At 34.3% G+C, this 72,089-nt stretch overlaps 5 protein-coding genes and 1 pseudogene across 5 annotated transcripts; 4 read left to right on the forward strand and 2 right to left on the reverse strand.

Moving 5' to 3' along the window:
• The first annotated feature begins 15,759 nt into the window (after nt 1–15,759).
• Nucleotides 15,760–17,064, forward strand: LOC131621773 (EPIDERMAL PATTERNING FACTOR-like protein 3). The gene is made up of 3 exons (XM_058892816.1): nt 15,760–16,529; nt 16,648–16,694; nt 16,796–17,064. The coding sequence occupies exons 1-3, from the start codon at nt 16,427–16,429 to the stop codon at nt 17,012–17,014; spliced, it is 369 nt and encodes a 122-aa protein (XP_058748799.1). The 5' UTR covers nt 15,760–16,426; the 3' UTR covers nt 17,015–17,064.
• A 3,620-nt stretch (nt 17,065–20,684) lies between these two features.
• LOC131621818 (uncharacterized) lies at nt 20,685–23,890 on the reverse strand. Its single transcript, XM_058892853.1, has 3 exons — nt 23,774–23,890; nt 21,782–22,226; nt 20,685–21,505 (listed from the first exon to the last, which is right to left on the reverse strand). The coding sequence occupies exons 1-3, from the start codon at nt 23,888–23,890 to the stop codon at nt 21,015–21,017; spliced, it is 1,053 nt and encodes a 350-aa protein (XP_058748836.1). The 3' UTR covers nt 20,685–21,014.
• A 3,891-nt stretch (nt 23,891–27,781) lies between these two features.
• Nucleotides 27,782–30,618, forward strand: LOC131621774 (glyoxylate/succinic semialdehyde reductase 2, chloroplastic-like). The gene is made up of 12 exons (XM_058892818.1): nt 27,782–28,056; nt 28,129–28,210; nt 28,421–28,486; nt 28,615–28,690; nt 28,780–28,835; nt 28,989–29,073; nt 29,210–29,270; nt 29,565–29,617; nt 29,715–29,785; nt 29,883–29,955; nt 30,083–30,187; nt 30,271–30,618. Exons 1-12 carry the CDS (start codon nt 27,912–27,914, stop codon nt 30,439–30,441), a joined length of 1,044 nt encoding a protein of 347 aa, XP_058748801.1. The 5' UTR covers nt 27,782–27,911; the 3' UTR covers nt 30,442–30,618.
• A 4,323-nt stretch (nt 30,619–34,941) lies between these two features.
• On the forward strand, nt 34,942–38,971 carry LOC131621903 (disease resistance-like protein DSC1; annotated as a pseudogene).
• Nucleotides 38,972–42,734: 3,763 nt separating this feature from the next.
• LOC131621904 (nucleosome assembly protein 1;4-like) lies at nt 42,735–46,191 on the forward strand. Its single transcript, XM_058892969.1, has 11 exons — nt 42,735–42,908; nt 43,067–43,110; nt 43,451–43,546; nt 43,789–43,881; nt 43,975–44,059; nt 44,152–44,213; nt 44,304–44,488; nt 44,570–44,747; nt 44,831–44,874; nt 45,360–45,573; nt 45,724–46,191. Exons 1-11 carry the CDS (start codon nt 42,869–42,871, stop codon nt 45,769–45,771), a joined length of 1,089 nt encoding a protein of 362 aa, XP_058748952.1. The 5' UTR covers nt 42,735–42,868; the 3' UTR covers nt 45,772–46,191.
• A 4,434-nt stretch (nt 46,192–50,625) lies between these two features.
• Nucleotides 50,626–53,630, reverse strand: LOC131621775 (beta-fructofuranosidase, cell wall isozyme). The gene is made up of 7 exons (XM_058892819.1): nt 53,441–53,630; nt 53,320–53,328; nt 52,098–52,981; nt 51,844–52,002; nt 51,513–51,748; nt 51,338–51,428; nt 50,626–51,002 (listed from the first exon to the last, which is right to left on the reverse strand). The coding sequence occupies exons 1-7, from the start codon at nt 53,619–53,621 to the stop codon at nt 50,823–50,825; spliced, it is 1,740 nt and encodes a 579-aa protein (XP_058748802.1). The 5' UTR covers nt 53,622–53,630; the 3' UTR covers nt 50,626–50,822.
• Nucleotides 53,631–72,089: the final 18,459 nt, after the last annotated feature.

The raw sequence follows: 72,089 nt of genomic DNA on the forward strand, positions 1-72,089 counted from the left end.
GCTACCAGTGATCAGCTTTAGCCATGAGAATACATGGACAATTGTTGGAATTCTAGCCGCCAGACACCAAACAGCAGCGTATAGGTTGTTACCGCCGACGTTGGTGTCAAGCAAATAGATCTTGAGGCTCAGTTTTACCGGGGCCCCACGGTGGGTGCCAAAAGTTCATGCAGAAGACTTTTGAAATACCTCTCGGAAGCAGATTCCAGGGAGGTCACAAAGGAGTTTGGGGATGATACCTTCTTCCTCTACGTAAGTCTCAGAGGAAGATTTTGGGTATTTTGGGGGATTCGGGTGGCAAGGCTCTGAGATGGGATTCGTGCACCCAAGATAATTGTGTCTTGCTTATCCCTCGATGGGAGCCCCTATGAGAGTTTTATCGAATATCGAATATATGATCAGGTGTAATCATCTTGTCCTCTTTCCTAGCCCCTGACCTCCTTTTATAGTGTAGGCAGGCTTTGATGATCATTAAGATCCGTAACCGACTCTTAATGACTTGTAACCGACTATTAATATTGTAACGTCTTTATTAATCATGCGTAACCGCACCCTTAATGACTTGTAATGTTTCACATTGATTTCTTTATTCTCGAGCCAGCCATGATAGCTTCGGATTGTCATCCCGGCTTCCGACCTCTACATACTTTAGTAGCAGCTCAGCGGCTACTACTTCTTAGCATTGCTCGGCACATCCGGCCTAGAAAATTATGAAATATGTACAATATTTATTATAACTGTTTTAAAAAAAATTTAAAAATACTATTATTTTACGATTCTACACTTATGTTTATTACTTAAGAATGACATAGCATTTAACTTTTTTAATATATGTAAAAAGTAGTATAAAATAGATTGACTTTGTTTGAAAATGAAATCAAATATTTTTTTGTCAAATAGTTTAACATAGAAAACATAATTTTTAAAAATGAACAACTAATAAACAGGAACAAGTGGAATGTAGTGGATTTGAATCCGTACATCTGCATCTGGAATTAACTCTTTAAGTAAATCTATGTAAAATCAAATATTACTCTAATAAATATGAACAACGAACAAGGGAAATATAGTGGGTTCAAATCTGTACCTCTACATATGATGTTCTTGTTAGTGCATGAGACACTTTTAGTTAGGAGAGAAAGAGAGAGAATGAGGAAATAAGGATTAATATTATTGAATGAATAAAAACTGATTTACAATATGTCTATTTATATACAACTAACTTGTATACTACGTAACAAACAAATCCTAATTAACTTAGGATTGGACTTGAATTACTTAACTTAGATTATATCACAACACACCAACTATAATCCAAGTTGTCGAACATATGCTAATCATAGTCGATCTGAACTAATCTTATTTTCTTTCTCAAATTGAGGAATTTGTCGATCTTCAATCCTTAGGTGAAAATTTCAGCTAGCTGTGCTTCACTTGAGCAATGTCTTACTTCAAGTTCACCTCGATTTACCTTTTTCATCAAGAAGTGATAGCTAGTTTCTATGTGCTTACTCCTTCCATGCAGAACTGGATTTTTTGCAAGATTAATGGTTGACTTGTTATCAATCTGCATCACCATAGGTTTCTTCACTTCGAGCTCGATATCTTCCAGCAAAGATCTGATCTAAATTGCTTGACACGCATCATAGGATCTTTCTATATATTCAGCCTCACATGATGACAATGCCACCACAGGTTGCTTTCTTGAGCACGATTAGAGTGGGGGAGCAAAGACTTGAAAGAAGTAACTGGTTGTGCTTCTTCGATCTTCCTTATCTCCACACCAATCAGCATTTGAATAAAAATTAATCACATCTTCTTTGTTTTTAGAGTCTCGTTGAAATAGAACTCCATAGTATCTCAGGATTCTTCTTGCAGCCTTCATGTGCGACACCCTTGGTTCACTAATGTATTTGCTCATTAATCTTACTAAAAAACCTATATTTGGTCAACTGTTGCACACATATCTCAAAGATCCCACATCTTTTTTGAACAAAGTAGCGTTGACATATTCCTCCTCTCCATGTTTCACTAGTTTCAAGTTTGGTTCGACAGGTGAGGATGCAGGATTCGACTCATCCATTTTGAATCTCTTGAGTATCTCTTTGGCATACTTCCTTTGATGCAGCACCATACCTTTCTTCGATATTTGAAATTCCATTCCTAGGAAATAAGATAAGATTCCTAGATCCGACGTTTCAAATTCCCTCATCATCAGCTCTTTGAAATTCGACAAGTTCTCCAAGTTATTTCCAGTTACCAACAAGTCATCAACATATAAGCAAATAATTGTTATAACTTGTGACATAACCTGAACATAGACACCATACTCAAACTTGCATTTGACGAATCCCAATTCGACTAAGTATGAGTCGATCTTCTTGTTCCATGCCATAGGTTCCTGCTTAAGGCCATAGAGCGCTTTGTGCAACTTGTATACTTTCCTTGCTTCCTGCTAAATCACAAACCCGGGAGGTTGTGTGACATAGATCTCTTCATCTAAAGGACGATTCAAAAATGATGATTTCATATCTAAGTGAAATGTCAACCATCCTTGTTTGCATGTCAAGGCTACCACTAGTCAAACAGACTCCAATCATGCTACTAGAGCATATACTTCAGAGTGGTCGAGTTTTGCTCTTTGAAGAAATCCTCGAGCTACCAATCTCGTCTTATGTCTTGCTATTGACCCATCAACATTGTGCTTCAACTTGAACACTCAATTCACTTAGATAACTTTTGTGTGTGCTAGCAATTCGACAAACTACGTGTTGTTTCTTTCGATTCCTTGTAACTCTTTGACCATAGTTGACTTCCACTGTTTATTCTTTAAAGCCTCGTTATAGTTGATTGGTTTAACACTTGCAAGTAACGCGAAATGAACTAATTTTCCATTTGATGTTACTTCATCATCACCAGTCACTTTATAGTCTTGAAGTCTTGTTGGACGAACTCTAGTTTGTTGAGGTTTTTTCCTTGTGCTAGCCACACCCTGTTCTACTTTGAGTGTGTCGGGAATGTTAGCAATTACTTTGACTTTGACTAGAATATCAATAATTTATTTGTCTTCGACTTCATCAGTTTCTTCATTGATTCCATAACTCGTCAAAGGCTTGTTAATTGCATCACTAGAAATCCAATCCCAGGCAAAATTTTCATCAAACGCAATATCTAACTCATTACGGTCTTCTCATTAATTGAATTAAACGTGCATGCTTCAGTTTTATGATATCCTACCAGAATCATAGGTTCAATCTTATCATCAAGCTTCCTTCTTCTCGCATCAGGAACATGCTTGTAACAAATAGAGCCAAACACCTTCAAATGACTCACTGATGGCCAGTTTCCACTCCAGACTTCTTCATGAACCTTGTTCTTTAACTTCATGGTAAGGCACTTGTTCAGAATATAAACAGCAGTGGAAACAGCTTCACCCCCATAAGGATTTTGGCAAATTCTTCTGCTTCAACATGCATCTCGCCATATCCAATATGGTCATGTTTCTTATTTCTTCAATTCCATTATAATGAGGCGTATAAGCATCAGTCACCTCATGATCGACACCATGTTCTGCACAAAACTCCTCAAACATCCTGGATGTGTATTCACCACCTCCATCTGTTTGAAGAACCTTGATCTTCTTCTCACTCTGGTTTTTGATAAGTATCTTGAATCTCTTAAAGATTTCAAATACTTCATCCTTTTGCTTGATCACATAGATCTAGAGCTTTCGACTATACTTATCGACAAATGAGACGAAATACATATTTCCACCAATGGTATGCTCCTTAAAAAGGCCACATACATCTGAATGTTAACTTCAAGTATACATAAGGATCTCATTAGCATAGTCGAAACAAAAGACTTTATGGATTGCTTCCCTACTAAGCAACATTCACAGTATTTGCCAGGCATCACAACACTTGGTATACCTATTACCATATCATGAGTGATCAGTTTATTGAGTGACCTAAAATTCAGATGGCCAAACCTCAAATCCACAACCAATTATTCTTGTGGTCGACAACTGTTTTCAAAAGTTGTAACTCAATCGAATATTAATTTCCTTAGAAGGATAACTGTTGATCCAAATGAGCAGGCTACTTGAAAAAACACACGTCATAATCCAAGATATCCATTTCACACCAAAATCAAACCTTCTCAGCATATAATAAAAAAATAGCTAATATAATCATACGTTTTTTCAAAGTCCACTTTGAAAACTTAATAATCTTTTGTTAGAACAAGTTTAATTCGTTAACTATCCTCAAGTTTTGATGATAACAAAGTCTTTAATGTATAGAGAATAATTTTATACTCTAACAAGGTTGCTAAATGTGCAAATCTAAAGAAAACAATTTTGACTCTAAAGAAGTCAATTTATATGCATTAGATATTGAGCTAAGCATATACAGTATCTGAAGATCAGCAAAGTCTAAAGACTAGCATCATCAGAAGAAAATTGACTCTGTCATAAGGAATGACTCTAAAACCTCCCAACAAGCTTCATCAACATTTTCTTTATCTAATCAATGATTTTGAAAGATATCATCCTGGCACGTTCTGATCAAGATTCTGATTAAAGACAATTTTAGACTTGATAACATAAAGACTCTAAAGTCTCCTCACCAGGTTTTGAAGATATACTTTAACCTCTGATCAAGCTTCAGTAAATTCCATCAGAAGCCTCTAACTCTTAAAGTTAAGTATGCAGGAAATAATGACTTTGATTAAGCTTTAACAAACGTTTATGAGAAGTTCCTGATCAGAAAATATATTAAATCAGATTTCGTGATAACGATACCCTACCTTATGTCCAATCAAGAAAAAGTATCGTTGTTAGTATCATCACTCTCATGTCTCTTCAACTGTTCTGCACTGAAAATGCAACCTTACTCTGCTCCTCTCAACATATTTATATTAGCTGTGAAATTAACTTCACTTTACCTGGTTCTTGCTAAAGTACTTTAAACGGCTATTTTATTGTTTGAATATTCAATGGTTCTCTCTTTAACGGATCTATTTTCATTATTTATTTAAAGAGAATATGAGAGATTGAATATATGATATGAGGAAAAAAAGAGAGAACGTACAACCGAAAGGGTGAAAGGAAGTACGGAGAGAAAAGAAAGTAGAGTGAGTCATATTCCCAACAGAGTAAGAGACTCAATGTGAGAATAAACAATGTGAATATGATCAAGAGATCAACATAACATTAAGGCATAAAATGAAGATCATTTGTGCAAAAAGGAGAAGAAGAAGACCGAAGTTTAGGTTCTCAAACACTTAGGAGATAGTCATTCTATATTTTGTTCAAAGTGTAAACTTTGTGTATCTGCTTAACTAAGAAGCACTCATATAAATACAAAGGTTGTTATTACTAGATTATTTGTTAAAGAATTTGAAGTCTCTTTTAGGACTGATTGAGCAAGGAAGTCTCTTTCAGGATTGATTGGGAAAGGAAGTCTCTTGCTGGGTTGATTGAGCAAGGAAGTCTCTTTCAGAAACGATTGAACAAGAATGTCTCTTTCAGGATTAATTGAGCGAGCAAGTCTCTTTCTAGGCTGCTTGAGCGGAAGTCTCTTTCTAAGTTGACTGAGCAAGAAAGTCTTGAGTTGGTTTGCTTAAGCATATTGTAACTAGGATTGATTATAGTGGAAATCTCTTGTGAGTCAAGGGGACTGGATTACTCTAAGTTTTAGAGGAATCATAATATATTTTGTGTCACCTTCTCTACTTCTGCATCTTATTATCCACTGTGCATTGAACTCTGTATCTGATTCATACTCTAACCGCTGTTCAGAATCTGAGCTTCATTGTTAGATTATGAAGTTAGAGTTTGAAAAAGAAGTAAAATCTAATATAAATAATTCAACCCCCTTCTTGTGTATATTTTTCTCACCTTCATCTTTTATGACTTCTGGACCAAGTTAACAATCTCCTTCATAACTACAACACCATTCACCAATTGTTTTTCTTTGAGGAAGCTGAACGGTGTTTTTGTAATATGCAATAGACTTACAATAATAAATAAATTTTTTTATTAAAAATTGCAAATCTAAATAAATAACAATACCAAAATACCATAAATAAAACTATCTAATTCAAAAGACGTTTTGTACCAATTAGTAAAACTTTAAAATTTAAAACATTATGATACCATCAAATTTGAAATACAATTGTTCCAATAATTATAACTTTAAAAATTATAAATTAGAAACAAATATATGCTACCATCAAATCCAAAAGACACTCATTAACAATGTATTGGTCCAATTGGTAAGAAATTTGAGTCCTCTAAAGTGGTTAGAAGCTCAATTGCAAACTTTTGTGTATGGAAAAAATAGTTGAAAGGAGAGAACAAATCTTGTATACCCTCTAGATTTCCCAGCGAAGGTTAGTCACCACTAATAGGTGATGAAAACATCATACCTATTATATAGGAACTAAAAATATTATATAAAAAATAACCAACAATTATAACTTCAAAATCTAAAACAAACTAAAATTCCAAAGCATTTTCTAACCGACCGATATCAAATGGGACTTATGATTATAATAAGACACCCACTCAAAATAAGAGAATTTCTTTATTGACTTCTATGGGAGTGACCTCCAGCGAATTTTCCAAATTGTCCCTGTTTCAAAGATGTATCTCCGAAGTATTTTTTTAAAAAAATTTTTCAGACTTCGGAAGTGCACTTTCGAAAACACTAAATGGAGAGTGTTTTTGGAGATGCACTTTCGAAAATACCTTTTTCACATTTTAGGGGGTTTTTGGAAGTGCACTTCCGAAATATGCACAAAATGTATTTTTTTTTATGTTTTTTTTAACAACGTTTAGTACCGTTTTTGTAATTAAACGAAAACGCCAAATAAAATAAACGACATACCAACATAAAATACTAATATAATAAATACAAGCCGAATAAAATAGTAATAGTGTGCGAAAATGTACGTGAATGTCAAGAAATACAACCCGAATACAATAAAATCCAAGAAAAATAAACCAGAACCCCTACTGTGTATGCCTAACCCTAACGCCCTGGGACCTCCTCTGCCTCCTATATGTCGCCGCACCGGCCGCATCACCGACCATCCTCTCTACCACGACGACTGCCTCTGGACCGCCCTGATCAATGATACCACGCTCCAACGCGTCCCGCCCATGCATCTCTATCTGCTGGCATATCGGCAAGAGATCAATGGCATGGTCATCCTCGGCCTGCTGGTTTCCAGGATCTCCTCGTATGTTGGCCTAGGAGCGTCAGGAGTGTCGGCTGTCATCAGAGGATGTGACACCCGATAGAATCATGTCACATACCCTTCTACACAATGCCACTCCTGGGTGGCCTGCATGAGACGATACTCCTCGGGGACCAAATGATGCTCCCAGACTTCAAATATGCTAGTGAGCTCCACTCGGGTAACTGTGTCGGGAGCAGCCTCAAACGGTGACTTCGGTATCATCTGCACATATCCAAACTGCCGCATGCATCGCTCAAGGAGATACCTCACCATGATGTTGGCCCCGCATGCCAACCAGTCAGAGTATAACGCGATGCGGTCAAAGGGGACAACAGCAGTGTAGTCACTAAATGGCCTCCAACGAATGTCATCGTGAGCTGTGCGGTCGAGGTACCCGTGATATGGTCCCACTGTATTGTTCCCCCTTTGGAGAACGTATCGGGCGGCCCTGGGCATGGCGTCATCGTACGCAGGATCAATGGCGAAGCCGTGGATGCAGGGGAAGTAGGAGATGATCCATCCCTGAAACACAAACACGATAATGTATTAAAAATAAATACGAACCATAAATAAATGTGAAACAACTAAAATGAAATGTACTGTCAGGAGTGTGGCAGATCCGATCATCTGCCTGGTCCTCTAGTTGGAGGCTTCATTTAGCGTCTGGTATATGCATACCAGAATAGCTGACCCCCAGTTCCACTGGTGAATGGTAGTCACGTCCATGAAGTGGCGGAGGTAGGTCACGTCGACGTTACTTGCACTCTTGTCCACAAAGAGTGCAATGCCTACCAAAAACATGAACCAGCACCGGAGAGCGCAGGCACGATGATACTTCATAAATAGGTCATTACCCGCCTCCTCAGAATCGGCCGCCGCCACCAAGTGGTGCTCATACATATCGCTCAATGTGGAGAACCGGATATGAGGCCCATTTGTCCGGAACTTATAATCAGCCATATAAGGGTCCATACCCAGATAGATCCCCATGCACTCTATCGCATCGACCCTCTGGATCCGGAAATGCATCCCCCTAATCAGCAAGTGGAGAAGACAATGCACATCGTGCAAGGTGATCTCCATCTCCCCAACCGGTAAGTGGAAAGAAGACGTCTCCCTATGCCACCGCTCCACCAAAGCCACCTGCATGTTGTGGCTGATGGTGGTATACCCGGTCATGCACAACCCACCTAGCCTGGAAGCAGTCACCACATCATTAAACCACTGCGCCTCTGGTTTAAAGAGACCAAAAATCTTCCACGCGTGGTTCACTGTTGAAAGTATTTGTGGGTAAATATTTTCGGTATATATCGTACCCACAGAGATTGGTTTAATATTACTGTCGTTCTATAGTTGTTTATTTTGAGTTAGAAAAATAGTTGGGTTTGTTTTTTTATTCTCAGATTGCATCTAACAGAATAATAAGTGACTGATAAAAAGCTTAAAGATGGTTAACAAAGGTAAACGAATATGTTGAGTTCTAGGGTTCATCAACCTATTCCTATACAATTTATTAATTCATCCTTATTCGAACAATCATTTGAAATATTATCTTCACTTATCCTCAAATATGATTCCATGTCTGCAAATCAAATTAGATAAACTTTTACCGGTATGAGATTCGATCTCTCCAAATATCAATATCGATAATAGTAATTAAGAACGATAATTATGAAAACCCAATCACAATTCCATGTCTGCAAATTGGGATTGAATCAATATAGTAACCTAGGGCAAAAGTTAGAATCCGTTCTTTCGATCAAATACTCCACAATGATTTAAGATAAAAAACAAGGTTTCTTATTGATAATAAATTCAAACAATTGTTCATAAGAATCAATCAACGGTATTGTATATTCATAAGTTAACTACTACCTTAAACTCAACAAGAATGATTTAGCTCTCCATAGACATGAAGAACAAACAAGGTTTCATGGATAGATTCATCTTCATCAAGGGAATGTCTTCAATTGATGTTGAATTCTCCGTCGGATGTTGTTTGCTGTTCTGGATTAGGATTGCTCTCTTAATTTCGTTCACCAAGGATCTCTCCTCTAAAAGTTATCAAAAGTTTTGGTTTATGAGGATTAGGGCTTGTATTTATAGCCTTTTTCTTTATAACGTCATCACCGCGGCGCGACACGGTCTGGCGCGGCGCGAACCCAAGACAGAGGGTTTCGCGCGCCTCGCCTCTGCTTTGGCGCGGCTCGCCACTTGCTTTAACTCAATTCTTTGTGATTCCACTTCTTCAGAGCTTCTACGCTTGCGTGTTCCTTCGTCTTTTCTTCTTAACTTCAATATCTGCACAAATAACACCCAAAGTGACGCAAGTTGTCCTACAATTAACATCGAACCTCGAAAGTTCAATTCTAACTATAAAACCATTAAAAATCATAAGATCTATTCACTTTTAGCTCAAAAGGTAGTTAATGTAACACATGAAAATACCATTAATTCACTCCTAACATTCACCATTTCTAAAGTCGGTCTTTCCTGTTACAACAAAAACAAAAAACATTGTTAATTAAACCGTTAAGAAAATGTGGAATAAAAAGCTAAATAAAAAACGGTTAAATAATAAAGTTGGATAAATTATAAAAAATACCTCTCCCTCCCAGACACGTCGAGCGACATGTTCGTGGTAGGAAATCAGCACGGACGTGTCCCTAGGCCCTCCCGGGTAGCCCTCCTCCTCCTCCTCCTCCCCGTGTGGATGATCAGCATCAGGTATCTCCTCCTCCGCCTCCTAGTATCTCACCTCCTCCTCCTCCCGTACCTCCTCCTGACGGGAAGAAGATACCCGAGCCAGCCGACTCCTCGATCCAGACGAGGAACCAGGCTCATCTGTCTAGACGGGTGCTCGTACTCTACCCCTTCCCCGCGTCCATGAGAGCTGCCCCGCCCGCTCGCGTCTAGCCGACGTTCTCTGTGTCTCTCTTTCCTATCTAATTCTAGCTCGGTTGCCTGCCATTTTCCTGAAACAATTGAAATCCATAAGCGAACAGGTTAGAAGGCTAAACAATCAACAAAATAAAAAAAAAACATTTGGGTCAGCTTCAGAAGTGCATTTCCGAAACTGGTGAGGGAGGTGTTTTCGGAAATGCACTTTTGAAAACACCTGCGACAACATTTTTGCAGAAAACCCAAAAGCTTGCCCTAAGTGCATCAAAATCTCAATGTGGCTATCTAAAAAACACGAGTGACATGTAATAACTTAAATGAACTGCACTATAACACCCCTAATATCAATTTCAATCCTAAATTGAAAGTTTAGAAAACTTACAGATTTGAGATGTTGTTGGAGGTGCTTTAGAAGTAGTTTAAGAGCCTTTGGAGTAGCCTTTGATGGTCTTTGAATTTTCCTTTGGTGGTTATGCAACTGGTTCAGACGAATTTTTGGATTTTTGAATGATTTAGGGTAAACAATTTTGGGGGGGAGGCTGTTTTGTTTAAACAGCAAAAACGCGCATTTTTCCGGAAATGCATTTCCGAAATCAACATTTCGAAAATGCATTTCCGAAATATTTTTTTTACTTAAAAAAAAGGTGACTTCGGAAATGGATCTCCGAAATCAGTATTTTTTTCAACTTCGAAAATGCATTTCCGAAGTAAAGGGACAATTACGGAATTTCAGCGAGGGTGACCAAGAAGAGAAGGGGTCAATATTGAAATTCTCCAAAATAAAAGGAGAGGAAGAGCATTATGTTATAACTTAAAATTCATTTAAACTTGATATAATTTTTACATCATGGCTAGGATACATTTATATAGGCTTGAAATCACACAAAATTTATAAGCTAAGAAAAGTAAATGGTGGTGATATAACGGTGCTAAAATTGCTAGCTGGATTCTAGTTTTATTTCTTATTAACTAAGTATGAGTTTAATTTTATTTCTTAAGCATAAGCCACCTCCTCAATTGATTGTCCAAATGTAACTTTTCTTAATCATAAAGAACAATGCCATGTATTTTCTTTAGTCTTTTTTTTATTATTCAACATTGTCTCCCTTAAATCAAACTCGTATCATTTCAATCATTTTCTTCAACTTGTAAGATATTTCAATATTTAGTGGTTTTGTAAAAATATCTGCAATTTTTTCTTCAGTGGGACAGTACTCAATCACCACTTCTTTCTCAACTATCAACAGTCTTATCTTGTGAAACTGAATATCAAAATGCTTGGAACAACCATGAAAAACGAGATTCTTACTTAGTGCAATAGGTGACTTGTTGTCGCAATATATCTTTGTAGGACTATTCTCCTTCTGATGTATCACTACTAAAATTCTTCTCATCTATATTGTTTTAGTAGCACAACTAGTTGCGATACCCTGACGAGATTTTTTTTGTTTCTTTATCTCCAACTCAATCACTATTTGTGTATCCAACAAGCTCCGCTTAATTATTACCATCCTAAAAAAATCTCACCAGTTAGTGTACCTTTGATATAACTAAGAATCCTCGTAGCTTCTTGCAAATGGATAAAACATGGTTCATCCAAGAATCTACTAAGAAAACCAACTCCATAAACTATATCAGGTCTTGTCACAGTCATATACCTCAGACTTTCGATAAGACTTTTATATTGGGTTAAGTTTACCCTCTTTTCATCATTTTCTCTTTTCAACTTCAACTTTTCTTCAACAGGCATGTAAATTGGCTTTGAATGCTCCATCTTGAACTTATTCACAATATCACCCCATACTTATTTTCAGAAATAAAAATTTCATCATTTTGTTGGATGACCTCAATGCCAAGGAAATAGGACATTAGGCCCAATTCCGTCGTTTCAAAACAACTTGTGATAGCCTCCCTGAAGTCTGTAATCATCTTTGAATTATTTCTAGTGAAAATCAATTCATCAACATATAGGCACATAATAAGAACATCTCCAAATCAATGTATTTGATATATATATATATATATATATATATATATATATATATATATATATATATATATATATATATATATATATATATATATATATATATATATATATATATATATATATATATATATATATAATGTTTGCTCATAAGGACATTTCTTAAAACCATTATGCACAAAATAAGAATCAATCTTCTGATACCAAGCTCTTGGCGCCATCTTCAAACCATATAATGTTTTATCAATCTATAGACTATATCTTCTTTTCCTTTGACTACATATCCTACTGGTTACTCAACATACACTTCTTCTTCTAGATTACCATTAAGAAATGCATACTTAACATCTATTTGATGTATTTTAAAACTATGTTGAGATGAGATTGAAATAAACATTCTAATTGTATCCAACCTTGATATTGGTGCAGATGACTCAAAGTAATCCATACATGGTTTTTGCTTGTATCCTCTTGCCACCAGCCTTGCTTTAAAGCGATCAATATCAGCGTTGGGTTTATACTCTATCTTGTACACCTACTTCACTCCTATAGGTTTCTTTTTTCCAATAACTCTGTCAGCTCCCATGTTTTATTCTTCTCAATTTCATTGATTTATTCAAACATAACTTTTCCCCAATTTTCATCACTCGGGGCTTCTTCAAAATTTAATTGCTCACAATCTGCAAATAAATCAAACTTATAATCTCCTCATCAGATTCAGATTAGTCATTATAGTTACCCAAAACATAATCTCGCAGTCTGGCTAGTAATCTACACGACATTTGTTGTCTGTTGGATGTTTCTAGCTTATTAAGTGTTGGATTATGTTTCTAGCTTGTTGGACACCTATTCAAAATATAACCTACAGTAGCCACTACTTTATCCCAAAATTCTTTTGGAATTTGTTTGGATTTTAGCTTACATCTCACCATATCTATGATTGTTCTATTCTTTCTTTCAGCAACTCTGTTTTATGGAGGTGTGTATCTTGTTGTTAATTGATGCTCAATTCCATGTTGCTCAAAGAAACTTATACCAGTGAGGTATTATTGGCCTCTGTCTATTCTCAATGCTTTGATTCTACAAACACTTTGTTTTTCTATAAATGCCTTGAATGTCTTAAAGGCATCACATGCCTCTGATTCTTGTTTCAAGAAATACACTCAAGCGTTTATGCTAAAATCATCAATAAAAGTAATAAAGTACTTACAACCACCGGCTGTTAGTATTTCCACTTAACACAAGTCTGAATGAAGTATATGCAGTAGTTTCTTCGCTCTCCAAGATATTTCAGTTGGAAATGAGTCTCTATGCTTGTTTCCAATTTGACAAGTCTCACATAGTCCATTTGAAATATTCACAATAGACAAACCATAAACATATTTTTTCCGTGATAGGTAATTCAAGCTAGAAAAATAAACTTGACCAAATCTCATGTGCCATAACCAATCATCGTTTGAAATAATAAAATTCAAGCAAGAAAATTTTTCATGTTGAATTTTCAAAGAGAATAGCGGTTCAGTTTCATTCTTACCTTTGTGATAAATCTGCCATTTTTGTCAATCAACGTGCAAAAACCATTGTGAGTCTGCATGTTGTAACCTTTCTCTGACAGTTGTCACATAATTAATAACTTCTGATGAAGCCCAAGATTGGAATATTTGAATTATTTCTAAAATTTACCACTGATTTTGTTGTTTCATCTAGAGAAAAAAATAACTCCCTTTATCCATGCATATGTTTACTACATCCAGTGTCCAAATACCAAATATTTCCTTCTTCTGAAAAAATGTATTACTTTCCAAAGATAAATTTTATGGATTTTTACAGTACTCAGCGGTATTTTGATACGAACTTTCTGCCACATATGTCTGATGTTTATTGTATTCGTAATCAGCTACTTTGCGCCCAAACTTTCCATAATGATAACAACTATAATATGTCCTTTCTTGATTATAGTTACCTCTTCCTCGACCAAAATTATTAAATCCAAAATTATTTCTACCTATTCCTTGATTCGCTGGATTGAAACTGCCGAAGTTGTTGTTTCTCTATTGGTTAAAATTGTCACGTCCTCTTCTTCCATAATTTCCTCGGCCTCTACCTCTATAATTTCTTCTTTCTTTATTGTTGTAATTATTTTTAACTCTTTCTTCTCCAGTACCACTTGATTCAATAGTGTTATTGAAATTTACCTGACTCATAAGAGCTTCTTCTTTTACTACTTTCGCAGTCTTTTCTAATATTCTGTTGACATGACTTTCAATGCTTCCTCTTAACTCTGCTATAGACAAAATGTATGTGTCATGGGACTCAATTATTATAGTCACCACATGGTTAAACTTCATCGGCATCATACGTAAAAAAATTTATACCATTTTTTTATCCGAAATATCTTCTCCATATACTCTCATCTTATTAACAAGATTTATAACACGAGAAAAGTATTGTTCTACCGTTTCAGAATTAGACATCTCATACATTTCATATTCTCTATGCAACGATTACAATTTGGACTTCTGAGTCTTCTCTACTCCTTCATACTTTAATATGTCCCACGCTTCTTTCAGTCTTGACATTTATTGTTTTTTCAAATAATGAGTAATCAATTCTTTGATAAATCTGTGAAAGTGTCAACTGATCCCTTCTACGAGTGACTTCATCAATTCCTTCTTGTAATCCGAGATCCATAAAACTTATAAGCTAAGTAAGTAAATGGTGGTGATGTGACAGTGTTAAAATTGCTTGTTGGATTCTAGTTTTATGTCTTAGTAACTAAATATGAGTTTAATCTTACTTCATAAGCATAAGCGACTTCCTCAATTAATTCTCTAACCTTTCTTACTTTTTTAATCATGAAGAATAGTGTCATTCATTTTGTATAGTATTCTTATTTTAATTATTCAGCATTGCCTCTCTTAAATCAAATTCGCATCATTCCAAACATTTTTTCAATTTTTAAAATAGTTCAATCTTTAATATTTGTAAAAAAATCTACAATTTGTATCGGATATATTAACAAGATTTATTTGTAAGGGGTTAAAAATGAATTATTTTTGGAAAACTAAATTACACTGTATTTTTATGATGGACAAAATTTAATCATCACTCTCTCTTTTATTGACATCCCAATCCCTATATCTACATATTTTCTCTCATTTTCTTGTCACTTTCCATACAAGCAGTGTAAAACACTCCAAACATAGTACACCATAATAAAGACTCAGCTACTCATTGAATGTGAGAATATCATGCACCAGATACTCAGATCATAGTACACACCCCAATTAAATTCCATAAAAAAATGAATGGCTCAAATCTGATACTGGTAAAGATAACTTACCTGTTTCCCAACAACAACCAACTCATAAAAAGTTGACCCTAGTAGTACAAAAAACATTTAATAATCCACTACTAATAATAACAAACTCATTCATTACATTTCTCAGAAGATGATGCTCTTTATTTGCTTTCATTTTCATCAAACTGACACTCTAGCTGTGCCATATCGATTTGATTTCTTTCTTCCTTATATGGTAATGACAGTAACTATAAGACAAAGGCTCTCCAGTCTAGGTCTTCAAAAAATTCTATATTATATTATTATTTATTTAACATATCAAGTATTTCATACTGATATATCTGGTCCGGTCTATATATTTGATCTGAGATCAGATACATCAATTATTCTAAAAATAAAATAAAATAATGTATCTGATTCAATCTATATATCTGATCTAACACTGAGATCAGATACATTAATTATTTTGGAAAAAAATAATGTATATGATCCAGTCTATATATCTGATGTGAGATTAAGACCAGATATATTAGTTATTCAATAAATTTGAAAAAGAAATAGTAGTAGATAATAATTATAGGTATGTGTAGACTGAAAATGGGTGCTGTTATTCTGAACAAATAGAGAACCATATATAGCAGCACCCTTTTGGGTTGATTTGAGATAGAGAGTATTGAAAGGTAAGCAAGTAATGTAAGGTTATAGGTAGCGGAAAAACTGAACAGACTAGTCTTAGGAGCTGTCAAATAAATAGGTGAATTTTGTGTTGATCAGTGTGTAACAAGAAACTACCAGAATCATCACTTGTGTGTCTCTAAAGCAAAATCTCAAAGAGTGCCATCTTTTTGGGAATAACAAGTTTCTCCTCTCTTATACAGTAGTAGTCTTTTTCCTCTCTCTTCTCATACTACTAGTAGTATATATTCAAGGATTCAGCAATAATCATCACATATTGTTGCATCTTAATTACATTCATCATTTGATTCATCATGAAAGGAAGATTTTTCTGTTTTATGCTAGCTATGAATCTACTGATTTGTGTTTCTGTAGCTAAAAGACCATTTCTTTCAACTGATGCAATGTCCCATCCAGGTTAGTTATTTAACCCTCACACAATAATTTTTATTTCACTTTTCAACTTAGATCTTAATTATAGTACTACATAGATCTTAATTACACTACTTATATATATGATTCATTTATATTTCAGACCCAAAATATGCACCAGCACCATACCAAACCATAGAGTCCAAAAAGGTGAGTTTTCAAAAATTATGTAAATTTTTATGCATTACATTATTATTATTATACCATAATCATATAATCCTAATTAATTAACATGGTTTATGCAAATGAAGGTAAGAGAAAATACTAAGTCAGAGAATGTAGGGATGAGTAACATCAAGATAGGGTCAAGTCCACCAAGCTGTGAGCATAAATGTTATGGATGCAAACCATGTGAAGCAATTCAAGTTCCAAGTAAAAGCAGTAGGAGAAGTCATTTGAGACTTGAGTATGCAAATTATGAACCTGAGAGCTGGAAATGCAAATGTGGCCCTTCCTTCTACAGTCCATGATCATTGAATTATATGTATAGTATATAGTTTATCTCTTAGGTTCATATTATATATATATATATATTTTGTTCCTTTGTACAAATCTCAAAGTTTAAAGGATTTTATTATTATGACTATTAGTTAAGTTAGTCATTGTGAGTTTGTGATTGCAATGAATGGCAATATTGGTAATTGTTGGATGACTTTTATATATATATATATATATATATATATATATATATATATATATATATATATATATATATATATATATATATATATATATATATATATATATATATATATATATATATATATATATATATATATATATATATATATATATATATATATATATATATATATATATATATATATATATATATATATATATATATATATATATAAAGAAAAGACTCATGAGTAGAATTATTTTTATTGTTGTTGATGCCAACCTAATAAGAAAAGATGAAGTTATTTTGTTGACGAAAAAACAATGAAGTTATAGTAATAAAAATTGAAATGATGTTATAAAATTAATTAAAATACGAGTAATAATAAAGTAGAGGAAAATTAAATTTAGAGAATTTGAGAAATGGAGAAAAAACTAAAGATAAGAGTTCATCATTTTATTATTTACATTATTTGCGAGTTTTTTTTTTTTTTTAATTTGGAATTACAAAGTTGGTAAAAATGAAGAAATTGAACGTGTAGAGAGAAAATTAGAGAATATAATTGAAGGTGAGAATTATCATTTGCATTAACTATTGATTGTGATATTCGTTGGGTATATAAACTAAAAGTTACAATAGCTTGGGATACAAGTAACAAAGCTAAAACTGTAATCGATTACAGATGTTTCTAAAAACAAAAATATAATAGTGATAACTGGCTACGGCGAATGTGTTACCGGTTACACCTTCGAAAAAATAACTTATTTCAGCTTATTTGACTTTTTTGCATAGTTGAAACTGCTTACAGCCCTGCACCCGCAGTAACCAGTTACAACACTTGAATTAATGTTTTTCACTTAACACGCCACCTTAATTCAAGTGCTTCATGTCTTCGATGCCCATGTTCGTCTTCAATCTCTTGAACACTTCAATTGTGACTTCGTTGATCAACAAATCAGCCACTTGGCCTTCATTTCTACAATATTCCAATCTCAATTTTCCTTCGCTTACAAATTTTCTCAAGTAGTGAAACCTCATCTCAATATGCATGATGTGAAATTGGGTTCTTAGCAAGGTTTATAGCAGAAACATTATCAACCACGAGTGTTACAATGTCACCCTCATCGCTGCCCAACTCCTTCAATATATTCATTTACCACACGGCTCGGCATGCACACGACGAAACGACAATGTACTCGGCCTCACAAGACGAAAGCGCTACTATCGATTTCTTCTTCGAACACCATGAGATTGGTGTTTCAACGAACATAAAGATGTATTCAGCCATAGACTTTCTATCATATTTACCTCCGCACAATTTGGAATTGGTAAAACTGAGTAAATTTCATTTCCTGCCCTTGTTCGTTGCGAGAAAGAGAGCTTCGAAGCCAATTGATCCTTTGACGTATCTTAGAATCCTCTTGACTTCTTTCAAGTGATTCACATTAAGTCTCTATGAATCTGCTCACTATACAGACACTAAATGTCAAATCTGATCGCATATTGCACAGGTAACGCAAGGATCCAATCAGCCTCCTATACTGAGTTGGATTAACATCTTGCTCATCCTCATTCTTCTACAACTGTTGCCTCAGTTCAGCAGGAGCAACAACCCCATTGTAATGCTCCATTTCGAACTTCATTAAAATCTCAAGCGATACCTTCTTTGGTGCATGACCAGTCCTTTCTTGGACCTGTGGAACCCAATGCCAATGAAGTATATCATGAGGCTAATAACGATCATCTCAAACTCCTTCACAAGCTCACCCTTGAACTTAGAAGTGCATTTTTTCTCGTTGTCCGTGATCAACAAATCGTATATGTATAGACAAAGGATTATCACCTCTTCACTTGTATCCATATTCACATACACACCTTGTTAGAATACACACTTATTGAAGTCAATCTCCTTTAAGAAACCATTTATCCTCTTGGTACAATGCTTTCTTCAATTTGTAGAACTTTGACTCTTGGTTTTTCACAACAAAATCATGGGATTGTTCTACATATACCTACTTTTCAAGCAGTCCATTCAAAAACGCAAATTTCATATCAATTTGATAGATGGACCAATTGTTGTTATTCGCAATACCAATAAGTTTCAATTCTAGCAACCACTGAAAATACCTCTTCAAAGTGCATGCATTCTCTTTGCGAAAATCCCTTTGCAACTAATCGATCTTTATGCTTGATTATTTCACCCTTGGGATTTTCCTTCACTTTGAACACCCACCTTACACCAATTGACTCATTTCTTTCCGATAGATCAACCAACTCCCCAGTCTTGTTCATCTCAATAGATTTCAGCTCATTCTTCATAGCACAAATCCATTTTGGATCACTCAAGGTCTCTTCCATTTTAATAAATTCAAATTCGGCAATAAGTGCAAAATGGACGAAATCACCATCATCATTGACTTCGTTGTCTCATAACAACTCACAATCTTGGAGTCTTTGAGGCAAACCTATTTACCTAGTTGATCTTCTCACATTCTCTTTAATTCAGGCTTCAAAAAGGGGCGTTTATGCCCTATCAAACTCTGCAGAAACTAAATTTTCACCACGGTAACCGGTTACAGCTTTCTAGTAATCGGTTAGAGGCTGCTGCAACTCCTTTATTTCATCAAAAACGACGTCTCGACTGATCACAATCCTTCTGTTTGCTGCATCATACAACTTGTAACTTCTAGTGGAGTGATATCCTACCAGTATCATTAATTCTCCCTTATCATTTTCCTAAGTTGCACTGAACATGTTCTTGCGCCACGTAACCAAAAACTCTCAAAATGATTCAGATTCAGTTTGAATATGGGTCATGCTTCCTCTGGTGTTATCTTCTCAAGCTTCTTTGTTGGACACCTATTCAACAAATAAGCAGTTGTGGATGCCGCTTCTCCTCATAACTCTTTCGGCAATTTTTCCTCCTTCAACATGCTTCTCACCATGTTCATAATCGGTTAATTCTTCCTTTCGACAACACAGTTTTTGTTGCAGTGTATAAGATGGTATTATCTCATGTATTATCCCCTCCTGCATAAATTCAAAAAAGTTAACATATACTTTTAGAGATTTTAAGATTAATGTATTATATTAAAAACTTAAATAACTAACTTATTACAAACATAACATAACGTCTAATGGTATGTTTGATTTAGCGTTGGATTTTACAAAATCACGGTAGTTGTTCACGTTTAGACAAAAGCTACCTTTTGGAGTTTCTAAAAAATCTTGGTAAAGTGGCACTTGAAAGTGATTTTGGTTGGTGAGAAGGTAAACCAAACATGCTATAAATATATTAAATATAGTATAAACAAATTTCTTTATACTCAAAAATTTTCTCATTTTCTCCCTCACAACACTCACAATATGATTTTAGTTTCCCACTAATTTTGGAAGGACTTGGTTCTTTTTATGTGGTTGAAATACTGAATCCGCCCAAAATTAAAGAGACCAAAATGTATCTAAAGTTTTGTTGCTGTTTTTATAGAAATCACAACCAAGATTTGGGTTTTAAATGGTCCCTTGACAAATAATTTTGTTCAGAATATCTAAGTTGTCATTATGTGTTCTTTTTTTTGGACAATAATTTATGTGTTCTTTGCTGGGTTGAAAATGAAGAGAAAAGAAGATGTTTAGAGTTCATAACCAGCTTCATACATTGAATATAGTCCTAAATACACAACAATTGATCAGAACATCACAAAAAAACAACCAAATTGATGTTATCATGATGAAGAGTGAAAACTACTTGTGTCACTAGATGACTGCATATTAACATCACAAGGCCACAACACTCGGTATCCAGAAGGATGTCGATTTTCTCCCATGAATTTCTAACCCACCAAGCATCAATCGTCATCTTCTTCTTCATCAAACTCTTCTTCTTCCTCCTCATCTTCGTCATTGTCTTGTTCCTCTTCATCGTCTTCTTCATCAGTAACAATGAAACCTCCTAGTGCCTCATCATCATCATCATCATCGTCATCATCATCATTATCATCTTCTTCTTCTTCAACGGTTTTGTTGACACCAGATGTTTTCTTTCTTTTAGCTCCTCCTTTGTCTCTAGACCTTGTGGAGTACATAGGTTTCTTACCTTTCCCCGTCTTAGCAACAAGGTCTTCATCATCTTCACTATCACCAGTCCACTCGTCGTCCTCATTGTCTTTAAATACTTTCCGCTTTCCCCTCTTTTTCCTCACCCCTTCAAAATCATCTTCATCCTCATCCTCACTTTCTTTGCTAGGCTCATCAAGAAACCAGTTCCAATTCTCCACATTCCGGATCATGCCCTTCGGATACCCGTCAAACTCATGTCTCATCACAAGAAAGCCAAACTCTGCATTTTCAAAACTACAATATCTTTAAAAGTATTCAACCAGCTATCCCCGTGAATTCAAAAAAACGAACTCAGTGCGTAAACGGTCACAAAAAATAACCATCAAGTGAAAACTGCTAAAGTGACATGAACTACAATACCCTCAGAAGGTTTCACAGATACATACAAGAAATAACCGAAAACATTCACCACAAACTACCAAAAAAAGCACCATCATTATCATCATCATGCAAAGCAAAGAAACAAAAATTGGTAACATTGAAAATGCAATAGTACCTTTAACAGGGTCAATTTGTGAAATATCAAGTTGGTCAAACTCAATCTCAGGTTCAGAAACTTGAGCTTTGTTCAATTTGAACCAAATGGGAGTTTTCCCGGACAAGCAGAAACGGTCTCCGAGTTCGAATTGACCCTTATCGAACTTCTTGAAGAGCTTAATAGTTCTGTCGCTGTTGTTCAAAACCCAAATGGGGTTGGTGCCAATGACTTGGAATGAAACCCTAGGAGGCTCTGACTCGGATTCAGACTCGTTGAGTTGGAATGAAACGTGACGACGGGAAACGGTGTGGTCGTCGGTATTGAAACCAGAACCTCGTCCGAACAATGCTTTGTCGCCACTTTCCAAAGGAAATTTGGAACCATCTTCGCCTTCGAGCTCCATCGACGATACTCTACAACCATCTTTTGGTTCCGGTTGCTGGCGGTAAAAAGTAAATACTCTCTAACTATCAATTTTATTTTATTCTCCTTTTTTTCTTATGTAACAAACTATTAGTACTATATTTATTCTAAATTATTCATAACTCTTCAATTTAATTTGTAAATATACAAATATTATAAGTCATCAAAATATATCAATTTAGTTATTAAAATATGAAAAAATTGCAAATTTAGTATCAACATCTTAACAATAAGATAAAATTAATATAATCTTTTTTCAACATTTCATATAATTTCATATAATTTTTGAACTGAGAAGTATATACTTTACATAAATATTATTTATATTTATTTTAATAATTAAATTGAAAATAAAAGATTTATAAGAGTTAATTTAGGCAAGTGTTAATATATCAACATTATTCTATGGAATCCAAGCGAAGCATGCATTATATTTTCTCCGTTTCTTTTTAATTGTTATTTTTTTGACTTTTTACACATCAATAAAGCTAATGATGGTTGTTATTTCAGTGATAATTTTTCTTTTATCTATATTATTCCTAACTTTTTATTATATTAACTTACTTTTTTTCTCTTTATAATAAATAATTAAGGGTAATATTGACAAAACTATCACAAGACTATTTTAAAAATTGAAAACAACAATTAAAAAGAAACAAATTTTAAAAAAAGTGACAATTAAAAAGGAATGGATGGAGTACATTTATATCCTAGTAAGAGTTTCAATTTTTTTTGTTTAGCTTGGGAGACTTGTTCTATAAGCTGACTCTTTGATTGTTGGTTGTTTTTCCTTTCTCGGGTAGCGCAAAGGCATCAATTTCTAGATGACTTATTGCATTGTCGATCTCGGCCTTTTCCTCATTCAGAAACACCATCCTATTGACAAAACATTGTTTCGTTTGAAGGTAGTCTCATTTTCTTCTTCTATGACAAAGTATGTTAGCTTGAGTACTATTTTAGTCGTGCATTGTATCCCTATCATGTGAGACAAGGTCATACTGCTCTTTACAACTCATATAACTTTGTGAGAGGTCATTCAGAAACACCATCCTTTTGACACAACATTGTTTCGTTTGAAGGTAGTCTCATTTTCTTCTTCTATGACAAAGTATGTTAGCTTGAGTACTATTTTAGTCGTGCATTGTATCCCTATCATGTGAGACAAGGTCATACTGCTCTTTACAACTCATATAACTTTGTGAGAGGTCATTCAGAAACACCATCCTTTTGACACAACATTGTTTCGTTTGAAGGTAGTCTCATTTTCTTCTTCTATGACAAAGTATGTTAGCTTGAGTACTATTTTAGTAGTGCATTGTATCCCTATCATGTGAGACAAGGTCATACTGCTCTTTACAACTCATATAACTTTGTGAGAGGTCACTTAGTTGTAGAGCCATATGACCAAGTAGGCTCTGAAGAATTAAGGGGAATATGTCAGTTGAGGACAACAAAATATAAGTGCTTAGAGAGATGAGATATCTTTTGTTGTTGTTGGGATTTTTACTTATAGTGTTGCATCCACCTTGTCCAAATCCTCTTGGATAAAAGACAATTCTTGCTAAAGAGTCATTGCCACCAAAATACATATCCAATCTCGGCCTCAGAAACATCCACTGGTGGAGATGTTGTTAGGGCTGGAGGAAAAGGTGCCTTAGATGTGCAAACCTGTAAAGTAAAGCCATGATCTTGAGAAAGAGACATGGGTTCAAACTTTGGAAAATGCGGTGTGAAACATGATGAAATAAAGGGTTAGTTAATATCCGACCAAGGATGAGTCTCAAGTTATTCGATCTAGTTAATGATTTTAATCAGTTAAAAAATTGACGAAATAACTCAGACGACAAGGGAAAAACTCTCTGTGAGGAGTTTATTGGGAAAGACAATGTTTGTGGAAAAGAAAATAAGTTTAGAAAGGAAAAAACTATTATTTTGGAAAAGGGTGTGTGAACATTTCCAAATAGGGGTACCTTATATTTGTGACCTTCATCAACCTATAAGGTTATTTTATGAGATTCCTCCACTCCAATAGTTTTAGAGGGTTTGTTGATACAAACACAATCAGGTATCAACCACTTCCAAATCAGAGTCATCTTATTGTGATTAACATATTTATCTTTACCTTTCATGTCAATTGGATAAATCCTTTGTAACAAAGAAGAGAAAATGTGATGAAATTATAGCGAGAAATAATGTTAACAAAATAATGCTTTAAGAAGGGAAAACTTAGATTACTTTTCTTGTTGGTTGTGGCTCTAGCGCTCCCCTTGCTATCTGAAAATCAAGTGCCACGTTTACGAAACCTAACGCGATGGAGTCATATCTCCTAAAAAGAGAACGTGAGCATTAGAAGAAGCATCAAGCTTACTTCATAATAGGGAAACTTTCACCAAAGGCCATCAATTGTAAAGGCCGTAATTTCTCCTTGATGGTTGTTGAAATATTTCAAAAGATCAAGCCATGCACCATTTCAGACAATTCAACATGAGAAACACCTGATAATCCTAAAAAACCTCTTCAGACTATGGACCATGGTATCGTAGTCGAGTGATAAGTGTTGTAGTAAATTGTATCATCTTGAAACATAGTTGGGTTGTATTTCTCAACCAAAGTTTTATTGTTCATGATCTAGCCTTAAACCACATAGGAGATTTACAGTTGTCACAATCACGAGCTAATTATATTTTACAACAATTTGATCCAAGAGAGAATGTTTGTTGATCGTACTTGATCAGATGGATCTTCAAGGCCTGCAAGGAGCTGGATCTTCTGTGAACTGGGGGTGTACCTACAAGGTACTCCAATGCCAAAGTGAGAAGAAGGGACAATCAGCGTGCAAGTACAAGGTAAGAAGAGAATGAGTGAAGTTACCTGACCCTCTAGTGAAAGAGGGTATTTATAGCCCCTAGCGTTGGGCCAAGATCTCGCTATTGAATTGGATGCCCAAGCCCAATTCGGAGACTTCCAGGATTCTATGTGGATAGTGGAGACCAACACGAGGTCTGCATCCTGGGTCGACCACTCTGCAGTTCAAGGGGAGGCACGGTCTTTTAGGGAGTGTGTGGACTCCGCTTAATCCAAAGGGTTAGGGATGAGGAAACCCTACGAGGAGGAGGGTCCTCGGCGGAAGGTGATCGCGAGGAACGGGCAGAGGTGCTCGGGCCGGTGACTTTACTTGAGACAAGCCTTATTCTGCTCCGAAGTCAGTGGAGTCAACTAGTCAAGTCAGTGGAGTCAACCAGTCGAGAGTCACGGGCACGAGCATGTGACGAGCACCGCATCGATGCCAGGGAGTGTTGTCTTTATGGGCTCATGATGATTTAGGCCTTAGTCCGTTTGGGCCAAGCGTCGGCCTAGTCCAGAACAGTTGTCTTATGTTATATGGGTGAACTAGGTAGGGATGTAAGGCTCATAAAAGACAAAAGCACAAGAGGTTGGACCACAAAGTGAATGAATTTTCTCAACAGTCAAGACAACGGTGCAAGGCTGTAAGGGCTGGTGAATCAGATGCTCTCACAAGACATATCCATATTTGGAGACGAAGATTGGGCTGAACTTCTTATTTAAAGGCTCGGGGAAGTACACATAGAGTCACAATTGGAGGAACCAAATGAGACCATTCATGATCTTAATATCATTTCTCTCGCTCTTTCTTTCCAAAATGTTGAAGGGTGAATAGTGGAGTGAGGAAAGAATGAGAGAGTTCTAAGAGATAGTCCTCTTTTCATCAGCAAGAAAGGAAACATAATATTACAACTCATGTACAACGCTCCGAGTCAGTCAATACAAAGAATTTGTTGAGCCAGTACAACAAGAAAATGTGGTGCTCATCCTCAATAATGTTGCTCTTATTCTTGGAAATTGAGGAAAAAACTTGGAGCACCCTATGGCAATTTTTAAAATAAAGATGCTCAATCGAGAAATAGGAGCATCTTGGGCTGATGGTACTTCAATTTAGGGAATCGGCGTGCCAAGATTAAAACGGTGAGCTTAATTATACCCTATGAGAAAACAAAAGCATTAAAGCTCACAGACCAATGACCAAACAAGCATCTTGAAAACGTTATTCATGTCAAAAATATTGTTTTCATTAGAAAGCTAGATTATGTTGAATATTCCTCACGTATTATGATTTTGGCCTTCAGATATCCCCATTTAAGCCATTTACGACAATTGTTAGATGGGGAAAGATTATAAAGTTACTTGGTCTCCCTTCAATAAAAAACCATGTCTCCATAATCAATAGGTTGTAGTCCTAAATATGGCACAAACATAACCCCAAAAACATTACATTGTCACTGATAGTGAAAGTGGAAGAGCTCAAGGTGAAATGATCCTAGATTGGGATGAAAACGCCAGAGTGAGCAAGTGTTTCTATTACGAAAAATGGACCAACCGAAGGAATAGAAGAAGCAGGAGAAGTATAGGCCAGAGAATCTCCACCACCGTGATGTGGTCATGATTCTAGGGATCATATGAAGCCATTGTTAAATGGGGAATTTTTATTTTGATGAAGGGAATCAGGAAGAAAGAAGAGAAATAGAAAGAGATATATCAATTGGAACTATTTATAAGGGGGTCCAAATAAATAGGAAGATTAATCTTGAGAAATCTCTGTGAGGTAGGTGGTTGTTAGGAGAAATCAAATGTATCTTGCCGTTGTCTTTTTGTAGGCCGAAGCAAAGTTTATGACAAGTTTTTTTCACGATGCAATGATGAGAGTGTTCACTCATAGTAATTACTAGTTACACCACACAATCTCATTCCTCAATGGTAGTCAATAGTTAAAGTGTCAACTAGAACCGAGAGACAAGTAATTTGAAGGTTAACTAAAGGTTCCTCAGCCAAGACAAGGTCATGCGAATGTAAATACAATCGAATGTAAGCCAACTTGGTATTTCTCTGGTTTATCGGGGATTTATGATAGTGGTTTCCAAGACTCTAAACTAAATTGAAACACAGTAAGATTGAATAAATGAATTTTATGGTCACATTTCAATTTTGTAGCACCACTAACCAAATCAGACAAAATTTATCAAGCCACCGGCTGACAAAGTTAAGCACGCATGAACCGAGTCAACATAACACACTAAGAAGCATACAATATCTAGTCAAATGAGGGTAGTCACGTATCTAAAAATGGAGAAAACACTCATCCACTATTGACATAAATAGCTGAATGAGACAACATTTGCTATTGGTCGCAATACCACACATTGTTAATCAATTACAACACTAAATCAATCAAACTATTTTATATATTTATTTTTTTTTTATTTTTATGATTTTTTTGTATGTTAACCATCCGGCTCCTAGGAAAAATTAGCCCCAATAATTCGGAGTTCGACTACAAAGTAAGTAAAATCCGATTAAAAATTATTTCCACAAGAAATCGAACCCAATTGTCTCGTACAATTTGTTTTAGGGGAGCTCATTAATGACTAGAGTTAAATTGGTTTATTTTTATGATTTTTTTAAGTAAGACCTTTGCACATTTTTAGTTAACACTCTTTAAAGAAGTTAAAACCCCAGCAATTAAAGAACAATGTTTCTTCTTCAACCTAATTGTTTGAAGATAAAAATAACCATTATTAAAAGCTATCAACCTACCAATTGAGGACCACCATTTTCATCCAAGATAACATCCCCTTCCACTTGTAAATTGGAATAAAAGAAAGAAAAAAAATAATAAGGAAGTGGGGATAACATAACTAACATAAGAATTATGAGTAGCTTGGTGAACTGCAATCACTTTGCCATTCACCGTCTCCCATCTTCATTTTCTTCTGCCATCGCAATTCATTTCAACTCTCCACGCTTCTCTCGCCACATTTTCAATGTCTCTGCTTCCTCCCAACCTCAACAACAAGGTACTGTTACTTCCTTAATTTTCCCTTTAAACTCAACTCTACAATTCATCTCTATGTTTCGTTTGTTTTCAGGGATTGAGACCCCTCCAAAGATTGGGTTTTTGGGCCTCGGAATCATGGGCACTCCAATGGCTCAAAATCTCATCAAAGCTGGGTACGTATTTTCCATCCTAACCAATTGAATTTAAAGTGTATTAAATTTAACTGTTTTAACTTACTCATACAAACTTATAAACTTACCTTTTTTGCGCTTGCCAAATACACCTTGTACCCGAATTTGTACCAAGTGCCGAAACAAATTGCGAAATATGTGACTATGGAAGAATTTTTTCTAATTTATTTTCAAAATTTTCCTTTTGTATAGTGTTGATTTGACGGTTTGGAATAGGACTAAGAGCAAGTGTGATCCTCTAATCAGCTTGGGAGCCAAGTAAGAATTTATATTTCCGTTACTTGCACTTTAAATAACTACATTTTAAATAACACATGATATGAACAAAATATATGCTATAGATTTCAAATTGTGTGTTTGAAAACCTGTGCGTTTTGTTTCCGCAGATATAAGTCATCTCCCGAGGAAGTAGCAGCGTCTTGTGATCTCACATTTGCTATGCTGGCTGATCCTCAAAGTGCTGTGTGTATACTTCTGTTTAGTTTTTAAAACGTTTATATGTAAGTTATGAGAGTTTGTTATATTTGTTCTATTCTATATATATATATCAGATAGATGTTGCTTGTGGGAAGTATGGAGTAGCAAATGGAATCGGTCCAGGAAAAGGGTACTTGATTTTTTCCTTATATCTATTTGATTATTTATTTTTATAAGTAATGAAATGACAGGAAGATATTATGTGCACATTTATGGTGTATGATTGTTGTGATATGTTTCCTTAGTTTGATAGCAAGCTTAACATCTTATACATTTTTTTCAGATACGTGGATGTATCAACTGTTGATGTGGACACGTCTAAATTGATTAACGGCCACATAAAATCCACTGGAGCGCTATTTTTGGAGGTGTGGTTTTCTATAATTTCCTAATGTATTCGCTATGGAACATACAGGGCGCTGTTTAATTAGGATATGCATTATTCCTTACATGTTTTAGTTGGATGAATACATGAATATGTGAGTTGTAACACTTGTGAAACAGGCTCCAGTTTCAGGTTCCAAAAAGCCAGCAGAAGATGGACAATTGATATTTCTTACGGCAGGTGAATATTCTTCTTCAAGTACTAAAAACTTAGCAGTATAAAATTTGGCACGGGAAAGGAGTTGGTGGGTGTATGATTTACAAGTAGAAAATTCAGCTAGGATGTGTCATGAAAGTTGCATCACTGATTCATTCCAATAGCTACAGATATTCGAGATTATAAACTTATGAAGTCTTTCCAAATGTGTTTTTCCGTAAAGAATTTCATCCTATATAGCCCCCGTTTGAAGACATAGCAGTGCATAACAGTCGTTCGGACTTTAATTGTGACAATGTATATTATATAATGTTTCAGGAGACAAAAATCTTTACGAAACGGCTGCTCCTCTCTTGGACATCATGGGGAAAGTATATATATCTAGTCCTTCATTAAAAAAAATTTTAATTCTTCTTCCAAAGCAAACCATTAATGTATATAATATGTGTGCTTTATGTTTCAATGCAGTCTAAATTTTATCTTGGTGATGTTGGAAATGGAGCTGCAATGAAGCTCGTTGTCAATATGATCATGGGCAGGTCCTTTAAAATTTGTCTCCTGTTTTTATGCTTCTATTTGACCTTGTGTTGATGATTAAGATGACATTATTTCTCTCTCTTTTTCACTGGTGTATAGTATGATGGCATCCTTTTCCGAAGGCTTACTTCTCAGTGAGAAAGTTGGACTGGATCCAAAAGTACTAGTTGAGGTATTCAGTTTTTCAGTAGTTCACGAAATAAAACCTAAAGTGCGCGGTGTCGGAGTCAATGTTTCATTTGAATACTGAAATAATTATTCTATTATATCGGTCCCTTTACGAAATGAAAATTTTGCAGGTAATTTCACAGGGTGCGATTAATGCTCCAATGTACACAACCAAAGGCCCGTCCATGATAAAGTCACATTATCCAACTGCATTTCCCCTAAAGCATCAGCAGAAGGCAAGTAAACAAGCAATCTTGTTTTATAATTCTCAAATATCGGATTTAATTTGGCATTCACACATCATAATGAATGGTAACAGGATCTAAGACTTGCCCTGGGGTTAGCGGAGTCTGTTTCCCAATCTATTCCGATTGCAGCAGCTGCTAACGAGTTATACAAAGTTGCAAAATCACATGGCTATAGTGATGAGGACTTTTCAGCTGTCATTGAAGCATTAAAAACCAAATTTCAGAACTCGGAAAACCAGTAATGTTCTTATGAGAAACAGGTTTAGTTGACCTGACCTGACATCAAGTATAGAGAGGTTGTGAGACTTGTCAACTTAAATGCAATTCCCAAAAATTAGAATATATAGTACTTTCAAAGGGCATAATTTTTTATAAAAAACATTATTTTCAACAAATATTCATGTATGTCCTCCTCTCAACCAATTTTTCCTTGATTTGTTCTTCCATAGCAAACTACTTACAAGCAACTTCAAGTAGTAACTTATGAACAATGTAATAATGATATTAAACCATGCTAATCAAGATTGAGTCAGACTACTAAACTGCAATTCAATTCCAGATACACGTATGTCCCCAAGGGTGACCCCTTCGCCACTACCAGTTTCCAGGTTACAATCACATCCAAAGAAGTTTTTATCGTCCGACGCGAGCTGACTAGCAACAGCGCAAAAGATAAAACCCATAGACTTGAAATTTGGAGCAGAAGAGAGATCAACAGTCACTGAAGCCTGTGTTGTTTTGTACATGAACCACTCTGGAACTTTACTTCTAGGGTAGATCACGTTAACCGGACCATCAAGAAATTTGCTTCCTAAGGTTGAGAGATGATTATACGCCAATTTCTTCATGTTTACTTGGGCATTTATTTCAATAGCCCTGAGTGAAAGTTCATCCAAGTTAACACAGTTTGGAATTCTGTGTGTAACTTATATACTTGTAGCTGTAATGGATCAGAAACATTCCAATTGAACATTACAGTCTCTAAAGATGACCAGTTAGTTGCATATAACTCGTTCAGTGATGGCGGAAGCTCAGGAAGATAACGGAGCCTCCTGCAATCCTTTATATCCAGTTTTTCCAGCTTAGAAAGATGCTTGATGCTTGCAGGAAATCTCTCAATATCACTTCCTTTTAGTAACAATTCACGCAATGACGATAGAGAGCTTACGTTGTCTGGAATTTCGTATAAGTTACGACATTCTTCCAGCTTTAGCGTTTCCAAAGACAATTTCGTATAAGTTACGACATTCTTCCAGCTTTAGCGTTTCCAAAGACGCTAAACCATTAATTAGGATATGAAGATTTGATGCATCAAGCTGTGTGCAACCATGAATATGAAGAGCACGAAGTGATCTCCGGTCAGTAACTTTGTTAAGAACTTGGCATGGGCCCCGTTAGTCGAGGAACACTACTCAGATGCCTTTTCAGGTTGAGCTCCCAAATAGTCAACCATCCAATCAGTGGTGACATACAGGTGATCCGAGAGTGATTAATTTACCTCCCTCTGATAGGAAGGTGTACCAGGCAAGCGATATAATCAAGTGTGGTCGTCATCTCCCTAATAGAAAAATAGAAATATGATGTCTCCTTATGACATTTAGCGACAAATGCCCCCTGCATGTCGTGGATGATAATGTTGTATCCGGAACAATAAAGTCCGACAAGTCCGGAGCCAAGAATGGCCTCCGTGAACCAATCCGCATCAGGATGATACAAATCAAATATTTTCTGCACGTGGTTTACGAACTTTAGTGGCAGCCGTTCCTACAAACATAAAAATTAATATCAATTTTAAAATATTTGATCGTAAAACATTTAAATAAAAAGTAATAAATAATATACCTGTACAGTGGAAACATGTCGAGGGACATGATCAGAGTAATAGATCAAGATGGAGGTGTTAGAGGGCCCTCCTTGATATGCCAGGTTAACCCGTACGAGTTTCGGAACATGAACCTCCTTGGGTTCTGGAACTTGAATCTTCTCGGGTTCCTCCTCATTAATCCTATATGAGGACGCACATGATATGCGACTTCTCGGAGAAGAAGGGGACATCCCCTCAACTTCCTCCCGCAGTACCCGGACGCATCCTCGAACCTTCATAGACTGCTCAACTCTCTCACGCCGAGCAGAAGTAGTTTGGCTTGGCCTGCCGAGTCTCATTATGTTCGGAATCTCAACCATTTTTCATGGAAAAAGAATAATCAGTACTCAAAGGGAGTAAACATAAACAGGTTTGAAAAAAAAAACAACTCAGACATAATTTCGAAAATGCATATACGAAACTCCTCAGAGGTGTTTTCGAAAATGCACTTCCGAAAACACATGCAATTGCCATTTTTAAAGCTTCAACCTCAATCACCCAAAAATGTAATTTTTCCATAAATTTTACACCAAACAACCACATTTTACAAGTTATACTTCAACCTATTAACTTTAAATAATTCTAAACAATTTATTATACACATGCAAAGTAAAAAAAAAAAAATTGAGAAACTTAATTTGGAACTTTGAGAGTTGTTGAAATGTGTTGATATGAGTTATAATTTGTTGAAATGAATAGAAATCAATTGATGTGAGTTTTGAAAGTAGAGATTTTAGGAGGTTTTGGTGTTTGAGTGTTAGTTTGAAAAGAAAAGAGAATGATAGGTTGTTGCGATGAGTTTAATATATAAACCATAATTCGAAGATGCGATCTCTAAAAAATTTAAATTTTAATAAATAAATACTTTAGAGATGTATTTTCGAAAATACACATAAAAAAGTTAAAAAATGTACGTTCAGATATAAATTTCGAAATCCATAAAATCAATTTAAAATTTCTATCAGAGACCCCTAAAAAGATTTACGGTTCAAAAAGAAATGATGTTTTTCATCCGTCAAATTGGAGTCCAACAACGGAACCCCGATTTCCACTTCTGGAGTATTTATTGCATTTTGATACGATCAGATACGCGCTTCTGTTCTGTTTCTCTTTAACATCACAATTCACACACACACGCTTCATCCACTTTACTGTAGTTCCATTTTTAACTTTATGTATGTATACTGAAGAGAGAAATGCTAGCAACACTCTCTCAAACACTTCCTCTCTTATTGGTTGAAACATGTGTGAGTCCTACTACTTTATGTGAGACCTATTTTTAAAGTGAGAGACCCACACATGTATCAACCGATAAGAAAGTGAGTGTTTGAGAGAGTGTTGCTAGCACTCCTCATACTCAAGAATCAAACGGTACATAAAGTTTGCTTTGTCGGTGAATTCAAAAATCTGTCGGTGCAAATAATATTTTAATATTTGTAGTAAAAGTAATCATTTATTTTATAATTTAATAGAAATTAACCGTTAATTTAATTTTATAAATCTATAGTATCTACTTTATTCATGTATTTTAAAATATAAAAAATTATCGACATATAAACCTACTTTATTCATGTATTCTAAAATAATTACATTGTAAATATAAACAATTACTTTACACAGTTTAAAAACCATTATAAGTATAAAAAAGATGGGTTTATATGCATGTTAGAATATTTAGTAAATAAATATGATATTGTAAATATTATTTCTAAGTTTTTGCTTATCTAATTTGGAGGTCTTATTTCTCTTATCCATACTCTAATTTGGAGGTCTTATTTCTAAGTTTTTCCTTTAGACTATTTTACATAGTTTTTTTTTTTCAATTTACTATTTAAAAAAATATTTTTATATGTATTTGATAAACTATTAAATTATAATTTTTTTTAAAATAATAAAGTTTTCTTTAAAAAAAAAATCTAATAATCAACATTTCACATTAATTTCTAAACTAATCATGTTTTAAATAAAAAAATTTGACTCAAAATAAAGGCGTCAATGTTGTTAGCACATACATTAATTTTACACTAAAACGCTATGACCTCTAATTTATGAAATATTGTCATGCCATTTCTATTGATGCCTTTGTAAATATAAGAGCAGACGCCTTTATCCGTGACGCATGCATACCAAAATTAATATGAATGAGTCAGAGGTGATGGCTCATGCTCTTAAATTTACAAAGCATGTGCCAACAAAATTGACATGACAACACGCTTTAGTATAAAATTAGGTACATGCGCCGTCAATATGCATTGACGTCTCCATTTTAATTCGATTTTTTTTGTTTGAAATTATTTAAAAATGGATTATGCTAACGAGTGCCCCTGGGAGACTCTTTAAGGATACTAAATAAAGAAAATATTCTTTACAAAAATTAATATTTTAATTTCCAATGCATTAAATACATGCATTTTTAAAAAAACATATCACTTTAATCACTTAAAGAATGCCTCAAGGCCCCAAGGGCACTCGTGAATATTTCCCTTTAAAAACTAATGTGAAATGTGAGTTATTGGATATTTTTTTTAAAAATCATTAAATTGTACCATTAATATTTATACTTTAATGAATGTTATTTTCATGAACATATATGTAAAAAAAAAACTATATTAGTAAAATACTATGATATTAAAAATAACCGTATTACTCATCGTTAATTTGGTTAGTGGTGATTGACGCTGAATTTGGGTAGAGAGGACCATGATTCAATCCCCCGCAACTTCGTTCGGCATACATTGGTACGGAGAAAAACTAAAAGATAACAAGGAGATTCATTTTTTCTCCTTAAAAATGAAAATCGATTGAATCATGGTCCTCTTTAAAGATGACTTATGTGAAAATCGATTCTCTTTAATAGAGATAAGTCTACTTGACATGACAGGACTAATACTAAATTCAGACCACACACAAAGATCTAACATTTCCTAGAACATGCTTTTAGTCTTCAGATCATCTCACAAACTAAGACCTAAGCATTCTCTTTTATTAGTACTAGCATTTTTCCTGTGCATGTGTTGCTATGCTAGCTATAGTATTAACTACTGAATGGCATCATCATCATCATCATCATCATCATCATCATCATCATCATCATCATCATCATCATCATCATTTTCTTCCCATGTTCTTCCCATCAAATACGATGTATTCATAAGCTTTAGAGGCACAGATATACGACATGGTTTTCTGAGCCATTTAAGAAAAGAGCTTCGACAGAAGCAAGTTGATGCATACGTGGATGATAGACTAGAAGGAGGAGATGATATATCAAACTCACTTGTTAAAGCCATTGAAGGATCACTTATGTCTTTGGTCATTTTTTCAAAGGACTATGCTTCTTCAAAATGGTGCTTGGAAGAACTTGTCAAGATAATTGAATGTATGGCCAGAAATAAACAAGTTGTGATTCCTGTTTTCTACAATGTAAATCCAACTGATGTAAGGCACCATAAAGGGAGTTATGGAGATTCATTAGCTATGCATGAAAAAATTAATGGAAGAAGGTTAGGCAATAAGGTGCAAAATTGGAGATCTGCTTTGACTATAGCTGCTAATCTTTCTGGATTTCATTCATCAAATTTTGGGTAAACCCTAGTACTATTTACTTACATTTCAACTTTTATATAGTAATGGAAACAAAAAGCTCTTAAAGATGATGAAGATTTTCTTTTTTATTGTTGTGTAGGGATGAAGTAGAGCTTATAGAAGAAATTGTCAAATGTTTGTCCTCCAAGTTGAATGTAATGTACCAAAGTGAGTTAACAGATCTTGTCGGAATTGAAGAACGGATTGCAGATTTGGAGTCACTTTTGTGCCTAGCTTCAACTGTAAATGTTCTTGTCATTGGCATTTGGGGTATGGGCGGTATTGGCAAGACAACTCTTGCAGCTGCAGTGTATAACCGTCTATGTTTTGAATATGAAGGGTGATTCGTTACGCTAATGGAAACCCTTTAGTTTTGAAATTGTTAGGTTCTTTTCTTTATGGTAAAAGCAAAATAGAATGGGAAAGTCAATTGCAGAAACTTAAGAAAATGCCTCATGCAAAAATTCAAAATGTATTGAGACTGAGTTATGATAGACTCGACCGAGAAGAAAAGAGTATATTTTTATATATTGCGTGTCTTTTGAAAGGATATGAAGTTCAACAAATAATAGCTCTGCTTGATGCTTGTGGTTTCTCGACAATTATTGGATTAAAAGTCCTTAAAGATAAGGCCCTTATAATCGAAGTCAAGGGCGCTGGAAAATCAGTTGTATTGATGCATGACTTGATAAAAGAAATGGGTTGGGAGATTGTTCGAGAAGAATGTATTGAAGACCCTGGGAAACGCAGTAGGTTATGGGATCCTAACGATGTTCATCAAGTATTGACAAATAACACGGTAAACAAAGACTAATAATCGTATTCAATATACCTTACAATTCGATAATTTGAATAATATTTCACATAGTATCTTACTTTATCTTTTTACCTATGCAGGGAACTAAAGCCATTGAAAGCATAACTCTGAATGTCTCGAAATTTGATGAGCTGCACTTAAGTCCTCAAGTCTTCGGCAGGATGCAACAGTTAAAATTTCTTAAATTTACACAACATTACGGCGATGAGAAAATCTTGTTTCTTCCTCAGGGGCTTGAATCTTTGCCGAATGATCTACTACTTTTTCAATGGGTTAGTTATCCTTTGAAATCCTTGCCTCAGTCTTTTTGTGCAGAAAATCTTGTTGAGCTAAAGTTAACTTGGAGCCGAGTCGAAAAACTTTGGGATGGAATCCAGGTATTAGTATAGTTATTGTTGTGATTAAAATTCTAGAATTGAGGTTCTGCTGCATTTACACTATTTTTACTCATTTGATGTCTTTCTTTTATCTATCATAGAATATTCGACATTTAAAGAAAATCGATCTCAGTTACTCCAAATGTCTGGTAGAGCTCCCTGATTTTTCAAAGGCCTCGAATCTCGAAGAAGTAGAACTCTATGGTTGCAAAAGTTTGCTTAGTGTTCATCCTTCAATTTTACGTCTCAACAAGCTAGTGCGACTGAACCTATTTTACTGCAAAGCGCTTACCAGTCTTCGGAGTGACACTCATTTAAGATCCCTCCGCGATCTTTTCCTCGGCGGTTGCTATAGACTCAAGGAGTTTTCAGTGACATCAGATGATATGAAAGAGTTAAACTTATCTTCAACGGATATCAACGAATTGCCCTCGTCAATTGGTAGTCTCGTAAAACTTGAATCGTTGAGTCTTGATTTTTGCAAGAGCCTAAACATCCTTCCAAACAAAGTTACTGACCTGAGATCACTTTGTGCTCTTCATATTCACGGTTGCACACAACTTGATGCATCAAATCTTCATATCCTAATTAATGGTTTAGCTTCTTTGGAAACGCTTAAGCTGGAAGAATGTCGTAACTTATACGAAATTCCAGACAACGTAAGCTCTCTATCATCATTGCGTGAATTGTTACTAAAAGGAACTGATATTGAGAGATTTCCTGCAAGCATCAAGCATCTTTCTAAGCTGGAAAAACTGGACATAAAGGATTGCAGGAGGCTCCGTTATCTTCCAGAGCTTCCGCCATCGCTTAAAGAGTTATATGCAACTAACTGTTCGTCTTTAGAGACTGTAATGTACAACTGCAATGTTTCTGATCCATTACAGCTTCAAGTTTATAAGTTACACACAGAATTCCAAAACTGTGTTAACTTGGATGAACTTTCACTCAGGGCTATTGAAATAAATGCTCAAGTAAACATGAAGAAACTGGCGTATAATCATCTCTCGACATTAGGAAGCAAATTTCTTGATGGTCCGGTTGACGTGATCTACCCTGGAAGTAAAGTTCCTGAGTGGTTCATGTACAGAACAGCACAGGCTTCAGTGACTGTTGATCTCTCTTGTGCTCCGAATTTCAAGTCAATGGGTTTTATCTTTTGCGCTGTTGCTAGTCAGCTCGCATCGGACGATAAAAACTTCATTGGATGTGATTGTAACCTGGAAACTGGTAATGGCGAAAGGGTCACACTCGGGAACATGGATGCATGGACTAGTATACATTCCCCCGAGTTTTTTTCCGACCATGTTTTTATATGGTATGATGAAATGTGTTGTCTGCAAAACAGTGAACGCGAAAAGGAAAACATGGAAGAGCTCATGGCCGGTTATAACCCAAAAGTTTCGTTTGAATTCTTTGCTCAAAGTGGAAGTACTTGGAAAAAGAAGGAGAGTAATATGATAAGAGGGTGCGGAGTGTGTCCAATATACGATACAGAATATTATGATTTCGTTAAACAAATGGAATCGGAGTTGGAATTGTCATTGCAATTTATAGAAAATGAAAGGTCAGTTCAATACATTGATAGGAAAGAAACAGTAGATCCAAAACAACCATGCAAGAAATTGTTTCCACCTTTTCAAACTGGAATTTGGAAGAGTGCACCACAAGGCTTGAAAGATATATTGTTCTTGTGATTTTAGAATGTAATAGTACTTCAAAAGCCTTAACATAACATGATGTTTTGATATTTACAAATCAATCCTACAATAGTGTATCAAGCTTAACAGTTTTATAAACACCCATTACAGCAAAAATGTATTATGCTTCAGATGATGCAACAACATGTTCCTTTTTAAAGACGTGTCCACATCAACAGTTGATACATCCACATATCTGAAAAAATAGATAAGATGTTAAGCTTGCGATGTCTTGACAACTATGAATAGACAACTAATGGATACAGTGTGATAGTATTCTTTTAGATACACACAGTGACACAACACAAATGGAGAGGATCTCAACTCCAAATGGATAGGTAGCACTATAAAGTAGATGCCAATGATTTGAAGGACATAAGTGGATTCTTGAATTATTTCTGTAATCTATGTTATTCACATTCAATTTTACTAACTAAGCCCTCAAATTAAATATTATTATTAAATAAATTTAACTGTTGTAATTATTTTTTTGTAAAAAAATAGTCCTCAGGCCAGCAAGAAGAAAGCTACAACAAAGCAAATTTAAAAAAAAAAAAAAATCCATTACGTTCAATATTAATACCAACTTTTGCTATTGTATCTGCACAAATGTTTGCTTCTCTGTAAGAGTGTTGGCGCAACAATCAGGGAGACGAGCGAGAGACAATTTTATTTTGTGAGACTTTCTTTTAAGCAACGCAGATTTGTGGGAGACACACCACCTGTCTACCTAAAATCCTAAGGTAATAGGTGGGTGAGTTCTCCCACTTATAAATGCTCAAGTCACTACATTCCTATTCAATGTGAGACTATTTCCCCACACTACTCACACTTGTTACGTTCTCAACAAAGTGCACAATCTCACTTTCTCATGCATCTCCATGAGCTGATAAATTTGCTTGACCAACGAGTATCCATCTATATCTGTTACTTTATCCAACTCTAAGAGTTTGACAACGGCTAAAGAGTCCATATTCAGCCCCAATTTCAACATACCTAAATTTTTGGTGAGGGTTAACCCTTCAAATATGTCCCATAACTCCGCTCGAAAAGCACTACACTTCCCAATATTCTTTGAAAACCCACCCTTACACTCGCCACGCATGTTACGAATGATAACTCCGCATCATTCTTCAGGGGTCTTCAACCTACCATTATAACAGTCTTCTCTCAACACCTTACTACTTCATTATTCTTCTTGACATCATCATAATCATATACTCTTTTTTGAACATAGGTTCCTGGACATGGAGGTCTTTGGTATTGCTTTTATGTTCCTCCTTATCGCACCATAACCAAAAACTATGACATCCAACTGCCCAAAAACTATTCCACTTGCTTCTCTCATTGAGGTTTAAATCAATCCACTCAACAAGCTCCATGATAAAAAAAAAATCCATATTAATGTTTTTCGGAATCTTATTCACTCAAACCTGTTTGGCTTTATGGAAGTACCTAAATACATGCATGATAGTTTCCCTCACACTACCACATAGATTGCAATCCGTTCCCGCAAGCCTTTCAAGCTCTTCAGATAGTTGGTTAGCAACCTATCATGGCTAAGGAGCCACATGAAGCATTGAACTCTTTCATACACTTTCAACCTCCAAATTTCCCTCCATCCTTCTTTTATCCTTAACTCCTCATCCCTAACCAAACTCGCATACATGTTTTTAGCAGAGTAATTTCCTTTACCAGATCCTGCAAGAATGGCATCCAATGTTGCAACTTCTTCCAAGACCATTCACCTGCTTGATTAACAAGATCCCTAACCTTTGCATTCTCCAAATCACTAGGAATCTCCATCCCCGATGCTCCAACTTCCATGATCTAGAGCTTGATTCTTTAGCCTGACGATCTCTTTCCACAACTTTGAATATGATCCTCGGCTCCTACACCCATTCAACTTTTGCATACCATACTTGCTCTCAAAACATTACACCAAAGATCTTCATCATCATTATACAACTTCCACACCAACTTAATGGAGAAACCCTTATTTATTTGGTCGAGTTTCCTTAGACCTAATTCTCCTACATCTTTATGCTTTATGATCATGTCCTAGTTGATTGCTGGTACTTTCGCTTTTTCATTGTGCCCCCGAAATATAACTTTTCTGTAATATATGGATCTCCTTGATGCATGCTTTAGGAAGAATAATAGTCATCATAGGGTAGATCGAGAATGCCTTCAGGATACTCTTTACTAATGTGATGCGACCTTCAAAAGAAAGATGGTTAGTTTTCCATCTAGCCAGCTTTGAAGTCAATTGTTCCATAAGGTACAAATAATCTCTTCTTCTCAGGACCTTTCCACTTAACGAAATTCCAAGGTATTTGCTCAGGTCCTGAGTCTCCCAAAACATGGATATTTGCATGATCTTTGCCTTTTTTTTGCTCACTTTATGACCTGGCATGTCGCTAAATTTTCGAAGGGTATCCATCGCACATTTCATTTGGTTTCCTTGGCTTCACCAATTAATAATAGATCATCCGCAAACATCAAATGTGAGATCCACGGGTGCTCCTTTCCCATGTAAAGAGCTCTCCATATTTTTTTCATTGATTGCCTCCATGATGAGAAGAGAAAGTTTTTCATGCATAACACGAAAAGATATGGTGAAATGAGGCCCCCTTGTCGGATACCTCATTGAGGTCTAAAAAACTCACATTTTGCTTCATTCCACTTAATATTTGTTTCTTCACTTGTGACCGCAGGCATAATTATGTTAATGATGTTGTCTAAAAATTGAGCTTCCTTAAGCACTCTCCAAATGAACTTCCAGCTAACTCTTTCATACGTTTTTGAAAAATCTACTTTGATTACAAAGTATCCTTTTCTACTTTTCATATTGTGCAAGCTATGCATCACAAGATCTTTGGTAGAATTCCGTTTTGACCGGACCATATTAGTCCTTCTGTTAATATTTATAGAGTGAAGACCCATTTTATTCCCTCACAAAAATTACACAACCCAAATTAGTCCCTCACAAAAAAAGATTTGATGTAATCCCTTATAAAATTTAAGCGGACCATATTAGTCCATATGTTAATATTTTTTCAAACCGGTTTTTTTTCCTACTTTTAAACCGTGACCACTGCTACGCTAGATTTTATATTTTACTTTTCATTTTTTAAATACTAAATTAAAAATTAATTTAGTATTTAAAAAATGAAAAATAAAAAATAAAATCCGACCTAGTAGTCCAGTCACGGTTTAAAAGTAGGAAAAAAATCGATTTAAAAAAAAATTAACAAAAGGACTAATATGGTTCGGTTAAATTTTATGAAGATTAAATCGAGTCCTTTTTTTATGAGAGACTAATTTAAATTATATAATTTTGTGAGAGAGCAAAATGGGTCTTCACACTATAATTAAAATACAAATACATATTATGTTAAATATGCTCAAAGTCAAAACACATGTTAGTGAATTATTTATAGAAATATTTTTGTAAAACTAGGTATTCAATTTTAACATTTCAAACATTTTATTCAATTTTAATTTTTTAATTATAATATATTTAACTTGTGCCCTAAAGTATAACAAAACTAAATGTTAATTTACAATTATTTTATATATTGACCATAGAAAAATTAAAATCATATTAATTTTTATTGAACGAGTTAACTTTTAAAATTAAAAATTAGTTTTCCTATTTTCATTTATAAAATCGGTTATATATAATAATATCACATTAATATTACAATGTTGAGAAGATGTTGCTTCCTTAAAAGTATTAGAAGAGGATTTGCTCACATATATTTTCGAAGTTTTCCTGAATAAATTTTTAAATAATTTCAAAATATTTTAGATATATATTTCCGTAAACACTCTAAGAAATTATATAAAAATACATCTCCGAATTAAATTTTAACAAAAATAAATTTTTAAAAAAATTATAGAAATATCTCCGAATTAAATTTTAACAAAAATAACTTTTAAAAAAAAAAAATACTATAGAGATGCTTAAAAAGTTAAAATGCCTCTAAAGATGCATAAAGTATTTTTAAGTTTGAGACACACTTTTAGGTTGGATACAGCATTTCCCATTTTAAAAAACATGAGAGATTGGGAAAGTGTTCAAAAATAGTGGCCTCATAAAAAGGCCAGGCCCAGGGTTTCTGTTAGGTCCAACTGAGCTGTCACCAGAGTGTTTCTCACGCTCTCAACCCGCACGTCTAAACAAACTCAACAGAAAAAGATACACATTCACTGTTTTTCAGCGGAAATAACTCCTCCTCCCTATATCTATTCATTCTTTTCTTTCTCCGTTTTCCTTCTTCTTCATTTTTCTCGCCTCCCAATAATCCTCCTCTCTTCATCATGTCCGATCACTCCGCCGATCTTCCTGCCGCTGCCGCCGGTAATTTCAATCACAATCTCTTAATCATAATCACGCCGTTTATCCATTTCTCAACAACTTATTGTTAACTATCTTTTCATCACTTCGAATTTTTAAATCCTGTAACTAACTTTGAGAAAAACCTAGCTCTAAATTGTTGTGTGTGTTTTTTCATATAGCTCTTAGCGCTGAAGATCGTGCTGGTCTCGTCAATGCACTCAAAGTAAGTTTCAAACACTGCATATCATGCTGAATTATCCTCGGTTATCAGAATTTTAATTACAGTAGTATTTTTTCGTCGTATCGAATTGGAATCCATTGTTTCTCAATCAACCATGACATTGCAAAACTATAGTATTAGGACATGATACGGCGACCACACTTATCTGACTTTTTCGACACTTATCTGATTTTTTTGACACCTGTCGGCGGGAGTCATATAAGTATCAGACACCGCGTCACAGCTTCATAGCTATAATGGAAGTATTAATTTCATGAGTTTGCAATGTGAGATTTTCTTGTTCATTGTGTAATTATTTCTGCAATGTCTACTGTTTATGTAGGATAAGCTTCAGCTCTTGGCTGGGGAGCATGTGGATATCCTGGAAACGCTGTCACCAAAAGTCAAGCAACGCGTTGAGGTTCTAAAAGTTTTGCAGGTTTGATGATCTTCTTGCTATTTTCTCGCGTTTTACACAGTAGTTGTAAATACTTTTCTTTAATTCAGTCATAGGTATACTAGGGTTGTTTATTTTTAACAATTGATCTTGAATTCAATCTACTTGTGCTATTTCCTTGAGTTTGATAATGAGTTGCATTTGTTTTTAATTTGTGTTAGAAGTTCCAATTTTATATTAGTGAGGCGAAATGACAGTATGATTTAGTTTTTTTTAACTTGCAGAGCGAACATGATGAACTGGAGACTAAGTTTTTAGAGGAGCGAGCTCAGTTGGAAGCTAAATACCAGAAGCTTTATGAACCACTTTATACTAAGGTGTGTTACTTATTGGTTATGATTATAATATCTAACTTTCTGCAAGAATTACTTGTTTCACAATGATTACAAGTTTTTTTTTAATGGTTATAGAGGTTTGAGATTGTCAATGGTGTTATTGAGGTTGAAGGAATAACAGATGAAACAGTCCTGGGAGAAGAAAACAAAGGAGCTGAAGGTATGCTATTTTAGTTTCGTTCACCTGTGTAGGTTGTAGCTATATGTATACGTTCTCTTTTGATACTACTTTTCATCTTCCTTTTAATTCAGAGAAAGGAGTGCCTAACTTTTGGTTAACTGCATTGAAGACTCATGAAATACTGGCTGAAGAGGTAACGCAATTTCTGTATATATATTGTATAGCTTCCATTTGTTAATGATTGCATATTTAGTTACCTATGCTTTTTATTTTTCTGTGATAGATTACTGAACGTGATGAGGAGGCCCTCAAGTATCTCAAAGATATCAAGTGGTGTAAAATTAACAATCCCAAGGGTTTTAAGTTGGACTTTTATTTTGATTCTAATCCTTATTTCCAAAATGCTGTACTGACAAAGACATATCACATGATTGAAGATGATGACCCTATATTAGAGAAATCAATTGGGTAAGCACTATCTTTTTAATTCTTAGGTTTTATATTCATATTTATGTTTGCTTTATGTTAATTATTTTTTGAACATTGTAGAACGGTAATTGAGTGGAATCCAGGAAAAAGCTTGGTGCTAAAGGTTCTGAAGAAGAAACCAAAGAAAGGATCAAAAAATGACAAACCGATCATAAAAACTGAAAAATGTGAAAGTTTTTTCAACATTTTTAACCCTCCCCAGATTCCTGAGGATGATGATGAAATTGATGATGATATTGTACGTCATTACTTTATATCTATCCATTAAAAGTTTTTAAAATGATTGTTATTGATCAATGCCTTTGTTGCTTACATTAATAGGTTGAAGAGCTTCAGAATTTGATGGAACATGATTATGACATTGGGTAAGTCACTAGCGAATACTTCGTGATATATATATTTTACGCCTCTGATCTGACTCGTTAAGCCTCCCGGTCTATCTGTTGGTCTTGATGACATTTGAGTTTAGTGAATTTAGACTTACTCTTTTTATTTGGAAAAGGCTTATGTTGTTCTATTCTATTATTTGTTTGATGGGTTTATAATTTTTTATTTATTTAGTTTCCATTCTAAAGCATTTGTTGGAATGCTGTTTGACATGTCTAGTATTAAACTGCTTACGGTGCATGGATTATTAATTCAAGTCGTTGATGCTATAATTGCTTTGTGTGCCGAGTTTGTGATTCGATCAAGTAGAAAAGGTTAAGAAGAGGTTATATTAACTTAGAGAAGAAAAAATTGACATCTATGAAACTGGAAAGAGAAGGTGTCACTGGAAAACAAATTCCCCCTCCCCCATCTACTATTATTTTGTACTCTGAGATGAATTTATGTTGGTGTGCATTTGCAGTTCTACAATAAGAGACAAAATTATCCCTCATGCTGTGTCTTGGTTCACGGGAGAGGCTGTTGAGAGTGATTTTGACACAGATGAAGATGGTGATGGTGATGAAGAGGGTGAGGATGATGATGAGGACGATGATGAGGACGATGACGATGAGGAGGATGACGATGACGATGATGAGGAGGAAGAAGATGAAGGGAAGGGGAAAAGCAAGAGCAAGGTATGGCACAGATTTCTTAATTTGGCACATTCTGCTGCATTCTCATATCAGATTACTGATTATTGATTCTGTTCTTTTATCGTAACTATCTGTTAAACTATGGGTAACTGGCATTCTTACTATATAATGTTTTGTTTGTCTTAACTGCAGAATCTTAACACTAGCACAGAGCACCCTCCTGATTGCAAGCAGCAGTAGTGTTTGATCGTGTGCAACAGTCCTGGATATATTTCGTGTTAGTGGTACAATTACTGTAGAGTTTGGGGTATTTTAGTCAAAAGCTGTGATTTTACATTACTATTATCCGTCCTTTTCTTGCCTTTTTTTTTTGGGTTAATCTTGGTCTCTGCTTAGGATTCTTGGGTTTTGATATTTATTTTACATTACTATTGTTGGTCCTTTTCTTGCCATTTTTTTGGGTTAGTCTTTTGGTTTCTGCGTAGGATTCTTGGGGTTCTTTGTGTGTTGTCCATTGGTATTTATTTTATATATCATTTTTCTTGGGTTTTAAAAGTAAGTGATGAGGATCTGTGTCATTGTCCATATTTACCTATTACTATAAGAATCTGTACAGATCTACTTCAATTACTATGATTATTCTATTGAACTTATCGAAAATGTTAACTATCTAGAGAGAATTTGAGAGAAATGTAAGGTTTTGTTTTCTGAAAATATTCTTCTATTCAAACCTTTCACTGGGTGCAATCTATTTATAGATTTACCAGCATGCTGAAGATACCAACTAACTTCAGTTAGTTAGTTACTTAGTTGTAGGGAGGGGAGGTTAGTCACAAAAGATATTATAGAGCTATACAAATGTAGCGAATCATAGGGCTGAACAAATGCTTCAAGAAGAATTTTCCCTGCATATTTTTTGTGGATATCAATTGGATATCACTGATGTGCAACTGCGGATAGTAGTAATCTTCTTATTTGTGCTTGCTATGAGTAGAGTCTAGGTAGATTGTATAGTGTCTGTCTTTGTAAAAATGTAGACTACAACTGCAGTACACATACATATCTGCTTAGTAGAAACATTGACAAGTATTTCCCACTTCAATGGGCAGATATAATCCAAGCTTGGAACATTGAGCAAGTAGAAACACCACATAATAAGACATTACAGATAATGCAAACAAAAGTTGTTCATTGTATTCAAGTTTCTATCTCTATCTTTAATATATAGCAATAAACTCTTCAAAGTCCATAACAAAAAATTCATAAACCAAATCTTGTGTTCTCCAAAATTTGTTTATCTTTAGCTATTTTGCTTCGTTTGCTAGACTTTTAGTATATATCAATTTACTTTGCAATTAAACTTTTAGGGCTGATTGGGAGTTGGTTTTTGGATTGAAAGACTTTGGAGAGTTGCATCTATATCTAGAAATATGTTTGATATTTTTAAAAAATTTAAGAAATAGTATACTACATTAGCATATAAGATCATATTGTTTTTTAAATTTTTTAAAAATATCAAACATATTTTTGAATATATGCGCAATCCTCTAAAGTCTTCTTTCCAAAACTTTCCAAAAACCAACTTCTAAAAAGCCCCATAGATTATCCAATGATATCATGCTTGTCATCACTCATCATATATGTGACTCTCTTTCCCAAACCTGTTTAAAGGCCAAACCTTAGATTTACTCGGAACATTCTAACTTGAGTGTAGGGGGCCAAGCTAAAAGTACATGATAGAAACACGAATTTTTAAGCTCTTCATTTTGCATTCTTCATTAGACATTGGCTGAAATAAAGTGCGAATAGATTGAGTCGAGTTAGACTTTACAAGACTGTAGTTTAGGGAATTTTTTAATGCATCTTATATAGTGGAAAAAGACCTTATGAAAATTGGAAAATTTTCCCTAAATTTCGGAGATGCATCTCTGGCAGCACTATAAATTATATCAAATACATGTGTAAATGAATAACACTTTCATTTTGTAAATAAAATAGTTTAAAAATATATTTTCAGACTCCGGAAATATATTTTCGAAAATTTTGAGCTCATGTACTGTTTATCTGTAGTACAAAATCAATCTATTATTTTCAAGGAGAGATCGAAAGTCTAGTTGATTGCATAAAAGATATTACAAATACATGACATACAATTATTGGTTGGTGGAGGTTGATCCACGATTAGGACAATTATTTTTATTGTGCCCGACTTGACGACAAATGCTACACTTTCTTAATATTTTTTCATGATCATCCATTTCAGTTCTGATACGCGTGCTGTTGGGTCGACCCTTTTTCTTTTGTCGCATGTTGTCATTATGCCAAACTACCTCCCCTTATACGCAGACCAATAATCCTCCTTTGTCATAATTGAAAATGCATTATTGTATACTCCGAGCAAGGTTCCGGTCTTGTAAATGGGAGATAAGAGAAGACATCTCGGTGCACATATTAACATGCTGCTATGACATGGGAGCAAGACATGCGAAAGACTTAAAACTTTTCGCAGTCGCACCACCCTTCTTCCAGCAGAACCCTGTACTCTTGTCTCGGCAGGCCTCATTATGGTCAATTGTTTCTTTGACACTAAAGGTGCGGTTGAATCGGTCGAAAGCTGTAACATGATGGCTGTTGGCTTTGGCAGATTGTTCTTTCATAAATTTCATGCAACTTTCGCTGAACAGTTGTCCCAATTCTGAAACTGCACTTCACCACTCACCTCTTCTTGCGAAAAGGGAAGCCATCATAAAGTAGGTTGATCTCACCAAGGAAGTAATTGGAAGGTGTCTGATGCCCTTAAAAATACCGTTCATTGACTCCACAAGATTTGTAGTTATGTGCCCCCATTGTTGCCCGTTGTCGTAATCCCTAGTCCATTTCTCTCTGTCCAGATTATCTATCCATCTGTCTGCATTCGGATTTGACGATACGATTTCACGTTGATAATGTTGGAACGTTGGTTGAGTTAATGCATAAAACTAGCCCCTACAAGTACGGGGTTGGTGGAGAATGCCCACACTAGCCCTTGCAAACGACGGCAACTTCATGTTCCCTTATGCAACAAGGTAAGTTTATAACTCTATTTCGAATTTCTCACTCTCTTCTAGAAAAAATGGAAATACATGTTCCCTCTTTTTTGTTTAAGGTTTTGTAGTACTGGGTTGAAATACAACAAGAACCCGAGGGGGAAAATTTTGTTGTATCGATAATTTTTGGATCACCTCCGGCCTCAAGATGTATTACCACCAAATTTTTTATGAATCATATATGTATTACCAACCATCTTCCAAATAATATATTGTATTCTTTTTTCCTATGCAGTTTTATTGGAGACCATACATGGATCTCGAATATGAGCCGAACCCCAATGACCAAGAAGTTTGGTCTGCGACAACACCTATCATAAGGTTCAACATTGTGGAGATGCACCAAGCTGATCGTGTGAAACTCCAATTTGGCATGCGTCAAGAGATCCCGACTCCCCCAACTGATTTGGGCAACTGGGATATGAAAAGAGTGAATCACCAATGGGATGTCCAAGATTGGAAATCATTCTCACCTGAATATTGTCACCTCTGGAAGGAACGTCTCCACCATGTTCCTCGTTGCCCCGTTCCCAATGTATCCAACTAAAGAATATGTAAATTGGTATAGATCAGTCACAATCCCTAAAATGTATGTGTCTGACCCGTACTAATTGCACGACCCCCGCCAACAGCAATACAACCAACAAAGCCAACAAAGTCAACAATGCCAACAAAGTCAACAACGCCAACAAAGCCAACAACGCCAATAACGTCAACCAAGCCAACATAGCTCATACCAAACTCAGTACAAACTCCATCAGACCTCCGAACACCAAAACCAATATCCTTACCAAGTCTTACAAGATAAAGACTTGGAGATGAAGACATTAGAAACTATGCCGCAAAAGATCCATTTTGAGGTGGCGGTTCCTATTAGGGATACTAGTTCTAGCGAGAGAAATTTTGCAGTGACCTTTGATTATCATTTGACCTGTGATAAGATAAACAAGGAGATAATACCATCTTAAGGATACAATTATGGCAACCATGGTTATTATGCTTTGATTATCGTCGAAGGGTTGCAAGACTTAGAAATAAGGACCTTTAGGAAGGCATTCAAAAGAAAAGATAGTCAAAGATGAGTGAATAACCAAGCCTGTGTTTTTGCTAGACTACTTAAGCATGAAAAGGTGGTTGGGACCAAGTGACAAGATCAAGGTTCAAACGTGGTATGAACTTGATTAAAGTTGTTGAATAATAATTCTAATATTAGAGAGAGCAACAAGGCGGTTGATGGTTAAATTGATATTACCATCAATTTTGAGTCAATGTGGAGATTTGCGGAAGTATGTCTCAAAAGCTCAAGCGATGTGTGGGAGAACTTTTCTCTCTAAGGTTCACTGGTTAATAGTTCAGTTGGTCCATGGGTGATTTGTGGATTGATTTTGGATATGTGACTCTTTAAAGTCTTAGAATATTATAAATATGATTATATATCTCTTTTGTTAGTAAGATAAGAAGACAAAAGGAAGAAGTAGTGATTTTAGTTAAAGAGACAAATGTAGAAATTCTCTCGAGTTCTTGAAATTCGGATGATCTTTGAAAGTGTCTAATGGAATTTAAATACACTTTTAAAATATTTGAATTTATGTGATTCATATATATAGAGAGTTAAAGAGATTGAGAAACACTTGAAATAGAAAATAAAGTTTGTTCTTAAAAACTTAAAAAATTATTTTCTTATAACTCATTTGTAATCTCTTATAATAATTTTTATTAGTATAATAAATTAAAGAATTATTCTCTCATAATAGTTCACTTTAATTGAATTAATAAACAAATTTTATTTGTTATGGATTTGTTTAAAAAACAAATAGCTATTTTGTTACTTGAGTTCATTTAATTAGTTATTGTTTTTTTGTCTTACTTATTATAGTTAAAATTTTTAAATATTATTGTTAGAATCTATAGAAGCTCATGATGTAGTTGAGTCTAATTTTTTTTGTTATCCGTCTCTTTCTTCAAATCACATACGGCATTGAAAAAAAAAACTATAAAATAAGTCAACAACCTCCCTGACTATGTTATTATTGTTCACAAAACATATCTTTTTCTTACATCTCTTAATCAAATCAAATTTTGTGTATAAAAAACAAAACACACTATTGTATCCACTAATTAATAAAACATCTGGTGTTAATAAAAGAACACTATCATGAACATTTTGTATCACTCTCCTCTTTAATTAGTATTCACTTCCTAATTTCAGTTGATCTTTGCTTTCTTCATAGTCCATGCACTCAAACTTGTGATTTTGACTGCAGAAGTTCCATTGTTGAAAGCATATAACATAGCCTTATCATGAATTGCTAATGTAGGATAAACTCTGGCTGTGATGCAAGCCCTTCCTTCACCACCAAAACTTTCCACCACTGAATGATCAATCTGTCCAAATCACAAATTCACATTTATTAGTTTGACAAAATGAACACACAAATATATAGGAGTTGGCAAAACAGATCCGATCCACATAACATGTCTATTTTATTCGTATTTTTTTACGGGTACGGATAATAACAATTTTTTTTGTAATTTTAATCTTTAGGAGTACAATATCCGCATGTTTGTCTGACTCATATTTTTTATGGGATGAAACAAAATTTTAAGTCTCTACCTTCAACTATATCTATCTCGTACAATTTTTTGTAGAACATATCTAAACTGGACAGGTATGCCATCTGCGGCCCCAAATTTTTTTAAGCATAAATTTTTCAACTTACCAAAGTTCTTAATGACAACTTTTCATGAAGAGGGTCAACATCCACAAAAGTGCCATAACTAGTCATATCATTATCCTTATTCAAAGATGACCTGCCAAAAAGTATTAGAATTAGATAAACATATCAAATTTAGCACATGTTAAGTTTAGTTAGGAACTACTAGTAGAGAATAAACCTGCTTTGGTCACTGCACATGAGAACCAAATTCTTATGTTGGTATTTGAATATTCTAAAAAACACTGCTGTGTATTCTTTAAAACCTTGAGAAGCAAATACTAACAAACCAAATGGCCCAACACCACCTTTTACTCCTGCACCCTTTTGACTACACAGAATTTGAGGATCAATCATTTGGCTCAATGATTCTACCTTTCCAAAATCACTTATTTCAAATGAAATTTCAACATCAGCCTGCGAAAAAAAAGTTGATTAATAATATTGATCAACATATTCGTGTCTGGGTCATGTTACGTGTCTGCGTCAGAGTCTGTGTTTCATTAACGTACCTGTACTGAGTTAACACCAGAAATTGGAATGATTTCACCTCCTTTAATCACCTTGATAGGCCAATTAATCGGATTTATACGAAGATTTTCAAGTTCCTTCACCGGCCATTGTACCAATTGTTTCCCAGATTTATGAAGCCAAATTTCCCTTGGAATAGTCTACAAAAACATTTTTTACAGCATGAACTAATTATAATCGTTAGATCGTTAAAACTCACAGGAAAAAAAAGTAAAAAATTATCGCAAAAACTTACATGAATCCCCGACCAACCTTTCTTGACATCATCAGCCACACTCGAAGATTCATTAACCCAACCCAACAAAATCCTTCTATTCTTCCCATCATCGAAAAACGTTTTCGACGCATAATATTTCCCATAATCATATCTCAAAACAAATCCATTATCCTTATCAAATCCATTTTCCGGAACAAAAACATCCTTAACAACATCATAACTCCCAATCAAATAATGATCATGTTTTGTATCATCCAAACTAACCTTAAGAACATGTCTAACATCATCACCATTCATAGAAGTATCAACACCAACTCTTAACAAATTCTCATCCAAATTCTTATCCAAAACTGGATAAAAATCAGGACACTCCCACATTCCTGTTCCTTCAATCGAATGCAAAGGATGTTTTGCTTCAACCCAATCAACAAAATTTTTACTCTTGTACAAAATTGCCATTCCTTTTGTATCAATTTTGCTACCAATTAATACCCTCCAAAATCCATCTTTTCCTAGCCAAGATGTAGTTGGGTCTCTAAATGAACTTGAATTAATTTTATTAGCTAAAGTTGGTTCCATTAATGGATTTTTTGGTGATTTTTTCCATTCTCTAAGTAATGGGTCAGACATGTTTTTAGGTATGGCTATGTTTTGAACTTGGTGATTATTTGGATCAATTCCTGTATATAAAATTGCTGGTTTTCCACCTGGAAGTATTGTTGCTGAACCTGACCAACAACCTTTTATATCTGACGGTTGAGAAGGATGGATTGCATGATCCAACGGTGTCCAGTTTACAAGATCTTTTGATACAGAATGGGCCCACACAATATTTCCCCATACAGCACCTTTAGGGTTATATTGGTAAAATAGATGATAAAATCCTCCATACCTCATTGGTCCTAAAAAAAATTATTTTAATATATAAGAACATTATTAACATTTTCAAAAAAAATAGTAAAAACAAATAACTCCGAATATAAATAATACACATAAAACACAATAGTGATAGTCATGTATTAGTATTGCGTTTGACACTGCTACGTGTCAGACACAATATACTTTTGTTTAAAGGTGTCTCTGACACAAATACATATCAGACACAAAATATAGCTTTATTTAGAGGTTTTCAAATACAATATAATTTTTTTAGAGAAATTTGAGTTATTGAGCTTGCTCGTATATAATTTTAAAAAAAATTTAATATAAAAAAGTGTTTCAAGGAGAGGATTGAACTAACCATTGGGATCTGCATGGCAATTTCAGCATAACATGTCAAAGGACACAAAAAAGAGTAGAAATTAGTTAGAGATAAATAATAAAAATATTTAGCAACATTAGGTTAAGAAATATTTATATACCATTGATCCAATTCTTGAGAGGTTGAAAGTGATATGCAGTTCTATAAGGTTGCTGATTTAATTTTGAGGAATGATGAGAAGATAAAGTTTCAAGAGTTTGGTAAACATGGTGGGTAGCTTCAATGGGAATAACATACATCAGAGAGAAAAGAGAAACCAAGAAAATTGAAGAGATAGCCATTGTGGTTTAAATGAATGAGGTGTGAGAAGCTTTGTTCTCTTCTATATCTATTTATAGATTTCAAATGTTCAAAATTTGGTTCAAAATGTCACCAATCTTGACTTTTCTATTTAAACCAAAAATATTATAAATGCACGTAAGTAAAATAATTATAAAGAATAATTGAATTTAATATTGCATTGTGTGCCATGCCATGCAGTTTTATTTGAACTATATGTATAGATTATATGAGTTCTTATTAATTAATTAATATAAAAAAATATTGAAATTCGCAAATGGAAAAGGACACAAGTCCAAGAAGTGATTAGTTTGGCAATTGATTAAAAAACAAAAATCAAAGATCTTGTGTTAAAGAAACATCCACGACATTATGAATATTCTCAATTCTTATCTGTCAGATTGATGTTAAAAAATTCAACTATATAACAAACATTAATTAATTTCATGTCTGATGTAAAAAATTCAACTATATAACGAACATTAGTTAATTCCATGTCTATGGATTTCAGAGTCAGTGGCGGAGCCAGGAATTTTAGGCAGCTTGGGCAAAAACTTTACACCATTGATTATTCATCCGTTTTAATTTTCACACCCTATTTTTACCAACTTTGCCCCTAATTTTATCCTTGATTTTGTCTAAAAATTGACTATTAAATTGGAGGGAGTACAAAGAAAATAGGGGTTGAGCCCGGGCGCTTGCCCGGGTTAGCTGGGCCTTGGCTCCGCCCCTGCATAGAGTCAATAAAATACAATGATATAGTATTTTTTTTCTTCTTATAATGATTTTTCAATGGTTGTGTGCAACTTGCTCACGTTTATTATATCTGTAATTTTTTTTAAAAAATGATTTTTATGTAAACTTAATTGATTAGTATGAATCTTTTGTTGAGAAATCTTTTGTCAATGTATTTTAATTAAATAAACATTCTGATATGCATGGTATTATATATTCAAACAAAAAAGATACCGACAAATCAAATATCCAAAAAGAAAGTCAAAAGTGTTGGGATGTCGGACGTGTGATGTTGAAATGCAGTTGTATGAACTTAAAATGGTTGCTGACCAAGAAACAAGTGAAAGCAGTATAAAAACAATCGGTTCATAGTTACACCTCAATGGATTTTTTTTTTAAAGTAAGATAATATTAATGGGAGTGTTCTTCAATTTGTTTACACGAAGAAACAGGTGAAAAAAATCTGACAAAAAGGAAGAAATTACCAACCAATTGAAATTACGAGAGGAATAACAACAAATCTTTGCTAAACTCGTAAAAACTAGAATTGAGTTTAGTAATATCTCCTATAAACGACCACTTCCAAACCAAAAATTTAATACTCCACACCGTATTATCAACGAGCAAATCCCATTCCACAAAAGCGAAATAGACCACAAAGTTGCAAGTCAAACAACTCTCAATTTGCGCTCCCTAACCTTCTTTCCTTTACAAAACAAGTATCAATCTATAAAATTAAATAAGCATTCCTCCTCTATGTCACCCGGTTTATCAACCCATAAAACAATTGCAGCTAATTTAAGAATAATGCAATTTAAAAAATAATTGTGCTGAAATCAACACAGAAGTATGAGAGAGAAAGTGGTGAGAGAAAGTGAGTTAGGAGGGGAGAGAGAAAATAATGAGTGGAAGTTGGTCAATAACCGAAAATGGAAACCAAAGGAGAATAGCAAGCTGGTTTGGGATCAAAAGAAAGGGAAAGGAAAGGCGGTCGGCGAGGAAACGGTGTCATTCTATTTCTCAGAATTTCCAGATGAGTATGGAGCAAAGGAAATGTTTGACATCTTTTTGGACTTTGGGATAGTTGTGGAGGTAGTAATACCACCGAGAAGGGACAGGAGAGGGAAGAAGTTTGGGTTTGTAAGATTCCGAAAGGTCTCAGATACCAGGATCTTGGAGATTGAACTAGATAATATTATCATTAATGGTAGGAAGATTCATGCAAATATACCTAGATTTAATAGGGACCAGGAACAGAGGTTTAGTGACGAGAAGATGGAAGGGATAAGAAAGGCCAAAGGTGGGGTTGGTATTGAAAAGAAAGAGTATCAGAGGAAAGTTCAAGGAGCAACATATGCAGAAGCTGTAAAGAACAACTATGGCACCAAACCGGGGCCGTTGAACCAGAAACTTTTGGGATGGAATCCTAGAGAAGGAAAACCAAAGTTTGCCCATTTACACTTTGATGTGGAGGTTGAAGACTTTAACAGGTTTCTTGAAGCTTATGTTGGTGTGGTGGAAGAACCGGGAGCAACTTATATTATACAGAAGGCTCTCCATGAACAAGGTATTTTCATGGTGAAAGCAACTCCGCTAGGAGCCAATCTATGCTTACTAGAAGAAATGGAAAAAGGAGCTTTAGCTGATGTGATTCGGGAAGAAAAAGTATGGATGGAGAAATGGTTTTCGAATGTTCACCCATGGACGCCGGAAGATGTAGACAATGAAAGATTGACGTGGATGAGGTGCTACGGGCTTCCATGTCATGTATGGAAGAAGGAATTTTTTGAATTCATTTCAAAAACGGTTGGGGAATATGTGTGCTCCGACATAGAGACTAGTGAGCTTAGAAAGTTGGATGTGGCTAGGTTTCTTATCCGGACAAAATTCTCCATGAATCTGAATGAAAGTTTTAACATTGCTGGAAATGACAATGTTTATAGCATAAAGCTTATTGAGGATATGCATGGTCCAAAACGTTTAGTGGTTCCCTTGGAAGAAAATTCTAGTTCATTGGAGGACTCGGAGGAAGAAGGGTGGGAAGATGACGGTTCGGAGGAGGAAGAGGAGATAGTGGCGGAAAGTGGTAGCGGGGAGGGCTCGGAGAATAAGGAAGGGTCAACTCATAGGACTGCAGGATCAGAGAAACTAGGAGGCAGGATCGAGGAGAAATCAAATGAAGAAGGGGTCAGTAGCAAAAAAGGTACAATGTCAACGGATAAAGGTAAGGTAGCAAAAGATGTTTTAAGGAATATTATGCAGAAAGGAGGCGCAGAAGATGTAGCATTAATTGATGATGGTAAGGGAGCAATAAATACGAGACAGGTGGCAGAGGATGTGGAAAAGGATTTTGATAATAATCAAAGTTCTGATGAATACGTGGTGGAAACAGTCAACAACAATTGTTTGGGCCTGAATGTGATAGAACCGGTGGACTCGGACCCAATTTCAAATGGACCAAGTGGGCCTTCTGGTCTAATGTTTAGGGCTAAGAGGCTGATTCCAATTGAGGAAGTTTATCAAAACTTGAAGATCCTTTTTTCCCCATCTTATTTCTCGGTCCTTTTACATTCCCAATCTAACCCTAATGCTTAAATTCAAAGTAACTCCAACAAATTGGCAATTCAAGTGGAGGTTTCTTCATCGAACTCATCAAGTAGTTCGTTATTATACTGCAATTCGTTAGCAGATTCGGGAATCAATCAGTGCAACAATCGTATTAAGAAAGCGATGGATGGTTTACCGGCAAGGGTGTGGAGATCAATCAAGGAGCTAGGAATTGAAGGGGGTGAAGAAGATGAGGTATTTGAAGGTATAGTTAGAGACATTGAAGAAAGGGGGAGAGCTGAATTTGAAACAACGAAGGTGAATGACCAGGCTGAGCAATGATTATAGGAAGCTTTAATGTTAGAGGGGGCGGAAACTCTGCGAAACGTAGGAGAATCGGAAAAATCATAGAGATGGCCAAGATGGATATGTGTTTTGTGCAGGAAACAAAAATCAAGAGGATGGAGTCCTTTATAGCTAAGAGCTTTTGGGGTATAAAGGAGTGTGAATGGTCTTCGAAAGAATCTGAAGGAGCTTCCGGGGGCATAATGACTATTTGGAACAAAGGTATTGTCAATCCGCTGTTTAGCTTTAGGGGCAAAGGATTTTTAGGTTTGAATGCTATGTGGAAGAATGAAAATTGTTATTTCATTAATGTATATTATCCATGTCTAATTGGGGAAAAAAGAGAATTATGGAATTACTTGTTAGAGTGGAAACAAAAACTCCCGAGGGGAGAATGGATTGTAGGTGGTGATTTCAATATGGTGAAAGCAAGGGAGGAAAGAAGGGGAAAAACAGTGGCAAAGTTGGCAGATATGGAAGAATTTGGAAGATTCATAGAACTAATGGAATTGGTGGATTTGCCGGTTATAGGAAATAAGTTCACTTGGATCAGATCTGATGGAAATGCAAGGAGTAGACTGGATAGAATTTTAATCTCGGAGAAACTCATAGATATATGGAAGGTGGTGGCTCAGATGACAGGCAAGAGAGATGTTTCTGATCACAGACCAATTTGGATTAAAACTAGTAATCTTAATTGGGGTCCCAAGCCTTTTAAGGTATTCAAATCATGGTATGATCATAAGGAGTTCAAGAAGTTTGTAGGGCAGGAATGGAATCTGGAAGGGATAACAGGATCTAGTGTGTTTGTACTCAAAGAGAAAATCAAAAGATTAAGAGGGAGACTAAAATGGTGGAATACTAATGTGTTTGGCAAGATAGATTTGAATATAGAGGATGATGTAGATGATTTAAATGAACTAGAACAGGACGATAGTATGATGGCAACCCAGATGTCTTGTGAAGATCTAACTAAGTGCAGAGCCATTCAAGCTAATATTTGGAAGAATATCAATAGGAAGGAGAGTATGCTAAAACAAAAATCAAGAATGAGGTGGTTAAAGGAAGGAGACAGCAACACCAAATACTTTCACGCGACTATTAAATCATGAAGTAGGAGAAATGACATTGTAAGTATTCAAACTTCACATGGATCTCTGGAAGGGGTGGACGAGATCAAAAGGGGTGTGAAGGAGTTTTTCGAAACAAAATACAAGAAACAGACTCGAGCAAGGCCAAGGATTGTTGGTATCCGATTCAATGAACTAACACAGGTGGATAGAGGATTATTGGAGGAGGAATTTACATATGAAGAGATTCGGGAGGTAGTATTTGAAGGCCATGGTGATAGGAGTCCAGGGCCTGATGGACTTAATATGGAATTTCTGAAAAGGTGTTGGGGGCTGGTGGGGGATGAGGTGGTGAGGTGTGTCAAAGATTTTTATGTGAGTGGTAGGCTACCAAGGGCGTTTACGGCATCTTTCCTTGCGTTAATACCTAAAGTAGAGCATCCACAGGGGCTGGAAGAATATAGACCTATATGCCTTATAGGTTGTGTTTACAAATTGATTTCAAAGCTGCTTGCATCAAGGCTTGGCAAGGTGATTGGAAAACTGATTTCACCGTCTCAAACGACATTCATACCAGGGAGAAAAATCTTAGATGGCATACTAGTTACTAACGAGATCGTTGATTGGGCAAAGAGATGTAAGAGAAGGTGTTTAATGTTTAAAGTGGACTTTGCGCAGGCGTATGATTGTGTAGATTGGGACTTTTTGAGGGATATGATGGCGTCTATGGGATTTGGAGCAAAATGGTTGAGGTGGATGGAAGGGACATTGTTCAGCAGCAATATGTCTGTTTTAATCAATGGAAGTCCAACGGGGGAATTCGAAGTGAAGAGAGGACTGCGGCAGGGGGATCCATTATCTCCATTTTTATTTACAATCGTGGCTGAGGGTTTGGCTGGATTGGTGAGAAGAGCAGTTCAGTTGGAGAGATTTAAAGGAATATGTTTAAACCATGGGGTCACTTATGAACTCCTACAATTTGCTGATGATACCATTTTACTAGGAGATGGAAGTTGGAATAATTTGTGGGCTATCAAAACTATATTAAGGGGTTTTGAGATGGTGTCAGGGATAAGAGTTAATATGAGAAAAAGTAAGCTTTATGGGGTGGGTTTAGAGCAGTATTCCATGCAGGCTGCAAGCTAATTTTTGGCATGCAAAGTGAATGGTTTTCCTTTCAAATTTCTGGGTATGTTGGTGGGGGGAAACCCAAGAAGAATCTCTTTTTGGAACCCTATGATTTCCAGCATTAGAGCTAAGCTGTCTCCATGGTATGGTAAACTTATGTCTATTGGTGCCCGAGTAACTCTTATTGACTCTGTTTTATCTAGCTTACCTGTTTATGTTATGTCTTTTTATAAGTTGCCATGTAAAGTTAGAAAGGTTTTGGTGAGTTTGCAGAGAAACTTCCTTTGGCATAATTCAGTTGAAAGAAGGGGGGGAATTGGGTTAGTTGGAAATCAATTTGTAATCCTAAAGATAGAGGGGGTTTAGGAATAAAAGATATTAAGTTGTTTAATAAAGCTTTGTTGTCTAAGTGGTTGTGGAGATTCTTGAATGAAGAGGACGCCATTTGGAGAGGAGTGCTGGAGGAGAGATATGGAGGCTTGATTGATAGAATTCTTTTCAAACAAAAGAAAGCGAAACCGGCATCTAAATCAATATGGTGGAGAGATCTTATGTAGCTGGCGGACGAAACGGTGGAAAATGGTTTCTGCAATATTTTGAAGTGCAGATTAGGAGATGGATGCAAGGTTCCATTTTGGTGTGGCAATTGGCTGGGAGGAACAATTCTGAAACTGGCTTTTCCAAATCTTTATGCAGCTAGTGTTCTTTCGTGTAGCTGGAATGGGAGAGAGGGTTGACACGATTTGGAAATGGAACCTAATAATTCAGCAAGGAATGGAGAATGAGGTGGTGCTAAAGGAAAGGGAGGAACTAGAACTGATTCTAGATGAGATTGTGCCAATTCAGAATATTCAAGATAGATTTATATGGCCTCTAAATGTAATGGAGGGTTTCAAAGTTAATTCTTACTATTCAAGGCTTCTTGAGGGTTCGATGGTTGAGGAATTAGAAGACGATATCAGGTTGGTGTCTAAAGCAATATGGACTCTGAGTATGCCATCAAAGATCAAGGTGTTCGCGTGGAGGCTGGTTCAAAACAGATTACCAACGAGACTACTACTGAGGAACAAAGGTATTATTGTTGATGACTCTGATTCTGTTTGTGTTTTCGGATGCCAAGTAGGGGAAGATAATCATCATTTGTTTTCGGGGTGTCCTAAAACTCGTATGCTGTGGGAAATGATTCAGTCTTGGCTAGGAATTAACATACAGTTCAATGAAAATTCTGTATCTTTTTATTATAACTTTATTGAGTCTATGAAGAGTATTTGCTAGGAAAAAGATGCTGGTGGAATATGGGGAGCAGCTTGTTGGGCTATATGGAAACAAAGAAATAACATTATCTTTAATAATGCTGTTGAGGTTGTTGATGAAATTTTCCAGGATACCAAAATCCTAAGCTGGCAGTGGCAGGTTCTTAGCACCAAGGGGGGTAGAATGTGTGCATTCTATGATTGGTATCACTATCCTAATGAGGTTTTAGTTATGTAATTATGTTGGGGTTGTTGGTAAAGTAGGTTAGGTGGTGCATAGTATTAAGTTTTATGAGTAACTCAAACTTGAACCATCTGTATTTATGTTTATGAAGCTTTATTTGAGCTTCATTTGATATATAATAGTTTGCTTATCAAAAAAAAAAAAAACAATTGCAGTATCTGAAGTATTACTTTTGTATTAATAATACTTTTTGCTTTGTTTGTTTCAGTCACCCGGTCCAAGAATTTGGAGTTTCCGATCCGTGAGAAGGTGGTCAAAGTTCAACCTGTATATTTTTGTTTCTGATCCGTTTGAGGTTATACTACACCATTTTTTCCTCCTTAATACCACTGGATATTTTTGTGCTAACCATATAAGAAGTTTGGTGAGTAATGGAACTGAAATATGAACCAGTTTTTTTGTTATAGTTGGTTTGGAATCTGCGGTTTAATTGGTTTGTAGTATATTTTTCTGGTGGTTTTTATGTAGGGCAGGTTGGGAAGTTGTTTTTGGCTTGACATATTTAGTCTTAGTGTTGTTATGTTTTGGTCTGATGAATTGATGCAGGTACAAGTTCATATTTCTGGTGCATATCCATATCATAATCTGCACTAACACCTTTGAATCATGGTAATGCAAGGAAATCTTCATGTTGAATGCTAAATTCACAGTTTTATTTTTCATTCGCAACATGAATTGTATGAAGGCGTTAACAAACTTGCTCAGGTTGGTTTCTTTTTCTTACTCTTTGTTTTTAGTTCATGCATGTTAGACGAATTATGATAGACAACGATCGAGTTTGAATGGACCGCAGAGAAATTATTTTGATATATATTCTTCTCTCTTTCATTGATACACGTGTACTGTTCGATGACTTTGTGATGCAGGTTCGGTCGAAATTGTTGTTGTGGTAGAATGGATGTTCGGTTTGCTTGGATATGTCTGAATTTTGATCAGGTGCTTGGTTGTAAATGGATCAGGTACAAATCATGAAGTGTATAATGCATTTTGGCCAAGTTTTGAATCAATTTTAGCTTGCTTTTGGACTGGTTTATGGGCATGTGTTTGGACAGATTTTGAACATGATTTTGGCGAGTTTTATGAATAAATTCTGGAACTTTTTTGGTGCATCATGAAACAAGCAAAATGGCATTAGTTTTGGATCAATCTTAGAGCTATTTTGGATGATATCAATATGCCGCCATTGTAACAGATTGATAGTAGCAGATGAATTAAATTATCTAATAACCAAATTGAACATAATCATATGTGTTTGTTAAATTGGTATGTCGAGATCGGTAATATTTCTGTTTTTCCCTTTCCAGCTAGCTATTAACTTTAATCATCTCTTACTCTTATATGAAGTCAAAGTGTTTGTTAATTTGCCAATTTCGTATGATTGCAGACACAGAACAATTTTATACTGAAGTTCAGGAAATTATACTTGCTAACTATAATTTGGTATTTCCTTTCATGTTTGTAACTTATATATTATGTTTTTACTAAATTGATTTTCTGTCATGCATTTAACTTAAGTGAAAAGGCATTTAACAGGTTTTTCATTTTGTATATGTAGGGTCAACTATTCATTGTGTACCAATAGAAGTTTATTACATGTACATCAACCAAAGGTGAATGTAGCTGAATGTAAGGTCCATACAATTTTAATAAACGGGTTTCAACTTTAGTGTCGTATCGATGTTTGTGTTGCAGTGTTTGTACAACTTATAATGTGTTTCTGATATAAATTATAGAGCAGTTTTCGACGTGTGTTCGGAATACAACGACATCGGTGGTGGGACAAGCTATTGTGTTTGGATGCATATTCTGTCCATTTTTGATATCAGCTGGAAGGAAGAATAATATATTCTCTCATATGGTGTGTTTGGAGTTGTGATAATGTTATATTACATTTTTGTATTACAAGAGAAGAAAGAAATGTCCTATAATCGCTTTGTGTGTGATACGATGAATCAACATAAAAAAACAGGAAATTTTAATGAAGAACTTGGGTTTTTATGTTATCTTTGTTGGAACATCTGTGTTCTGTTTGCTATAGACTTTGTAAATTTATGGTAGTAGTAGTGTAGTACACAATTATTTTTGTTCACAGGAAGATATATATAATATATTAATTGGAAGGGTTCACTTTCCATGAAGATGCTGACCATAATTATAGGACAATTGAAAAGTGTAATAATAGAAAGGAATTGTGTGCTCTTATAAAGGACAATAGAGCTTCCAAACTTATTAGGGGCTCCTCTTAAAAGAGTAAGAAATATAAATAACATGAAAGAAGAAAGTTATGTGAAAATAAATATTAAGTTTTTTTTTATGGAAAGTGAATATCTATTTTTTTAATTGATTTCAAATATTACTACAATTTAGATTGTTTCGACTTAGTGATGGTAGAAAAATGTGAATTCTTATCTACCCAACTCAAAAAGTTGGGTAAGGTTACCTCCTTTGTAAAATGCTTTGAAAACAACAAACAATTGTAGTATTTTAATAAATAATTAAATATGTTAAATTAGATGGAATCATGTGATCGATTGAAGGTACACTACCCAACTTTTTGTGATGAGTAGAGAAGTTGTCCCCGTAGAAAAATACTTCTTCAATGTGTAAATGTAGCTAGGTGTACATCTTTTAATAAATGAGTTGTTTTTAAATTATTAATGTTTCTAATTTTTTAATTTTTAAATTATTTTTAATTTTAAGATACAAAAATTAAAATATATATTATTGATGTAAAATAATTTTGGTCTTATTTTAAACATAGGTATTTTTTTTAAATTAATAATTTATTTTGGTAAAACAATTTATTTTTCTTATTTACATTTTTATTACATTTAAAAAACAAAAGCGTGCGTATCATACCAATACTCGTGCGAATGCACGAGTAACACACCTGTACCGTATTAATGCACTGGTAACCATATCAGTGTGTATCCATGGATTATTACATTATTAATGCAATTATAGAAAATAAATATAATATATGAACCCAAACACGAGAAAAATCAGTTGTTCATAAATTATTTATGTTCCTAATATTTTTTTAAAATTTTTTTAATTAAAAAAACAAGGGTTAAATGCAATTCACCCCCTGCCATTAGGGCGAGATTCGGTTTTCCCCCCTGAAGGTTTTTTTTGTAATCCTTTCCTTATAAAACAAAGATTATGTTCTTCTGCGCCCCCTGTTCCTTGTTTGGCTGACTGGGCTTGCATGCTATGTTTAATATGTCAACCAGCTCAACTACAACATTTTGTTAAAAATTTTCTTACTTATTAACTTCTTAAAAATGTTTTATTAGCGTTTTTTAATTAGCATTTATAATTTACTTTTAAAAACATTAATAATAAATTTATATTTAATTATATATACTTTTAAAAATTTTATTAATAAACTGTATAGTATTTAATTATATATACGTTAATATATATATTTTTAAAAACATTAGTATATAATTAGTATAATATTTAATTAACTATATATATATATATATATATATATATATATATATATATATATATATATATATATATATATATATATATATATATATATATATATATATATATATATATATATATATATATATATATATATATATATATAGCTTTAGTATATTATTAATAAAACGTTAGTATAAAACGTTAATAAAAAATGTTAGTATAATGTTAGTATAAAACGTTAATAAAAATAATAAAATGTTAATAAAAAATGTTAGTATAACGTTAGTATAAAATGTTAATGAAACGTTAGTATAAAACGTTAATAAAAAATGTTAGTATAAAACGTTAATAAAAATAATAAAATGTTAATAAAAAAATGTTAGTATAACGTTAGTATAAAATGTTAATGAAACGTTAGTATAAAATGTTAATAAAAATAATAAAATATGCTGTTAGTATATTATTAAAAAAAATGTTAATTAAAATGTTAATACAAAAAAAATGTTGTTAGTATATTATTACAAAATAAACAAAATATGCTGTTAGTATATTATTACAAAAAAAATGTTAATTATAAAAAAACGGTAATTATAAAAAAAACGTTAATTATAAAAAAAACTATATTATATATAGTTAGTATATTATTACAAAAAAACGCTAATTATAAAATTATTGTAAAATATTATAATTAATAAAAAAAATGTTAACTATAAAATTAATGAGCAATATTGATTTATAAATTCCTAACAAATATTAACGTTTTTTATTTTTTATATAAATACTAATGTTTTAAATTTATAAATTTCTAAAAAAACTGAGCAATTCCTAAAAAACCTGAGCAATATTAATTTTTAAATTCCTATTCACATATTAACATTTTATATATATATATATATATACACACATATATATATATATATATATATATATATATATATATACATACATATATATATATATATATATATATATATATATATATATATATATATATATATATATATATATATATATATATATAATACTAAATATGTAATGGACATTAACTATAATATATATCTTAATATAATACTAAATATATAATATATATCTTTCAGTTTCATTAAATAACACCAATGACAAAGTGGCCTAGTGGTAAGCACGTGTTAATTAATGTGTGGGGTTCTGGGTTCGAACCCTGTGATAATTATATTTTTTTGTACAAGTGAAGAAAATAAAATAAAATATATTTAAATTAATGTATGAATTCAAACACGATAAAAATGTGTTTACCAGTACCCGTGCGAATGCACGAGCAACACATCAATACCATGTGAACGCACGATAAACAATATTGAGAAATACATTCATTTCTATCTATTTTGCACAATTATTATTATTATTATTATTATTATTATTATTATTTTTAAATTAGCCTTTAAATTTGTTTTTAACGTCTATTCTTACAAATTATGTGTTTTTCTCAATTGTTTGTTATAAATTATGTGTTTAATAGTTCTTCTTAATAATAGAATTTAAAAAAAAAAAACAATTATATTGCAGTCTATTTTTTCTTCTTATTTCCAATAATATTTTTATATTTTTTAATTTATTTGAATTCTCATGACAAACTGATGACATATCAGCGGCCCACACCAGAACTCGTCCGAACCCACGGGTTTCTGTAAATATATATTATTTTTGAATTTTTTTCACTTTACTATTTTTGTTTAAACAAATAAAACATTTATATTTCAATTTCATATGATAACACTTTTCGATTTTTTCACTTTTCGATTTTTTTTTAAAGTAAGATAATATTAATGGGAGTGTTCTTCAATTTGTTTACACGAAGAAACAGGTGAAAAAAATCTGACAAAAAGGAAGAAATTACCAACCAATTGAAATTACGAGAGGAATAACAACAAATCTTTGCTAAACTCGTAAAAACTAGAATTGAGTTTAGTAATATCTCCTATAAACGACCACTTCCAAACCAAAAATTTAATACTCCACACCGTATTATCAACGAGCAAATCCCATTCCACAAAAGCGAAATAGACCACAAAGTTGCAAGTCAAACAACTCTCAATTTGCGCTCCCTAACCTTCTTTCCTTTACAAAACAAGTATCAATCTATAAAATTAAATAAGCATTCCTCCTCTATATCACCCGGTTTATCAACCCATAAAACTATATTGTTCCAAATAACCTTCACCACTTTGCAATTGAAAAAAAATGTGGTCCGTATTCTCAAAATCTATACCACAAAAAACACACTTTAAAGAGTTCAAAAGAAACGCAAGGAGATGAATTTAAATATTTCTTTTATAATGTTTTCATGTTTTAAGAAATATAAACAACTCATGTGGTAAACGTATTGGAAACCGCTCCTCATATATCAAATGATCCAATAAAATCGGTTTAATCTGGCTAACAAAAGTGTTTTTGTTGGGGAGTCTGACACTGGTGCAATGCAATGCTCCATATCAATTGTTTGACACACCCTTTTCACGGGAGATGCCACTTTCATCATAGACACTGCGTTGCACCTAGGTACGATTCATAGCATATTTACAAGTTTCACCTTTTTGAATTTGTTGACTTGCACGTTGTAGTGTTAAACTTGCAAGGAAACTCATGCCCCGACCAGCAAAAAAACATTTATGTTGTGCCAGAGACCTTCCATGTTAGACATCGCCAATTTACTACTTATTTTGTATTGTGCATCACAATAATGACGTCGTCTGTGATAGTCGTCTATTGATTCTTTCAAAAATTCACATCCAATTTCTCTTATCTTTTTTCTTGCACCCCCACAATTGTTTCTTATAACTGATTCAGGTAGATCACATCATATGAAACGTCGGCCAAAAACAATAGTCATCCTTAATGGGATCCACCTAAAGTTGAAGAAGACCATCTAAGAATATATTGGTAAAGTGAGGACAGATTGTATGATATGTAAAAAATGATTATTTGAGATTTAATATCCTTTCCAAAAATACAGATGTTGTTCTTAGTCATAATGTTTCAGCCGTTACTTTCTTGATCCTGTATTAATTGTTGTTAATGTGATATTGGATCTTCAGGCTTTCAGAGTATTTTGAACTTTAAGTGATTGGTCTCATAACTTCAATTTGATGATTGCGTTGAAACTTCTTTGTTCTTTCAGAACTTTCATATCAGAGTTTAATTGGCAGCTTGTTCATTGGTGCTATTAACGTGTTCAACATTCGAATTTATTTACTTAACGTGTTGCTTTTATGTTCTCATCAGAGTTTCCCGTCTGAATTAACGTTATTTTCTTCTTAGTTAACTTCAGGACTTCTAACCTATTTCTGCATATTCCATCAAACGATTATAGTACATAATTGTTCTTCATATTTACTATATAATTGTTATCAACAAAACTTAGAGTTAGATGTAGAACTAAACTATGATCTAACAATCTCCCCCTTTTTGATGATGACAAAACTTACATATATTGATGAATAATTTTGTAACTTAAAAAATACTTCAGGTTTCTCCCCCTGAGTTAAATACTCAGATAAAAACAATTAAGTTATGGTTAGAAACTTCCCTGAATATATTTACTCGTCAGATGTTGATCAGATCGTGAATTTGATCAGAGCATATGATGGAAGATCTGAGAAGCCTATTTTTCTTCAAATAAAATGGAAGAAAAATGGATTAAATGGAAAAATGAATAAAAATATGAAGAATTTAGCTAAAAATGTTATGAATACAAAAGTGTCACAGTTGACTTTTTTATTTGACTTATAAAAAATAAAAAAGATGCATCAGACTAATGAAAAAGGTAAGGGGTGGAAATATGGTATGACAATTTAGTTATAGTGAAAATTTCTTAAAAGTGCAAGGGTAGTGGACTACTCTTGATTTTTGGGAAGAACCAAGATATATCATTTTTGTCTTTCTATATCTTATTATCTACGTTTGATCATAACTTATTCACTGCAAAGTATCACTTTTATATCAGATTCCAGACCTTAGGGGTGTTTGTGGTGCAGTTTGGGCGGTTTTAACGAAAAAATCATCCGAACCACAAGAGAAAAAATCGTGCGGTTTGGTTTGGTTTGGTTTGCTTTTAAAAAAAAATCCGAACCAAACCAAATAAAACTAATGCGGTTTGGTTTGGTTCGGTTGTTCGGTTTTTTTACAAATATTTTATTGAGCCATACATACACATATAGATGACAACATAATTTTGTATTTAGACATTCATACACTATCAAATAATAACAAAACTCGTCATATTTTGATAAAAAATTTCTATTTAATATGTAAAAATTAAATTAGACAAAAGTGGAATATTAAACATAAAATAATAGCATAAAACAATATAAAAATTATTATAATGAAACAAAAAATTAGAAGAGACGAGAGATTAGTGAAGGTGAAAAAAAAGTTGAGAGATTAGAGAAGAAGATATGCGACAAAAACGAAACTGAAATACGAAACATTTACATAAAAATGAGAAGATGAAAAAGAAAAAAATATAAGAGAGTAGAGATTATAGAAGAAGAGGGAATATGTATGTGGCAAAGAAGGTGCAATAATGTTATTAGATATTTGAGAAGATCGAGACTGAAATTATATGTGTAAGGATGAGAAAATTGTTCGTAATCATAAGGTTAAGGTATAATATGTTTAAGTTTTGGTTGGAATTGAGTTAAGTAAAAGTTAGGTTGTAACATAATGCGGTTTGGTTCGGTTTACAAAATACAAACCGCAAACCGAACCGTGCGGTTTTGTTAAAAGATGACCCAAACTAATCCGAATCAAATGCGGTTTTTTGCGGTTTCGGTTTGGTTTGCGACCCCTACCGAACCTTTAGTTTAAAATCGGATAAGAGAGTTTCAGAAAAGAAAGAAAAAGATAACATAATTCAACTTCTTTCTTGTATTTTTCTCACCTTTAACTGTGGCAACCTAATTTTATCCCGACATGTTCATTTCATCTTATCTTACTTGCCTATCTGGATTTTTTGTGTCAACTTAGAATAATTCATTATGTTTCGCATTTTTGCATGAGTTTTAAAATAGTTTATCACTTATTTTTACTTTGATTTCTTAGGACTATCTCACTTTCTATATATTTTTTTAGCACAAATTAAATATCAGACTTTGTTTTTATCATATGCATTTTTGTTTTACGAAATTTTAGAACAAAACTATGAAAATATTTCATTTTTAACTATAAGCATTATCCACTTACTTCTTTTGCATCAAGTTGCCTTTTACACTAAAAAAATAAAATTTAATACCTTATCATTTTCATGTTACTACATCATATACATACCAAAGTGTCATGCATCATTATTCCTTTTCATTTTAATTTTTACAACAAGTCAAAAGTCAACAAATTTGCAAAAGACAAAAGTTAAAATGTGACCAAAAATCACTCTTTATTATTCTCATTCATTCTCATACATACATCATTCAAATGTCATGAAAAGTCAAAATTGGCACCAAAGACAAAAATAATAAATATTCTTTCATTCATCATCATCATTATACATTACACCATTACATGAAACCTTTACAACTTCCAAAATTTGTCACGTACATGTGCAGCTCTAACAAATTTTTTCATCTCACCTTCACACAACAAAACTCACACAATTTTCACCTATTAACAAATTCACACTCAATTCTCACACACTCACATGATTTCTCTAACAAACTCATACATTCATCATTCATCTCCTTCACTCCACCACACTTTTCATGATTCCTCATTTGCCATTTTTCTTTAATTATTCACCATTCATCTCCTTCACTCCACCATAACTTTTATCATCACCATCAACTTCACTACAACTTTCATCACTAACTTCAAACCATAACACTACTTCTCCATCCCAAACAGAACCGCACAACCTTAACCACGCCTCCACACCAAATCAACAATAAATCATTCAACATCACAATAACAATCTATACACAAAAAATCCACAATAACCATCATTAAAACATAAAACAAAAACTAAGAAAAGTGAGAAGAAGCAGAGAAGAATAGCCACCGACGACCACCATTCGCTTATCCTTTGAACTGCCGCGTGAGCCTTATCACCAGGCACTTTGAACCACCCTTTCTCCCGGTCAAAATCACGAATGCGCCATCCCAACATTCTTCCCTTCACCGGAAACCACCGTGAAGCACAATGCTCACCACCAGATGTCACTCCTTTATTTCGTTTTGCAAATATGAATAATAATTAGAAGAAAACAAATATCATAGGCTAACACTCTTATATGAAAAACTAATTAAATGGTTCTGATGTATGAGGTGCTATCACCTTCCCATGCATACCGCTCCTACAACTGAATTTAGTTCGGATGACCATATTTTTTTTCTTTTAATGCTTTATCGATGTTTTCCATTTTAAAAATAAACTTCGGCAGCAACCTCCTTGAATTTCAAGCATTCATTCGGTCGGTCGAATATGTTTTGGGTCGTGACACTTATGGTGGGTGAATAACATATAAAAGATAGAGTCCTTGTGAAGTTCAACGGTGAAGATTTCGGAAGTATGAAGTGTATGTGGTTCATAAACTACATTGAACTAAATTACTACACTAGAAAAGACTAAATAAAAAAAAAAAGTAATTAAGAGACTAGAAAAGAAAAGGAATAAAAAACATTTATAGAATGGAAGCTAACAATAACCAAATAAAATAAAACATTATTATATAATACAAAACAACATGATAACTAAATAGAAATAATTGAAGGTGGAACTAATAGAGATCAAATAACATTTGTGATGGAAGCAAAATTCAACAATTTCGAATATAAGGTAATAAGTCTTTGTGGTTAGATGTTTTAAAGGCCCGTTATGGTGATTTGTGTTTGCAAATATTTTGTGGTGGAGAATTTCTCAAACATGCTTCTTCTTCTCTTTGGTGGAGAGATATTTTAAAGGTTAGTAGTGCTTCTTCTAATCCGTTGCATTTTGATCCAATTGTTGAGCATTGCAAGTTCAAGGTTGGAAATGGTTTTAATACTCCTTTTTGGGAATCTCGATGGTGGAATAATTGTTTTTTAAAGGATTTTTTTCCGGATCTTTTTTTGGCTTCTTCTTTAAAAAAGGTGTCGGTGGCGGTTATGGGAGGGTGGATAGATGGGTTGTGGAAGTGGGGTGATCTCGGTATCTCGGTCGTTGGAAGGGATGTGGATTTTTTATTTTCTCTTTCGGTATTGAAGGATACTTTGGAGAATTTCGGTAGCTTGAATAATTCAAAGGTTGAGGTGGAATGGTTGTTGGACTTGAATAGTGGTTATACGGTTTCATCTTGCTATTGTTTTTATGCTTCTAGGCGTATTCCTTACGGTCCACCGGCTAAGTGCGATGTGGCTTTCAATTTGATTTGGAAAGCGGATATTCCTTTTAAGATTAAGGCGTTTGGTTGGAGACTTTTTTTGAATAGGTTACCAACAAAAGGTTTATTGGTGTATAGAGGTGTTAATCTTGATCATGCCAATTTAATGTGCATTTTTTGTAATTCTCATGTCGAAGAGGCGGATCATTTGTTTTCTAAATGTTTAGTGATTAAGTTGGTGTGGAAAGAAATTGCTTCGTGGGTGGGTTTTTCGGGTTGGTCGGAGGAAGAATGCATCCCGCTTTTTTTGGAATGGCATTCGTTGAGCCGTGTTAATATGTTTAAAAGCGGCAAATTGGGGGTTTTATGGTTAGCCACCACTTGA

Source organism: Vicia villosa, unplaced genomic scaffold, assembly GCF_029867415.1.
Source record: "Vicia villosa cultivar HV-30 ecotype Madison, WI unplaced genomic scaffold, Vvil1.0 ctg.000011F_1_1, whole genome shotgun sequence".
Lineage (NCBI taxonomy): Eukaryota > Viridiplantae > Streptophyta > Magnoliopsida > Fabales > Fabaceae > Vicia > Vicia villosa.

Coding starts and splice junctions, on each gene's coding strand:
- LOC131621773 (XM_058892816.1), top strand. CDS start 16,427: ATGAAAGGAAGATTTTTCTGTTTTATGCTAGCTATGAATCTACTGATT. Junction 16,530..16,647: donor TGATGCAATGTCCCATCCAG/GTTAGTTATTTA, acceptor TTTATATTTCAG/ACCCAAAATATGCACCAGCA. Junction 16,695..16,795: donor AAACCATAGAGTCCAAAAAG/GTGAGTTTTCAA, acceptor ATGCAAATGAAG/GTAAGAGAAAATACTAAGTC.
- LOC131621818 (XM_058892853.1), bottom strand. CDS start 23,890: ATGTCTCTTTCTCAAGATCATGGCTTTACTTTACAGGTTTGCACATCT. Junction 22,227..23,773: donor CTGAGGCCGAGATTGGATAT/GTATTTTGGTGG, acceptor ATTGATAGTTAG/AGAGTATTTACTTTTTACCG. Junction 21,506..21,781: donor ACAAATTGACCCTGTTAAAG/GTACTATTGCAT, acceptor TTGAAAATGCAG/AGTTTGGCTTTCTTGTGATG.
- LOC131621774 (XM_058892818.1), top strand. CDS start 27,912: ATGAGTAGCTTGGTGAACTGCAATCACTTTGCCATTCACCGTCTCCCA. Junction 28,487..28,614: donor CTAATCAGCTTGGGAGCCAA/GTAAGAATTTAT, acceptor TTGTTTCCGCAG/ATATAAGTCATCTCCCGAGG. Junction 29,074..29,209: donor CTGGAGCGCTATTTTTGGAG/GTGTGGTTTTCT, acceptor CTTGTGAAACAG/GCTCCAGTTTCAGGTTCCAA.
- LOC131621904 (XM_058892969.1), top strand. CDS start 42,869: ATGTCCGATCACTCCGCCGATCTTCCTGCCGCTGCCGCCG. Junction 43,111..43,450: donor GTCTCGTCAATGCACTCAAA/GTAAGTTTCAAA, acceptor CTGTTTATGTAG/GATAAGCTTCAGCTCTTGGC. Junction 43,547..43,788: donor AGGTTCTAAAAGTTTTGCAG/GTTTGATGATCT, acceptor TTTAACTTGCAG/AGCGAACATGATGAACTGGA.
- LOC131621775 (XM_058892819.1), bottom strand. CDS start 53,621: ATGGCTATCTCTTCAATTTTCTTGGTTTCTCTTTTCTCTCTGATGTAT. Junction 52,003..52,097: donor AAGGTTGGTCGGGGATTCAT/GTAAGTTTTTGC, acceptor ATGTTTTTGTAG/ACTATTCCAAGGGAAATTTG. Junction 51,749..51,843: donor CTGGTGTTAACTCAGTACAG/GTACGTTAATGA, acceptor TTTTTTTCGCAG/GCTGATGTTGAAATTTCATT.